The sequence below is a fragment of the Acomys minous genome, assembly GCF_964271855.1.
Source record: "Acomys minous genome assembly, chromosome: 20".
Classification (NCBI taxonomy): Eukaryota; Metazoa; Chordata; class Mammalia; order Rodentia; family Muridae; genus Acomys; species Acomys minous.
In genome coordinates this window covers 15,984,448-16,037,045 of record NC_140502.1, presented here as the reverse complement: position 1 = coordinate 16,037,045, position 52,598 = coordinate 15,984,448, and the positions used below count along the sequence as shown (strand labels likewise).

Genomic DNA, 52,598 nt, shown 5'->3' with positions numbered 1-52,598 from the left:
ACCTGTTGCCAGTCTGAGGATAAATCTACAAGTCCCATAGACAGGAGGAGAAACCCAATTTTGCAACTTGCCCTCTGTCCTCCAGATATGTGCTGTGGCATACCCATGTCCAAAGAAATGGACACAAACACAGAGGGAATGCACACAAGCACACCAATCTATCAATAAATATAAAATTAAAAATTAAAATATATCAGGAATAATCTGTTTCACTGATAGTTCACCCTATTGTTATTTAACGTTCACTCTCAATAGTGTGAGCTCTTTTTGGAAATCGAGATACAATGAAAGTTCAAACTCTGTAACTGATTGATAATTCTCTTTTCATACTGTCTTATTGAGCCATAATTCACATAGTGTACAATTTTTCAATTTTCATTATGAAAATTTCCATGTGTGGGAGTACACCTAGATCCCAGCATTCAGGAGGCTGAAGCAGGAGGGGGTGCTGTAAGTCTGAAGTCAGCCTGGCTGATGAGAACACAGTTAGTCCAAAACAAAAAAAAGGGGGGAGGACAATTTACAGTACATCTGTTTTCTCTTACAATGACTAATAAATATTTTTCTTCAAATTTATCATGGGTGGTGATATGAGCACATGTGTACATGTAAACACAGGCTCTAGGGACTGGGCACTCATCCTCCATGGGACAGTTGGATGGTACAAAGCCGGACCCATCTGTGCTCTATACTTTGTGGAACCCTCCCACCTAGGGCTCTTCAGGTCTTCTGGTCTGTATCTCCCAGATGAGTTCCTAGTCTCTGTCCTCCAGATCAGATACCATGCGTGTTTGGTGCTGCCATCTTGGATCCTTTCTACATTCAGAATTTTAGATTCACGGAGATAGGAAAGATGGTTTCTTCAAGGTTGCCAAATACAAACAGCCAAAACACTATGAATGCAACATGAATATAATTCCTGATTGTTCTGTGATTATTCTTGCTGTATCTAGTGTGTTTTATTTTTTAATTTTTTAATTTTATTTTATTAATTTATTCTTATTACATCTCAATGGTTATCCTCCCATTCCTCCCTCCCTCCTACTTTCCCCTTAATCCCCTCCCCTATGACTGTGACTGAAGGGGACTTCTTCCCCTATTATATGCTTATAGGGTATCAAGTCTCTTCTTGGTAGCCTGATATCCTTCCTCTGAGTGCCACCGGGTCTCTCCATCCAGGGGAGGTCATCAGATATTAGGCACCAGAGTACATGTGAAATTCATAACCCACTCTGCACTCAACTGTGGAGAATGTCTTGTCCATTGGCTGGATCTGGGTAGGGGTTTGAAGTTTATGGCCTCTATTGTCCGTGGCTAGAGCCATAGTTTGAGCGGAAACCCTGGGCCCAAATCTGCCTATCATTATGTTCTGTTTGTAGGTTTCTAGGACCTGCTGGATCCATCTACTTTGCTATTCTCCCATGCTTCTCTCATCTAGAGTCCCAATAGGATGTCCTCCCCTCTGTCCCAGTTTCCTGGTAAGTGAAGACTTTCATGGGACATGCCCCTTGGGCTAGTATGCAGATGTACGTGAGTAGATACAATTTGACTCTTTCTGCTTCTGGGTTAACTCACTCATTATGATCATTTCTAGTTCAATACATTTGTCCACAAATTTCTGGAATTCCTTGTTTGTTTTTTTTTTATTAATTTATTCTTGTTACATCTCAATGGTTATCCCATCCCTTGTATCCTCCCATTTTTCCCTCCCTCCCATTTCCCCTTATTCCCCTCCCCTATGACTGTTCCTGAGGGGGATTTCCACCCCCTGTATATGCTCATAGGGTATCAAGTCTCTTCTTGGTAACCTGCTATGTTGGTTCCAGTTGAGCGTTTGTGTAGTTGTGTTTTTGTCATGGTATAGTTATCTATTTCTTGTGTAGTTTGTAGGTTGTAGCTTGTCTCTTTGGGATGGAGTTTTCCTTCTAGTACCTCCTGTAAAGCTGCATTTGTGGATAGGTACTGTTTGAATTTGGTTTGGTCATGGAATATTTTGTTTTCTCCATCAATGGTTATTGATTGTTATGCTGGGTAAAGTAGTCTGGCCTGGCATCTGTGGTCACTTAGGGTTTGCAGGATTTCTGTCTAGGCCCTTCCGGTTTTATGGTCTCTGCTGAGAAGTCGGGTGTAATTCTGATAGGTTCATCGTTAAATGTTATTTGACCCTTTTCCATTGCAGCTTTTAATATTTTTTCTTTGTTCTGTATATTTTGTGTTTTGATTATTATGTGACAGGCACTTTTTCTTTTCTGGTCTATTCAATTTGGTGTTCTGTAGGCCTCTTGTATGTTTATAGGCATCTCTTTCTTTAAATTGGGAAAGGTTTCTTCTATGAATTTGTTGAGAATAATTTCTGGGCCTTGACGTCTGATATCTTCTCTTTCTTCAATGCCTATTATCCTCAGATTTCTTCTTTTCATGGTGTCCTTGATTTCTTGCATGTTTTCTGTCAGGATTTTTCCAGATTTAGCATTTTCTTTAATGGTTGCTTCAAGATCTATGATTGTATCTTCTAGACCTGAGATTCGTTCCACCATCTCTTGGATTCTGTTAGAAAAGCTCACCTCTGTGTTGCTCATCTTCTTCTCTGAGGTGTCACGCTCCTGTTTTTCTTCTGCCGGTGTGTTTATCATTGAATCCATTCTCATCTTCAGATCTTGAACTGATTTTTTGATTTCTTTCATCTAATTGTTTGTATATTCCTGAGTTTCTTCCATTGCCTCTTTATAGGCCTTCAGTGCTTGAACTGATTTATTGAATTCCTTCATCTGGTTGTTTGTATTTTCCTGATATATTTCCAGTGCCTTTCTACTGGCTTCTTTTATGTCTTCCACCTGTTTGGGTGCATCTTCCCGCATTTGATTATGAATTGTATTTGTTTCCTCCATTATCATCCCCATTACTAAGGACTTAAGGTCATTTTCTTCTATTTCCACTATCTTTGAGTTCTCTGGGTTGTTTTTTTGGGGGGTGATAGATGGAATCTGGAGATGCCATATTGTTTTTTATTTTTTGCATATGCTTTTACGCTGTCCTTTAGACATCTTGCTCTCTCTATTTTTGTTGGGTAGCTTCCCAAGTTGGGTGGAGGGAGTCTGATGATAGATTCATCTGTTTTCTCATGATTTCCCTAGGACAGAAGCTCTGATGCTTCACTGGTCTGGATAGCAGGAGGCTAGCCCTGTCGTTTTGGACTCTCACAGCAAGGGATCCTCACCTCCCCTATACTGTGGGTCCTGTAATCATTCTGGGTCTCTGAATGTGTGTTGTGTCTGGCCAAAGTTTCCACAGCCTTCTGGATCCCCTTGTAGCCCCGGAGCTTTCCAGGGACTGAAGCAGGCCAGGTGGAGGTGGTCTGATGGCCACTTTACTCCCTGTCTCCCTGAGAATTCCTTAGTCCTGGAGCTTTGTTGCTCTGCCGATCTGTGGTTCCTGGTAGTGTTTCAAGACTCAGACTGCTTGCAGAGTCCAGGTTAGTGTCACAGGGCCCAAACAATCCACACACTGAGTCCAGGTCATGTCTCTGTGCCCAAATGGGTCTCAGGGCCTATTCCATGCAATTAGTCCAGTTAGCACTGAGTCCAACCTGGGTCTTTGGCCCAAAGCACACACTGAGCTTGCCGAGTCAGTTAGAATCTGAGGACCTAAACTTCCCACCGAGTCCAGTCAGAGTCTCAGGGCTGGGACTGCCCGCCAAGACTAGCCAAGGACTCTGGGCTCCTCCCATGCTCTCAGCTCAGCTAGGTTCTCTAGGGCCAAACTGCCTGCCAAGCTCAGCTAGAGTTTCTGGGCCCCAACCTGCCCACCAAGCGCAGTTACGGCCCCCGGCCCCAAACTGCACACGGAGCTCAACCAGAGAATGTAATTGCACAACGAGCTCAGCCAGGGACTCTGGACCCAAACTGCGTGCTGAATTCAGCCCAGGACTCTGAGCCTAAACTGCTCTGAGAGTCCAGCCAGAGTCTCAGGGCCACAATGCAAGCAAAATTCAGCTAGAGTATCTGGACCCACCTTCCTGCCAAGTCCAGGTAAGGAAGGACTCTGGGCTCAATCTACACACTGAACTCAGCCTGCGTCATAGCACCAGAACTGCACTCTGAGCTCAGCTAGTGTCCCCATGGCAGAAATGTACACTGAGCTGAGCCTGCATCTCTGCGGCAGAACTGTGTGCTGAGCTCAGCCTGTGTCTCAGCAGTGGAACTTTGCACTGAGCTGAGCTAGTGTCTCCGCAGCAGAACTGGGCACTAAGCTTAGCTTGGGTCTCTTGGGCGGAACTGCATGCTGAATCCAGTTTGGGTCACAGGGCACGAGCCCTGAGCCAAGTTGAGCTTGGGTCAAGGAGCCCAAACCACCCGATACAGCCCAAATCCTGCCCAGAGTCCCCTCTCCTGCAGCAACTCACACTGGCCACCACACCAATCACAATGCCAGAGGGCTCAGAGCTGCAAATCGCCTCCCCGACCGCCACTGTTGCCGCTGCTGCTCCAGTCTAAGAAAATTGCGCTCCTCCTCTGTGCAGGGGCATGCAGGTCCTCTGCACCCTGGTCCCTTAGAACCGTGGGGCACTCCTGCTGCAGTGGTGTGGGGACCTCAGAGTTCCTGGTTCAGAATTCTGTGCAATTCCCTGAATTGTTTACTGGAGCGTCTAAACACGGTCCACACTGCTCGCCACCATCTTGGATCTCCCCATAGTATATTTTATATATGTGTAATGATATAAATGTAAATGTAAAAAAATAATAATTTTAAGAATGTTGAATAAGTTTAACATGGGGTACAATGAAAAATTATCAATTAACTAATTAAAAACTGAGAAAAACAACATTCACCATTTGTTGGACATATATATTCACATATATGTGTACATATATTACGCTTCTATAAAGAAGAATTATTTACAGTCTTTACAAACATGATTTGTTTTTCTTGAGAATATATCTAAGACCGAGATTGCTAAATCACACGGGGATCTCAAGCTTTTTATCTACTTAAGACCATATCAACTTGTATTCTGAATTTTTGTAGTTTTTATTTAAACTTTTGTAGAGGCAATAAATTCTTGCCAAATAAAATATAAATCACATGGTAAGTCTGTGAAGGACATGCCAGTGAAAAGTTCAATTCCTAGTACTGTTCCTGTCAAAAACCAAAAAGACAGATCAATAATATACCTCTCAAACCCTGACATTATCGTTATTACCTCATGACCCTTCTCAAACCTTGGCATTTATATTTTGTGAGTCTCCATGTGGAGGTCGCCCTGTGGTTAGCAAGAGGTCAGAGACAATTGGTGATGTCACTTCTCCCCTTCCAACATGTGGGTCTTAGGTATCAAATTCAAGTAGTCAAGCATGTTTCCACATCGAGCCATCTTCCTAACTCCTCCAGTCAACCTGTCAAAATTCTGTTGATGTTAATTCAGTAACTCTCTGGGTGTTCACTCTAAAACAAACAGTCATTAATGTTTTCTTCTCAGTATCTCACAACAATCTTCATCTGTCTTTTACCTTTGTATCTGCACAGAACCAGCGAGAAAAAAAAACCATGCAGTTAGTTATGGTGATTCCCATGGAAATGAGACCATGAAGTTTGTGGTGAGGAACTGGAGAGACACCTTCTCTGGAGTGTCTAACCGTCCTTATGCTGCTGTGCCTGGAGGCCTTGCTGTGGCCAGGCAGGGGTGTTCTTCTCGGGCTTCAGCAAGATGATGTAGCACTTGGGGATGAAGATGCCACCCAGAAGCCCAGCAGTGGAGGCCAGGATAGAGAAGATCTCTACTGCCACAGTGGACTTGCCCCGGGCACTGTGGTACAGGGGCAGGAAGGCTGTCCAGACACTGCAGAACAGCAGCATGCTGAAGGTGAGGAACTTTGTCTCGTTGAAGACATCTGGCAGGGCCCTGGCCAGAAAAGCCACAGAGAAGGTACCCCCTGCCAGGAAACCCAAGTAGCCAAGCACACAGAAGAAGGTGGTGCCAGAACCCTCCTGGCATTGGATGACAATGTGCTGGGGTTCCGACACCATGTCCCTGTGTGGGAATGGTGGGGAGGTGGCCAACCAGACCCCACAAAGAACAACCTGAATTAAGGAAGCAATGAGGACCACTGAGGAGGAAGCACCAGGGCTCAGGCACATCCGGATCCTGCCCCCTGGCCTGGTGACCCTGAAGGCCAGGACCACTGTGACAGTCTTGGCCAGAACAGAGGAGACAGCCACCGTGAACACCACGGCAAAGGTGGTCTGTCGGAGGAGGCATGTGGTGACAGTGGGTCGGCCTAGGAACAGCAAGGCACACAGGGCACAGAGGGAAAGAGAGATCAGGAGTAAGTAGCTGAGAGCTCTGTTGTTGGCCCTCACCACAGGTGTGTCCCGATGCTTCAGGAACACTCCAAGGACCAGGACAGCCATTCCGCACAGGAAGATTGACACCAGAGCCAGTATGAACCCCAGTGGTTCCTCAAAGGCCAGGAAGATCTCTGTCCTGGGCAGGCATCGGTCTCTGCTGTGGTGTGAGTACTGCTCCTTGGGGCACAGAAGACATCTCTTCATGTCTATGAAAGAACACAGACACAAATGGGGGAGATGGAGCTGGGTGTGGCTGCACATCACTTAACCTCAGCAATTGAGAGAAAGAGGCAGGTAGAATTCTACCAGTTCCAGGTCTGCATGGTCAAAATACTAAGCCCCAAGCCAGCCTGAGCTGCATTGTAGACCATGTCTCAAAATCAAACAACAAACCTAAAGAAAGATACACACACACACACACACACACACACACACACACACACACACACACACGGTTTGTAATGATAGCACACAGAGGAGGGCTCTGTCACTGCAATCGTAAGTCCTTACACAACACCAACCCTCAGGCCAACTTGACTATATTTCCAGCTTTCAGCAGACTAAAGCAGAAAGCTCTGTAGCTCAACCAGCCTGGAATGTGATGGTCTGTTCCCATTTAACCTCTGCGGTGAACACTTTTCGTACAGAGGAAGAAAGAAGTCACAAAAAAAGACACCCACCATGCAGCTCCAGTTACAGGAGGTTTAAATAGCAACTGAAATTTGCCAGTGTCAATGAAAGTCTGGGTGTTTTTATGGGACCTGGAGAAGCTTCTGGGAATATATATCATTTCTCTCTATTCTTTCTGCCTTTCTTTCTTTCTTTTTTTTTTTCATTTTCAAGAGAAGGTTCAAAAGTGTAACCTCATTCTGTAGACCAGGTTGGTTTCAAATTCATAGACATCGCCTGCCTCTGCCTCCAAATGCTAGGACTAAATGCCTGAACCACCACTCTTCGATGACAATGTCTTTCTTCATCAGGGGACAAGGGATGTGCAGTGGGTGGGAAGAGACAATTCATTAGGATGTGCAAATATGGTTTATTCACTTCTCTGTCTCCATAAAGCACTTACCTAAGAATAATTGTAAGACTAGCTTTCTCAATGGGGTTCCACCTGAAGTCCACAGGGAAGCTGAGACTGCAACATCTCAGCCCAGGGGGGGGGTGGTTTAGAATGAGAATTGTCCCCATAGATTCACATATTTGAATGTTTGTTTCCTAGGTGGTGGACTGTCGGGATGGATTGGGAGGTGTAGTTTTGCAGGAGGAGGTGGGTCACTGTGGGTAGCCATTGAGAGTTCAAAATCCCACACCAAGCCCACTCTCCACTGTCTTGCCTGCTGCCTGTGGAGCACAATGTAAGCTCTCAGTTACTCCTGGGACACCATGCATGCCAGTCTGCCTGCCACCGTCCATCCTACCATGAGGTTCATGGACTCATGCCCTGAAACTCTAAGTAAGGCCACAGTTCAATGCTTTTCCTCAAAAGCAGACTTGCCCTTGGTGCCCCTTCACAGCAGGAGAACAATAACTAACATACAAGGAGGGTCACAGCGCCCTGTGGACCCCTCAGATTCCAGTTCCACATGCCCTTACCTCTTTGGTCTGCAAAGTGTCCCTCGGGGCAGGGACTGCAATCAAAACAGCAGTGGGGGGCTCCCAGACGGGAAACTTGGCTGAAGCCTGGAAGGCAGCTTTCACTGCAGTTTGAGCTGGGCACCTGGTAACAGTGAACACAGTGTCACCAGTGCATCTCCAGGGATACAGATGCTTGACATAACTCTGACAGGAGAATGGGTTCCCCTCAGCCCACTACATTGGTCATCTTTTAGAATATAAGTCTCTCCAAGGGGAGTCACATGGAACAGGTACCATTATATGTAATATAAGAAGGGCTACACCAAGCGTACTTAGCTAAGGGCTTCAAAAATTTAGCTAAGCAGTGTGATGTGTTATCTCTCCGGTCCCTCTGGGTTCCTACATCAACAGTTGAAAGTATTACAACCGGAGCGATAGTCAAGCTGGCAGGAGTACAGGCTGCTGCTCTTCCAGAGAAGCAGGGTTCAATCCCCACAGCCCACATAGCCCCTCACACTGTAACTCCATTCTAGAGGAGCCAATTCCCTCTTCTCACCACCTCAGGCACACATGACACATAATACATAAATATATATGACAATAAAACGTCCAAATGTGCATAGAAAAAATTGAGAAAGACTGACACATATTGTAAGACATTACAGAAGTACAGGCCCTTCTGTCGTGGCAGCCTGATTGCCTCAGTGACTCAGACAAGAAGCATTTTTCCTTTATCTTCTTGTTATCTCTTTTTCTTTCTTTTGCATGATCTCCACATCCTGAGCATGCTTCCCCTGTTACTCTCACCTTTCTCTCTTTCTCTGAAGTCTTCTACAGACCTGTGGCTGCATGCAGGACTGCATGTCTAACTCTCACTATGCGGTCACTCTTCTTTTTCCCAGTTGCCCTCCTTAGTGCAGCTGTTGAGAATTTCAGTTTGGCTATCCCGTTGTTTTTGCTTAAACTATAAAAGTAATAGATACGATGGCTAAATTGTACATATTGACTCCCTCAGCTAACTCTCTCCCCCTCTCTCTCTCTCTCTCTCTCTCTCTCTCTCTCTCTCTCTCTCTCTCTCTCTCTCTCTCTCTCCTTAGCCTCCCCAGAACTTGCTCTGTAATACAGGTTGGCCTAGTACTCATAGAAATCTTCCTTCCTCTACCTTCACAATGCTAGGGTTATAGGATTCGACCATCATCCAGCTGACTCAGTCCCTCTTAGAACAGCTCCACCAACAGGCAAGGGTTATGAAGACGGAAGTGTGTGGTGCTGAGATCTCTGCCACAACAGAAGAGATGAGAAACCCCTCCCTGTTCAAGCCAATAAAAGGCCTTTCACAAGAACCCTCAGACCACGTAGCATGTGTCCTTTATTCTTTGAGTAACACAGGAAAGGGAAACTCCACTTGTTGAAAGGCTTAAGCCCAACATTGACTGGAGATGCCACCAGAACAAAGCTAGACAAAGTGGTATCAGAAGGGACTCTTCTCAACTGGCATATGACAGGAAACTGAGACATTTCTATGCACCAGACAGCAAATAGGCATGCCTTTCTCAAAACAGCCAATCATTTTGTTAATAATCATCAGGGTTTGAGCATAAAGGTTTCCAAAGTCTTGTGTGTTGGACTGCTGGTCACCAGATGGCGGGTTTTTGAAGAATGATGGGATCTTCAGGCATCTGACCTAGCCAATACATTAATTGCTCACTGGATTCATGACCTGAAGAACTACTGTCGATGTTGGAAATAAAAGTGAGCCCTAATTGGATAAAGTGGGTTTGGTCACGGTGCACTGATAAGGTGTAACTTGTTCCCCTACCATGTCTGTCTGGAACCACACATCTCCAGTTCACGGTCACCAGGAGTTGGGAAACCTCTTCCAACACACGTGGCTGCTGACATGACACACGGCCTCAAGCTCATACAACCAAAGCAATGGATCATCCTGACCTCAAAACTATAAAACCACAAGTCAATAAAAACCTTTCCTCTCTTCACACTGTTCCTTGGGAATTTGCCATGGTGGGGGGAAATCTAAAACATTACATAAGCAGATTCTTCTGATTAAATCTCGCAGATGGTACATGGGGAGACGTTTAGTTGAGTGTGTCACTATCTTCCTCGTCAAAGAGAAGAAAATGAAAACACTCTCAAAATATCTCCAGGTTCCATGTCTGATTCTATTTTCAGAGTCTGGTATGTTCTCTTCCCCATTTTTCACAAGTTTGTGTGGGGTAAGTATGTATATGTGCCTTAAAACATCTATGTGGGATGATGAGAATGTGTGTACAAGTGCATGGGAGACCAGTGTCAAAGTTGGGAATCATCCTTCTTTACTTTTCCACTATGCACATTGAAGTAGATGCTCAAAGTAAAAACCCAGACTTCACTGATATGGTTAGTATTACTATCTTCTTTGCTGTCTCCTTGTATCCACCATGCAAGAATGAAAATACAGGTACCACACTGCCCACTCAGCAGGTACACATGTTCAGGAGGACCACAGCCTAGATTTTGTGCTTGTGTAGCAAACACTTTAACCACTGAGCCATCTCTCCAACAGCAGCTCTGATGTATTTATTTTTCTGCGCAGTCAGTAGCATCCAGAGAGAGGACTCTTATTAAATAAAGAACATCATCTGTTATCACTGACTGGACAAATCCACAGCCACATCCACTTCATGCACTAGGAGGAATGAGGAACCCTGAACTTGGAATTTCCCAGAGAATTTAACACTCTAGGACAAGAGTCAGCTCTGCATTCAGGCAACTCACGTGGAGATCCTCCTTCAAATGAACCATCATTTTGTTCCCTGAAGAATCTTGAGGGTCTATCATGCCTACGTTGACCAAATGGAATACACCCTCAGGGATCTTCTTCCCATGAAAAATGTCAAATGTTGTCACCAAATCTCCATTGTCATCAAACATAATCTCACTTCCATCAGGAGTCTTGAAGTGCACCCTTCTGAGGGCATGAAGCAGCTGAGGAAGAAAAGGAGACACTGTAGACTGGACTGGGACTGTCCTACGTCTTCTCTATATGGCCTCTGCAGTGATACTGAGCAACTTCCATCAAAATCTGGCTTCAGTAGTTATAATGAAGTTTAAGGTACTGTGATATTTTCAGAAATAAAAAAAATTCTACGTTTAATTCAATAACACTTCATAATATTTTATCTTGAAATTTTGAAATATAATATAGTGTGTGTGTGTGTGTGTGTGTGTGTGTGTGTGTGTGTGTGTGTGTACACATCTCACTCACATTGCAAAATTCAGAGAGTAACTCTCAGGAATATTTTCTCCTGCTCCTTCCATGAGGGATTCAGGAATTGCACTTAAGCTTGGGGACAAGTGCCTTTACCCACTGAACAATCTCGCCAACCATAAAATTGAACCCAGAAACATCCCACCCAGTGTGGTGCTGGCTCTAGGGTCTCATTTGACTGTGTACTATTCTGCACAGCCTTCCATCCCACCTCACTGTTTAGATGCCAAACACTTGTATCTTCCACAGACTGGACCCAGCCCACTGAGGCCTCCCAATCACTCAGACCACTCTGTCACACATCTTCACTCACACCCATGTGGCTCTTCTTATTTGTCTCCATTCTATGGTGCTCATAAATGCTGTCCTGGACATCAACAGTGCTGCCTTCCTGTGGAGAGGTTTCTTGACCTCTTCTCTGCAACACTGGTATTTCAACCTCTCCACCTCTCATTTCCCTTCACACACTCCTCACTCTTTCATCTACTTTATATCTTCATCATAGGACACAAACAGACATCACCATCCCCACATATATTTTTGGGCAGGTTCATGCTTTGTACCATAGGTTGGCCTTGAACTCGAGATTCTATGGCCTCAACTTACTGTTTACTAAGATGACAGACATGAGCCACCAAGCCAAGCCTCCTGTAAATCATAATTAAGCAAACTCAGCCAAAATGCCAATAACTATAACTGTTCAACTGGTTCAAAACCACCTGAATCCTCACCAGGCACACAGTACAGACTCAGAGAAGCTGAATGATGGGTATGAAAGTGTACCCCCCTCTTAGCCACCACCCTAACTTTCTCTCAACAATGAGCAAAGTGATTCTGAAAAGGTTCTTGCAGATGTGGGCTTATGCTGCCTGGAGTGCATTAGAGAAGCTTGAAGATAGATGATAGACAATTAGACAGACAGACAGACAGACAGATAGTTAGGCAAACAGACAGAACAAAATAACCTATATTTATTATGTAAATGGGTGAAAGGCTCTATTTTAAAATAGAAAAATAGGTAAGGACTTGACTGTTGCCTCAGATATTTAGGCTTTTGCCATGCAAACATGGTGTTGGGATTTCAAATATCTACAAACCACCTAACTGCCAGGTATCTGAAGAAGCCCTTTGGGAATTACATCCTCAGAGATGGAGACAGGAGATGACCAGAGCGAGCTGGCTAGGAACACTTGATGCACAAATATGTTCTATGGTTGAGTGAAAGGTCATGCCCCAAATAAGGTAGAATAGTAACTGAAAGGTAATATCTCACATCATCCTCAGGCCTTACCACATGGATGTACACATGTGGGAACACTGGACCCATCTGTGTCAGCACGCCTACACACATTTGTCCACACTCATGCACCAAATGTCCCTTTGAATTTTGGATTTGAAGAATGCATATGCTAAAAAAAAATGTCCTCTGTTTATGAAAGCTCAAACCTGGAACACTTCTCTGAAATATCAATTTTACAAACAACCTGAATTTGCTATGTCAATCAACACAACAGGGACTGGACTCATCTGAGATCATACATAAGCATGGACCACATGTCCAAGGCTGCTTCTCAGATCCATCTCAGTAACAATGATGAGGGGCACAGCTGAAGCATACAGTCTGCTACAGCACTATAGCTTAGTAAAAACCTACATCTTGATTCCCAACTTTCACTGAATCATCCAAACATTCGTTCATGTCTTCTCTCACCTGCCAGGGATGGAAGTCCTGGGAGTCTGTACATTTCCCATTCTGGTGCCCACAGGATAACACATCATGCAGGACATGGGCAATGCTGTAGACAGCTGTGTAGGCAGCATCAATTTTACTCAGTTCTTGGAAAGGATGCTGCTTGTATTTCAGACTCTCATTCCCGGAGCAGAACTGAACTCCCTCTGGCACTGTGCTGTTCTGCTGAGGCCATGAACAATCAAAGGTGAACTCCCAGAACTTCTTTATAAACATGTCTTCAGGGGTCTGGCTAGGGCGCAGCTGAGCAAGGAACTCAGGGAAGCCAATTGCCCTGCTGCTGTGATACAGAAGGCCAAATGTGCCTTGCAAGACCTGGGAAACGCCTGGAACAGTCAGAGCGAGAGCCATGTGCAGAGTGTCTGTGCTGACCCACACATGGCCTGAGACATTTGTACCCAGTAAGCCATACAAGATGGACTCAAAATTCGAGTTGCTTAAGAAAATCAGAACGCCCTTGGCGGTGCATTTCTGCATCTTCTGGACAGTCTCTTCAATCTTACCCAAGGACTGGTCAGAGGGGACATAGAGGTGGAACTCAATGCACACACCAGCTGGGCTCAGCACCTCAGTGGCCAGAGAGCTGGCCTGCTGCCCAAAGTCATCATCATTGGCCAGAATGATCACCCAGGACCACTGGAAGTGAATTATCAGCTGAGTAACTGCACGGGAGGATATATGGTCACTAGGCAGGGTCCGAAGGAAGGATGGGAACTGGATCTTGTCACTCAGGCTGGGTAGTGAAGATGAGTAACTGATCTGTCAAGGAAGAGTCAGGGAACATGACAGTAGGTGACAGCCAGGACTAAGTGAAATCTAATGGTCTGATTGGATTATAGGAAGGAGGGAGGGAACTAGAATGGTAGGACAGCCAATCAGAATCCTTCTAGTTCTACTAGGGGACCCATAATTGATTCCCAACACCAACATCGTATGTTGGGAATCAGATAAATGCCTCTAGCTTCAGTCCCAGGAAGGCTTCTTCTGGCTTCCTCCCACACCTGTGGCACAAAGTCACAAAGACATATACACACATGTATAAATGTATATTAAAATCTAAAGGTAACTTTGATAAAGGACTTGATATCACATTTTGGGAAGTCCGCTGGTTCTGCCAAGCATCTGTGCACCCCCTCACTAGTGATCATCCCAGACAGTCCTGTGGGATAGCTTTCCCTGTTCCCTTCTCAGGTCCTGCCCATCGCCCTGCCCTGCATATTTATTCCTGCACTGCAGCTAGGCTTAGTCTGACTCTGTTTTGCACACCGATGTGAGGTTGTGCTTTAGATATTTCATGTGAAAGTGTGTGCACGCATGTGTCTGTCTTTCTGTCCATTCATCTGTCTATCTGTGATGGTGCACATGTAGACATAAGAAGATAAATTGAAAGGGCTGGTTTTCTTAATCATGTGGGTTCCAGAAGCACAAACTGAAGTCATCAAGCTTGGTATGAAGAATCTTTACACGATAAACCACCTGGATGTTCCCAGTAAGAAGTAATAAGCTATGGGCTCTTATCAAACCATCATTGTATGATTTCCCAAGTCTAAGAGAAATAAGTGTCGATTTCTCAATTTCTCCAGGAATAGGTAGCACCATCCACTCAGGAAAAAAAATGAGTTTTTAAAGATATAAAAATTGGTGTTCTATATCTATGGGTGGTTGTTGTTGCTGCTGATATTATTTTGGTATTAGCAACACAGGATGTGGCTACTCTGCCTCAGGGTATTAGTTCAAAACTTCTCCAGCCACCACAAGGTATTACACGTTATTCTGTCTTTACACAAAGGCCCTAGCATCTAGTTGGTTCATGGGGAGGGATATGGCTGACTCCATCTCAAACAGGTGGTCCTGTAGAAGAGGCAATAATATTAAAGATTAAAAATTAAAGTTACATTTGGATTGTAGACAAACAATGATGTTTTAAGTATAAGTTTATCCCATGAAACACACATGATTAACTGAAAACAAATCATATTTTAATAGAAATATTTGGACAAACTTAGACTAAAAATGATTGTTTCTCTTTAACTCTAATTTTTATTATTTTCCATGTATGAGTGTTTTGCCTGCATGTATGACTGTGCACTACATGTATGTCTCCTGCTCATGAAGGACAGAATCAGAAGTCTCATTGATGGAAATGTTGTTTAGGATGATTGTGAGACTCCACATGTGTAGTGGGAATCCAACTTATGTCCTCTGCAAGAAGCAGCCAGTTCGTTTAACCTCTGAGTCATCTCGCCACACCCTGGAATTCAAATTTAACTAAGGCTTCCCTTGCAGCCCTACAAGATGAAAAAGAAAAATTCTTGACATAGTTTATAAACATCAAGTTTTTGTTCTGGGCATGATAGTGCACAGCACACAGGAATCTGAGGATAAAGGATCAAGAGCTCTAGGGCAGCCTGGGTTACATGGAGAAATGCTGCCTCAACACACACACACACACACACACACACACACACACACACACCACACACACACACACCACACAAACACACACACACCTTAAAAACAAAAATGAAGATTGGCATTGGCTGTGTCATCATGTACAGAGTAGAAATGTGGATTTTCTACTGCTTTAAACATACCTAAATCTGAGAGGAAAGAGAGAAGGCTCAATGGATAAAAGCACTTGCGACAAAACCAAAAGTATAGGAGCTCAGATCCACGTACATATGTAACAATTTGGTGACACCCTTTAAACCTGTCACCTCAGCTCCATGAAGACTGCATACAGCAAACTCATATGTGTGTATATGTCTTTGTGACTTTGTGCCACAGGTGTGGGAGGAAGCCAGAAGAGGCTTTCCTGGACCTAAAGCTAGACACATTTGTGTGATTTGCAACTGCATAGCAAAACTCATAGGCCAAGATAGGTGGATATTTGCTACTATTTTAGAGATCCTGAGTTCAATTGGCAGAACACAAATAGCAGATAAAACACATCAGTAACTGCAGCTCCAATATCTTTTTCTGATTTCAATAGATACTCGGTAAACACATATGTGCGTGTTTGTGTGTGTGCGCACGTGTGTGTGTGTACACAAAAGATTCATATATAAGATAAAATAAGTAAATTTTTAGAAATATAGATTTGAATTTTATATTATCCTCAGTTTCCTTGTCAATGCAGGGGGGCTATAGTTCTCTTCTAAACTACACAGACATGGAGAAGAGGACCAGGTTGGAAGTGGAAAACATTTCAGGGAACCTGGCGCCACAGTGAAGCTCCACACTACTGTGACCACCATCAATTTCACATCATCACTAAGGGATGGCACTGCACTAATGAAAGAATAAGGCTATGAGCAACTCACCTGAGGAAACTTGTACAGCCCCAGAAGTCTGGCCATGGACACAGACAGCGATGACCGTGTGTCCCCAATCAGCGCAGCCTGAGGAGAGCCGTGCTGACACATGTAGTTGGGGATGGGCTCCTCCTGCCCCGTGAGGAAGCTCATCGTCTCGTGGAGGGCTCCATGCACTGAGTCCCCAGAGTTTCGAATGGAGAAGCCCAGGGTCACATTGGGCAATAAGTGAGCACTCCTATTAATCTCCTCAATGGCAAACACGAAACTCTGGGCCACCCTGTAGCCCCAGTTGGAGACACTGAGGAAAAGAGAAGACCACATTTATCACTCATTATGGGGTAAATGCAACAAGAATAAACTCTGTGACTCAAGTGATTCAAGTATAAATATACTTTTCCACAGATGCTTGTGCACAGATGTGCATAAAAGCAGGACTCAGAACAGTCCAAGGGAGTCCACAGGGAATGTGCAGAAGGTAACCAAAGGGATCAGTTTCTAGACAGGAGCAATATTTGGAGATCTAGTGCATAAGCTGGCTTTGATGGCACCCATGTTTATTCTCAGCTGTCAAGAGACAGAGGCTCTGTGAGTCACAGACCAGAGCATTGTCTACATAGCTACTCCCAGGCAGCCAGAACTACACAGAACACCCTGTCTCAAGGAAACAAGGAAAATAATCTATTGAATGGTGTGGTTGGATACAGTTACTTGTACCTAACATTGATTTCAGAAGATCCAGAAGATAGAGGGAAGGGATTTGAAATGTGGTCTTCAGTCATGACTAAGACACTGCACACATGATCTCACAGCAGCTCAACTGCCTGCACTGGGAATGCACAAGCCTGAGCCTTCAACAGCCAACATGGGTGGGGCAATTTCACGTGGGACACTGCTCCTCCCTGCTGAACTATTGGCAACTGATGTATTTGGTGGGTAGGAAGGCTGTCATTTTCTCTCTATGCACCCACATATTGACCTGATCAGCCCCAGTGGACAGGTCCAAACTAGAAGCCACACATATGACCCTGACTACTATCAATGGGTACAAAACCAAAAGGCATCAATTTCAGAAATCAATCTGCAGAGAGGAATAAAAAATGAGAGGTATGGAAGGAAAATAACAGAAGATGGGAGAACGAGAATTAACTAAATGCACTATATGAACATATAAAATTCTCAAAGAGTAAATCTAATAAACTGTAATGCATATGCATACAAGCAACACCAAGATTGTGCAACACATCACATTTAGATATTTTTCATATATTTATTGGAACATTTGTTCAACAACAATAATTTAAAAAAAGACATGAATTTGAAAGGGGTGCATATGGGATGCATACAATAAAGATAGATAGATAGATAGATGATAGATAGATAGATAGATAGATAGATAGATAGACAGATAGATAGATAGATAGACAGAGAGATAGATAGATAGATAGACAGATAGATAGAGATAGATAGTGAGAAAAGATCTCTCTCTATATTGCTACCTAGCCTGGAATGCACAGAGATCCACCTGCTTACCCAGGACCTGAAACCTAGGATAAAAGGCAGATGCCCCCATGTCCAAATGAAGTTGTATGCCTCAGTTAAATGTTAAATATGTTAATGCTGAGAGTACATTTGACTTTAGGTGAGGAAAAGATTCCACATCAGCTAATCTAACCTCCACCTCACTAGAAAGCTGAGAATGACCTTGAACGTCTTTTACATGTGTATAGGCACACACACATATGTAAGCCAGATGTTAGCCTCTGGTATCATTGTCAAATATGCTTAGTGTGGGATGAGTATGTGTGTGTCTGTGTACTTGTGTGAGGTATGTCTGTGTCTGTGTGTGTTTGTGTGTGCATGTATGTGTCTGTGTCAGTGTGTTTCTGTGCATGTCTGTGTGTGGGAATGTGTGCCTGTGTGTCTGTGTCTGTGTCAAGCTGTGTGTCTGTGTGTGTGTGGGTGATTCTGTGTATGTCTGTGTCTGTGTGTGTGTCTGTCCGTGTCTGTGTCTCTGTGTCTTTTGTCTATGTTGTGCATGGGTGTATTTCCTTATGGTGGGGAAAGGCCATGCTCACCACAGCAACTATTAAAAAAAAGGAAGGATATTAAGACTTTAAAAATAATAATATAAACCATAAGGCTGAGTTGGGAACTACTGTGTGCAACAGTAGTTAAAAATCTGGAACAAGAATGGGCAAAGGAAGCTTTTAGCTATGGCTCACTTCATGGAATTTGAGCCTCAGAAGCCAACTGTGGAAGTACATGTCTATAGTCACAGGACCGAGAAGGTGGAGGCAGGAAGATCAGAACTTCAAGGTCAGCACTGATTACCTAGAAAACTGAGGCAACATGAACCTCATGACGAATAAGAGCAGAAGAAATACACTAGAGAAGGACCATGGGTCCTGATGACTGACGAACAACGTACTAATTACACATTTAGTCATTCAGCACACACACCTGCCTAGATGCTCGTATGGGTAGCAAGGACACACAAAAACTCAAGAATCCTCCCTCACTGAGGTGCGCACACACTACAGTCAGTGCAGGAGCAGCCTATGGTACAAATAAGAAAGATAGAGGAAGAGAGACAGTGCAAAAGGAGAGCTACAGAGCTATTACTTTCTACACAGAGAATGGGGGTGGCCATCTAGCTGGGATTCAGAGAATCAACCCTTCTCCGAGGCTTCAAACAACTTTTCAAGCTGCTTTCAGACACTGCTGCCCCTCAGCAAGGACATACCTTGAAGCCTGCACCCCAGCCGGTGGGGCACTGAAATCACACATGGTACCATTAGAGAAGCGAAGGATGCAGAAGCTGCCCCCCACCATGACATCTCCAGGACGGTCAAAGCGAGGCCTCTGCCTTGGCAACAGCCAGGATCTCGGGCCAGGAAAGGCAGACCCAGAGACACAGACAAACAGAAGAGAAAGGAGGGCACACAGCCACATGCCTGCTGAGAGCCACACTGCCAAGGACAGGACAGCCCCATATGGGGCAGTGGCAAGCAGTGAAGGAGGCCTTTATCTGGAATATAGCCATTGATCAAGTCCCTGAGGCTAAGCCACACTGGGAAATCTAGGCCCACAGGCTGTGTGGAGATTATTGATCCTGAGAAGGTGGGAGGACTGGGTGGCCACAAAACCCCAGAGCCATTAGAAGTTGTATCCCTTCTCCTGAGGGTTCCTAGCCTCTCTGCATCCAGGGATACAGATCTTGGCATCACCTGCGACTATAAGAAGAGCGGCAATGGGCACAACTGTCTCCTGAGGGGCCTGCAAGGGAAGGAGCAGCTGTGCCCAGGGTGCTCAGGGCACTGGTTTGTAGAAAGGCCCCAGGTGGGTATAGGAAGCAACATGTCCAGTAGCTGAAAGGGAAATATTTTTAGTAGGTAGGTCAATCACTACAGCCCCGCATGCCCCGCCATGTTTCTAGCATAGTGGTCATTCTTAGTGGTCATTGCAGTTCCTTAGAAAAGATTCTGAAATGTTTTATGATGGAGAATTTGGACACACACAAAACCAAACTGCAGAAAACGATGAATGCCCCTGTCATCCTGGAGTCATGCCCTATTCTTCCAGGCTCCTGAGACATTTATCTGTATTGCAAAACTGTACGTTCAATTTTTTTAACTAATATATTTTATGAACAACTTAGTGACCGAATATAGGTAACTTATAACCCGACTAACCAAGACAATAGGAAATGAGGATTAATGGACACAATAACAAAACCATAAGGATATCAGTTCCAAGGACCAATTCTCCGGGCACCATCTGCAGGATTTCTTCTGCTGGAACCTAGAGTAACCAGAACCCTGAACCTCAGCAGGAGCCAGAGCCTTGAGGCCTTCCCTCAAGTGGTTCTCTTTAGCTGTGTCTCCAAGTGAAGCAACGAGCACCCAAAACTATCCCAAGTCTCCAAAAAGCCCCACCTCCAGTTCTGGGCTCATTTATATATCTCCTGCCAGAGTTTGTTCACGGGATCTTTTCAGCTGGCAACAATCAAACTCCTGCATGAGGTGGTTGGTCTTTTAGTGGATTAACCTCACCTGTTTTTTTTTTCACAAGACCGTTCCAATCCCACACTTGGGATCCTAAAAAACAGGTTTATCTCTCCTTCAAAAAACAAATACGAAGCCCAGTAGATGGCTCAGCAGGTAGACTCATTTAATAGACAAACTTGACGACCTCTGATATCATGAACACATATAAGCACAGAAGAAGAGAAACAACTCCACAAAGTTGTCCCCTGACTCCACATACAAGCAATGGCAACTCACACACACAAACACACACACACAGAGTTCATACATACACAGGAGAGTATTTCTATGTAACAAGGCAAATTCTGGGCTTTGTTATTCCAAATGATAAGTATAATTTTATAGCATAATCCCACTATTGAAGTTAAAGGCTCCTGCTACTAAGCCAAAGGACCCCAACTCAATCCACAAATCTACTCACTGGAGAGAACTGACATCTGAAACTTGCCCTCTGAACTCCAAATATGTGCTGTGGCATGTCCATGCCCAAAGAAACAGACACAAACACAGAGGGAACACACACAAACACACCAATCTAGGAATCAATAAACATAAAACTACAAGGATATAGAATATGTCAGTAATAATTCCAGCTCACTCATATATAACACTATACTTATTTAGAATTCACTTCCAATAGTTGGGCCTTTTCCCAGAAATAAGAATATGAGGAACATTATGTAATACATTGATAATTCATTTTCATACTAGTTTTATTGAGCAATAATTCACACAGTGTACAATTCATCCATATCCACTATATAATTTTCCATATGTGGGAGCACACTTAGATCCCAGTACTCAGGAGGCAGAAGCAGGAGGAGTACTCCAAGTAGGAAGCCAGCCAGATTGCCTCAAATAATGAATAAAAGGAGAGGACAATCTACTATATCTGTTTTCTCTTATAACTAGTAATGAATACTTTTTAACTCTTGGATACATGTGGGAAGTGGTGTGCGTGTATGAGTGCCTGTGCACACAGAGGCCAGAGGTGGTGGTTTCCATGGAGTGAGATTTGCAAGTGGCTGCGAGCTGGCTCACACGTGTTCAGGCAACCAAGCAGAGGTTCTCTGGCAGAGCTATAAGTATTCTTCAACACCAAGCCATCTCTTGGGTCCCACCTAGCATTTTAGAACTTCTCACATCAGAAAGAAATACTGCACCAACTAGTCTTCACTCCTCATCTCTAATCTCCATGACAAAACTCAAGAGATTAGCAGTCTGATATATTTCTCTATGGGTTCACTTCTTGAGGGTATTTCATAAAGTGGAGTTTAAGATGTATGATTTTCTTTGACTGGATTCGACAACTCAGTATAAAATTCACAAGGCATAACCATGAATTACACAGCATTCTTATTATTCTTACATTTTTTCATATCCTGAATAATATCTTAGTCATTGCCTAAGCCACAGCAAAGATTCATCAACTACATAACATAAAAAGTATTTCAACTTTTAGTATATAAATAATGCTTCTACAAAGATTCGTTTATAGTCTTTAACATACATGATTTATTTTTCTTGGGAACATGTCTAAGACTGAGATTGCTAAGTCACATGGTAAGTCCCTGAAGGAACTCTCAGTGAAAGGTTCAATCCCCAGTTCTGCACCTCTCAGACAAAAAAGACAACTTGGTAATATGCAAGAGACAGTCCTGGCATCCTTATTAGGTGACCTACATTGATACTGAGCTACCTATTGCCTACACCTGGGCAGGGTACTTAGGTCCTAACCACACCTGGTCCTTGGTTGGTGCATCAGTCACCCTGCCCGGCATGGCCGAGATTTGTTGGCGCTGTTGGTGTCTTATGAAGCTCCTTTCCTATTCAGGTCCTTCTTTCCCCACTTCCAATATCTTTTAGCATTATGTGTCTTCATTGCCCACTTGCAATAATTTTTAGCATATATGGGGCCTTCTATAACCACTTCCAGTAACGCTTAGCATATATGCGGCCTTCTATACCCACTTGCAATAACTTTTAGCAGTACATATGGAGAAAACAGTCATTGACCATCTATATGTCCACTCTAAAAACAGCAGTTATTGGTTTTTTATTCTCAGTATCTCACTTTCATCTTGAGCTGTCCTTTAAATAACTACATCCACAGAGAAGCAGTGAGCCAGAACCATGCAGGAGGTCCTGGTGACAGTGCCGGGCACTAAGTCATGAGGCTTTGTGGTGTGGACCCGGGAAGACACCTTCTCTGGAGCACCGCACCTTTCCTATCCAGCTGTGCCTGATGGCCTTGGACTTGCCAGGCAGGAGTGTTCTTCTCGGGCTTCAGCAAGATGATGTAGCACTTGGGGATGAAAATGCCACCCAGAAGCCCAGCAGTGGAGGCCAGGATGGAGAAGATCTCTACTGCCACAGTGGACTTGCCCCGGGCACTGTGGTACAGGGGCAGGAAGGCTGTCCAGACACTGCAGAACAGCAGCATGCTGAAGGTGAGGAACTTTGTCTCATTGAAGACATCTGGCAAGGCTCTGGCCAGAAAAGCCACAGAGAAGGTACCTGCTGCCAGGAAACCCAAGTAGCCAAGCACACAGAAGAAGATGGTGCCAGAACCCTCCTGGCACTGGATGACAATGTGCTGAGGTTCTGACACCATGTCCCTGTGTGGGAACGGTGGGGAGGTGGCCAACCAGACCCCACAAAGAACAACCTGAATTAAGGAAGCAATGAGGACCACTGAGGAGGAAGCACCAGGGCTCAGGCACACCCGGATCCTGCCCCCTGGCCTGGTGACCCTGAAGGCCAGGACCACTGTGACAGTCTTGGCCAGAACAGAGGAGACAGCCACCGTGAACACCACGGCAAAGGTGGTCTGACGGAGGAGGCACGTGGTGACAGTGGGTCGGCCTAGGAACAGCAAGGCACACAGGGCACAGAGGGAAAGAGAGATCAGGAGTAAGTAGCTGAGAGCTCTGTTGTTGGCCCTCACCACAGGTGTGTCCCGATGCTTCAGGAACACCCCAAGGACCAGGACAGCCATACCGCATAGGAAGATTGACACCAGGGCCAGTATGAATCCCAGTGGTTCCTCAAAGGCCAGGAAGATCTCTGTCCTGGGCAGGCAACGGTCTCTGGTGTGACTCGAGTACTGCTCCTTGGAGCACTGAAGACATCTCTTCATGTCTATGGGAGACACACAGACACCATTTCTGCAACACCATAAGAGCTACACCAACGCTGAAGGAATGTGGCCCAAACACTAACTGCCCTTACAGCTTTTCCATCAATTAATAGATTAGACAGAGAGAGAGAGAGAGAGAGAGAGAGGGAGAGAGAGAGAGAGAGAGAGAGAGAGAGAGAGAGAGAGAGAGAGAGAGAGATTAACTCTTCTTTGTGACCAGTGATGGAATTTGTGGTATCAGAGGTGGCACAAAGCAGGAACTCACATTGTATATCCTAAAAGAAGGCATTTGTTTCTTTTGAAAAAATATTTCCGGTAAGTCAGGATGGCCTTGAACCGGCTGAGCAGCAGAGGATGAACATGAATTCCTAAGCCTCTTCCCTCACCCTCTTAAGAGCTGAGATTATAAACCTGCAACCCTTATGGAAGCAGCTTATGTCATGTTTCCTTTAATTTTTTTCTTTGTATTTGTTTGCTCAAGACAAGATTTCTCTGTGTAGCCTTGGCCCCATAGGATCATATATTTGAATGTTTGTTTCCTACTTGATGGACTGTTGGGATGATTGGGAGGTGTAGCCTTGTTGGAGGAGGTGTGTCAGTGGGGGTAGCCATTGAGAACTCAAAATCCCACACCAGGCCCACTCTCCACATTGCTGCTCGTCTGCTGCTGGTGGACCACACTGAAAGCTCTCAGCTACTGCTGGGGCATCATGCCTTCCTGCTTGCCACCATGCCTCCTGCCATGATTATCACAGCTTTTCCTGTAGAAGCTGCCCTGCTCATGGTGGATATTCACAGCAGTAGAAAGGTAACTGAGATGATGGATGATTCCACGAGAAGACTCACAGTGCCCAGTGGACCCCTCAGATTCCAGTTCCACATGCCATTACCTCTTTGGTCTGCAAAGTGTCCCTCGGGGCAGCGACTGCAATCAAAACAGCAGTGGGGGACTCCGAGACGGGCAACTTGGCTGAACCCTGGAAGGCAGCTTTCACTGCAGATGGAGGTGGGCACCTGGTAACAGTGAACATAGTGTCATTAGTGCATCTCCAGGGATACAGATTCTTGACCTCACCCTCAGGAGCAGACTAACCAGCTCCAGTATATGAGATGCCTTTCATAAAACATCTCTAAGAGATGCCGGATGGGACAGGTACCATTGTATGTAATAGAGAAAGAGCTTGATCTAACTTACTTGGCTAAGGACTTCAAAAACTTAGCTATACCATGTTATGTATTGTCTTTCCAATCTACCTGTGGCATCTACATCAGGTATTGAAGGTATGTGGGCTAGAACGATGGCCCAGCTCTCAGAATTACAGGCCACTTATCCAGAAGAGCAGGGTTCAGTTCCTACCACCCACATAGCACCCCATATTATAATGCCAGTTCCAGAGGATTCAAGTCTCTCTTCTGGCCATGGCAGGCACCAGTTACACACATAAGACACAAATATATAAATATTTGTATGTAAATATACATATACCGTATATAGGAAAAAGAACTGTAAGTATTGACAGACATTACAAAAAAGCTACCACATCATTTTGTCAAGTCAGCCTCCTTGTCTCAGTTACTCAGAAATCCAGTGTTTTTCCTTTCCCTTCTTTTGTCTCCTTTTCTCTTCTTTGGGTAGAGTCATAGCCCGAGGTATGCCTCCCTTGTTACTCTCAACTTTCATTTTCTTTCTCTAACGCTCCATGCAGACTTCTGGCATTGTGCTGGCCAATGTGACTAACTCAGAAGATATGGCCTTCGCACATCCTCCACCCCATTCCCTTACTCTGGGAAGCTGTTGAGATTTACAGTTTGGCTACGCTGTTGTTTTGTTTACACTCAAATAATAAAGTATCCTCTGGCTTCAGCATGAGAAAAATTGTATGTATTGGTTCCCTCAACATGCATGCAAGCACACACACACACACACACATGAATGCACACACACACAAATGTGCACACACACATAAATGTGCACACACACATGAATGTGCACACACACCCCACGCAAACAGGTGCACATACACACACACACACACACACACACACACACACACACACACACACACTTTCACAGCACATGAACTAGTTTTCTCATTCATGTGGGATGACCTCCATTTAAAGGTACATGAACAGAAGCCTCTGGCCACCTGGCGGGTCTCCTTTACTCTTCAGAAGTGCCAGAACGGGAACCTCCTTGTCATGTGAAAAGCCTTGAGGCCACCATTGACTGGAGACGCCACCAGAATAAAGTTAGACAATTTTAAAGGGGAAGAGACTCTTGTCCACTGGCACACAACAGGAAGCTGAGACATTTCTTTTCTCTGCAACAGACAGCAGGCATAAGCATGCCTATCTCAAAACAGCTGATGGTTGTGTTAGTAATCATCAGGGTTTGAGCACCAAATGTTTTCCAAAGTCTTGTGTGTTCTGCTAGTCACCAGATGGTGGGTTTGTGAAGAATGATTACATCTTGGTGCATCTGACCTAGTCAATGGATTAATTCCTCAGTGGATTCATGACTTGAAGAACTATTGTGGATGTTGAAAACAGGAGTGGGGCCTGAAGGAAGGAAGTGTGTTTTGGGGCTATGCACTGGTTAGATGTAACTTGTCCACCTACCATATCTATCTCTAACCCCACCTCTCCAGTTATTGGCCACCATAAGTTGGACAAGCTCTTTCACCACACATGTCTGCTGTCATGACATACTGCCTCAACCTCACACGACCAAAACAATGGGTCATTCTGGCCCTGGACCTCTTAAATGGTGAGCCAATAAAAACCTTTCCTTACTTCATACTGTTTCTCAGGGATTTTTCATAGTGAAGTAAAATCGAACACACAAAGTAAACACACAGTGCTTAGTGTGTCTCTACCTTCCTCTTCACTGAGCAGGTCCTAACATAGATAATGAAATAACCCTCAAAATGTCACAAAATGCACATTCTGATTCAATTCTGAGAGTCTGGTATGTGCATTCACCATTTTCATGAGTTTTTTATGGTGTAAATATGTGTATGTGCCTTTCTACATCTATGTAGGATGATAAGCATCTATGTTACAAGCGCATCTTGAGGCCCAAGGTTAGTGTTGGGAATCATCCTCTATTGCTTTTCCACTATGCACATTGAGGCAGAGGCTCAAAGTAAAATCCCACAGTTCATTGATATGGTTGTCTTACTAACTGACTTGCTTTGGCATCTCCTTGCCTCCAACTTCCAAGAATGAAATTACAGGTACCGCACTGCCCACTCAGCATGGACAAGCGCTCTGCAGGACCACAGTCTGCTCTTTGTGCTTGTGTAGCAAACAACTTTAACTACTGAGCCATCTCTCCAACAGAAACTGGGGCATATTTATTTTTCTGCTCAGTAAGTATCATTCAGAGAAAGATCTCTTATAAGGTAAAGAGCTTCATCAGTTATAACTGACCAGCCCAATCCAGAGCCACGTCCACTTCATGCACAAGGAGGGATGGGGAACCCTGAACTTGGAATTTCCCAGGGACTTTAACACTCTAGGACAAGCTCTGCATTCAGGCAACTCACTTGGAGATCCTCCTTCAACTGGACCACCATTTTGTTCCCTGAAGAAGCTTGAGGGTCTATCGTGCCTATGTTGACCAAATGGAATACACCCTCAGGGGTCTTCTGCCCTTGAAGAATATCAAATTTTGACACCAAATCCCCATTGGCATCAAAGATAATCTCGATTCCATCAGGAGTCTTGAAGTGCACATTTCTGAGGGCATGAAGCAGCTGTGGAAGAAAAGGAAAAAATTGTAGACTGGCCATGGACTGTCCCCAGGGTTTTATGTAGACAGGCTGGGACCAAAACAAACAAAACGCATTATTTAAATTTATGAAATTTTCAAAAAATACTTTAAAATAAAAAAATAGGTAAGGGCACAGAGGTTGCCATACAAGCTTGAAGATAGGATTTCAGACACCCAAACCAACCTAAAGGCCATTGTGGGAGCCCCTCTGTAATTACAGCCTCGTAATGTAAAGATAGGAGAGGCCAAGAGAAAGCTCACTAGCAGGACTAGCCACATCAAAAAGTTCTAGGTTTGAGTGAGAGGCCATGACCCAAACAATAAGGTAGAAGAGTGCTTGAAAGGTAATTTCTCACATCATCCTCAGAACTTACAATGGATGTACACATGTGTATACACCTACCCCAAGGACCCCACCGTCAAGGAAGCAAAAATGAATAAATGGTATTTTATGTCTGTTTGAAATTCTGATTTGCAGCCTGAATATATGAAAATGTAACTACTGTTTACAAAAGCTCAAATTTGGGACATTAAATAATCTGTTTACTGTTCCCTGAAATATTAGTTTTACAGTGAAACCTGGACTTGCTGAGTCGATCAACCCCACTTGGAAAGGACTCATCTGAGATCACATACATAGCATGGGCCACTTGTCCATTGCTGCTTCTAACATGCCTTTCTGTTGCAAGGATAAGCTGACCTGTGTGAGAACATAAAGTCTGCTGCACCTCTAAGGCTTAGTGAAAGCCCATGTCCTGTACTCCAACCATCACTGAATCGTCCACACCATATCTGTCTCTCACCTGCCAAGGCTGGAAATCCTTGGAGTCTGTGCTTTTCCCATCCTGATGCCCACAGGCTATCACATCATGCAGGGCATGAGCAATGCTGTAGACAGCTGCATAGGCAGCATCAGTTTTGCTCACGTCTGGAAAAGGATGTTGCTTGTTTTGAAGACTCTCATTCCCAGAGCAGAACTGAACTCCCTCAGTCACCGTGCTGTTCTGCTGAGGCCATGAACAATCAAAGGTGAACTCCCAGAACTTCTTTATAAACATGTCTTCTGGGGTCTGGCTGGGACGCAGCTGAGCAAGAAACTCAGAGAAGCCAATTGCCCTGCTGCTGTGAGTCAGAAGGCCAAATGTGCCTTGCAAGACCCGAGAAATGCCTGAAATGGACAGAGCGAGAGCCATGTGCAAAGTGTCCTTGCTGACCCACACCTGGCCTGAGACATTTACACCCAGTAAGCCATACAGGATGAGCTGGAAATCCGAGTTGCTTAGAAAAACCAGAACAGCCTTGGCGGTGCATTTCTGCATCTTCTGGACAGTCTCTTCAATCTTCCCCAAGGACTGATCAGAAGGGATATGGACGTGGAACTCAATGCAAACTCCTTTGGCTATCAGCACCTCAGTGGCTAGAGAGCTGGCCTGCTGCCCAAAGTCATCATCATTGGCCAGAATGATCACCCAGGACCAGTGGAAGTGAATTATCAGCTGAGTAACTGCACGGGAGGATATAAGGTCACTTGTTTCAGTCCGAAGGAAGGAAGGGAACTGGATCTTGTCACTCAGGCTGGGTAGGGAGGATCCATGACTGACCTATCAAGGAAGAGCCAGCCAATATGAGAGTGGATGAGATCCACAGCGCAGGTGCACATGGTGGTCTAGATCGAATGTGGGAAGGAGGGTTTGGAGAGGTGGCTCCGCACTTCAGAGCCCTTCTTGTTCTTGTAGGGGAGCCACATTTGATTCCCAACACCCAAAACAAGTGGCCCGCAAATGCCTGTAACTCTAGCTCAAGGAAATCTGACACCTGCTTCTGGCTTCCTCCCACATCTGTAGCATAGGCTCACACAGACATATACACATACATGTGAGTGTATGTTAAGGTCTAAAATATAGAGAAGAAGTTTCATAAAGGACTTATATCATTCTCTGGAAATTGTGCTGCTTCTACCAAGCATCTGTGTCCCCTTCGCTGGCCACCATCCCAGACACGCCCTGTGGGATAGCTTTACTTGTTTTCTCAGCTTCTGTTCCTTGCACTGCCCCCACCTCCTACTTGGTACCAACAACTCTGCTTTGCACAGAGCTGTGAGGTTGTTCTTTAGAAAATGTGTGTGCGTGTGTGCGTGTGTGTGTCTGTGTGTGTGCGTGTGTGTGTGTGTGTGTGTGTGTGTGTGTGTGTGTGTGTGTAAAATGATACGTGTGCAGAGATCAGAAGACATATTCTGGGAGCTGGTTTTCTTCTTCCACCAGGTAAGTTCAAAAGGCTCAAACACAAGTCATCAGGCTTGGTAGCAAGCGTCTTTACCTGACGAGTGATCTTGCTGTCCTCAACAAGAGCCTAACAAATTATGGGCTCTCAGCTGATCTGCATTGTGTGATTTCCCAGGTTTGAGAGAAGTCAGAATGTGGTATGTCAATATGTCAGGAAAAGATGGCACCATGCCCTCAAAAGAGACAATTCTTGGAGATGTGACAGATGGCATTCTGAGTCTGTGGGGTTTTATTTTCCTTTTTTTAGAGGCAAAGTATGTGACTGCTTACACTGCAAGGATGAGTAGAAAACTTCTCTGGCCACTAAAAGGTGTGTAAAGGTTTTCATGTCTTAACACAATTGCCCTAGAGTCTGGTTGGTTACTGTGGAGGGATACAGCTGACTCAAATTCATGTAAGTGGTCTGACCACACTGGGAAATAAAATAGAAAGAGTCCCGTTAATTTTGGATTGCAGACAAAAAAGATCACTTTTTACAAGTTTATCCATGAAACTCACATTAATAATTGAAAACAAGTTACATTGATATACACATTGGGACAAACTTAATTGTTTCTCTGAAACTCAAATTTCTATTATTGCCCTGTATGTGTACTCTGCCCACATGTGTGATTGTGCATCACATGTCTGTCTGCTGCCCATGGAGGACAAAAGATGGAGTCCCATTTCTGAAAATGTAGTTTAAGATAGTTGTGGGTCTTTATACAAGGGATGAGAAACAAACTTATGCCCTTTGCAAGAGCAGCCATTGCTCTTAACCTCTGAGCCCTCTCTCTAGTCTCTGGGATTCAAAATTAACTGAAGCTTATCTTTCAGCCCTAAAAGGTGGAAAACAAGATGCTATTATGTTCGATATAACAATTTTATCTTCTGGGCATGATACATAACATCACTCAGGAGTCTGAAGGAAGAGGACCAAGGTGTCAAGAGCAGGCAGGGTGACAGGGAGATGCTGCCTCAAAGTGGGCATGGTGCACAGCATGCACTAACACAGACAGAGAGAGTGAGAGAGAGAGAGAGAGACAGAGAGACAGAGACAGAGACAGAGAAACAGAGACAGAGACAGGCAGAGACAGAGAGAGAGAGACAGACAGACACAGAGACAGAGAGACAGAAACAGAGACACAGAGACAGAGACAGAAACAGAAAGACAGAGAGATGCAAAGGCAGAAAGGAAGTTTGGTATTGGGTGAGACACCAAGTACAGAGGATAAAATTGAACTTTCTAGTCATTTAAGTATTACTAAATTTGAGGTGATGGAGACATACCACAATGGCTAAAAGTACTTGCTGCAAAATCATGAGGATTGTAGCTCACACACTAGCACTCATGTAACAATCTGGGCATCCCCTTCATAGCAGTAACCTAAGCTCCCAGATGGGTCCATAAAGAAGGCTAGAGGGAGCTTAATAGCTCTTTGTATAGCAAAAAAAAAGTAAGGGGCCCTAGATTCAGGGTGAAAACTTGACTCAAAGGTAGAGGTAAAGTGATGCCTTCCTCTTGCCTCCACCTGTACACAACGGTTGACATACTTACACACTCATTAATACACAGACAAACACACACAGATGTACACTCACGGAGACGAAGGCAAATGCATTAACTATGCGATAATTTCACAGAAAGAAAGAAACCTTCCTTAGATCCAGGCATGGTGAAACACACATGTAATGCAACACTTGGGAAGCTGAGGCAGGAGAAGGCTGCTGCATACTCAAGGCCATCCTGATCTAAATGCTGAGTTCTAAGCCATATTTGTTTTCCGGGTAAGACTCTGTATCTAAAAATAACAAATTTACATGCCTTACAGAAACCTCCAGTTCTGAGCACTTTAGTAAGATACTATGCACACACGGTTATACATCAGCCCTTGGATATAGTCCTGTGAGTTACATGGTCTCAGCTTCACAGGAAAGGGGATGCTCCTCCAGGAAGGAGGAAAATGAACAAATGTGGGACATCCAAAGGATACTGGAATTTAACCAAATGTATAAACCTTAAAATCAAAAGCAAATGTTTTTAAACCTGAATCTTCATACAATGTGTATGTTAATTTAATGCATGGATACGTATTTTTTATTTTAATTTAAAAAAATCTACACTAGACAAGGCTGGCCTCAATCTCACTATATAGCTAAGGAGAGTGCTGCACGTTGGATCCTCCTGTCTCCACCTCCACACTGCTGTAGGGCATGGGGCACTACAGATCACACCCAGGGCCTCTGTGTGCTAGGCTAGTGATCTAGCAACTGAGCCGCTTGCAAACCATGCTGTGATGATGATGGTTAGAATCTGAGATGTGACAAGAAGATTCACATGTTGGGAACTTGGTTCCCAGCAGATGGCCTTCTGGGAAATTATTGCATCCTGAGGGTTATAATCTATACAAAGGGTTAATCCTTTAATAGGTTTCTAGGGATAGCAATTTTCTAGACCCCGTGGAAAATCGGTGGAAGCTGCTTGGAGGCATCAGATCTCTGAAGCTATGTCCTGGTGAGCTGTACTTGGTCTCCCACCCCTATATATCTATGGCTCTTGAGAACTGGGGTGTCTGCCCCACCTCACTTCTGCCACAGACCCAGAAAACATGGCATCAGATGACAAGGGTGTGAAACATCAGCACCCGGGCCAAAATAAATCTTTTCTCTTTTTATTTGTTTCTCTCAGATATGGCTGTCACAGGGAGGAAAAGCTAATTAATATTGTAGTGTTTGTTTAAATAATTCAACAAAGTTACCCCTGGGCCCAGCAGTTGGATCTACATTTCTAAGACAACCAAAGTATATAAGCATGAAGTATCCTATATGTGAATATCCATAGAGACAGCCTGCATGAGCTCACCAAAGAGGAAACAGCGGGAGTAGGGATTGCTCACTGCTGTGGCAAAACACCTGACAAGAAGGAACTTGAGTAAGAAAGGGTCGGTTTAGGCTTCTAGTATCAGAAAGTACAGTCCGTGTAACAGCGGGCACATGGCTGCAGATTGCTCCGCAGTGGCAGATGTGGACCTGGGAATCCTCACCTCTTCATATCTTGGTGGTACAGAAGTCAGAGGACATACAGGAAGTGGAACCATCTATTGAACCTTGAGGCCCACCTGCCTCCAAAAGGATTCATCACCTTCCAAAAACAGGTCCACATCGGGTGGGGGGGTTGTCTCTTAACATGTGAGCAAATTTCATGTTCAAAGTTATATGAATTATTAAATGGATAAGCAATACATAGTCCTTGCCATTTTATGCAAAAATGAAATATATAAAGGATATAAAAAGGACTAAAATGTAAGCCTCTCAAGGAACAGGAGTAGCCAGACCCTCCCCTGAAGGCGTTCAACTGCCCTAACATCTGGACCCAACCCTCACCCCTACACAGAGCCCAAAACCCAAACCCAGGATTTGAAATGCCACCAATTGTGAGTTTGCCACAAGCTCTGATCTTGAAAGCACAGAATTGCCACATTGGAAATCTCCATCCTGGAAGGATACCCCTCCCACACAAAACACTATATGAACCCAGTCTTCTGCTCAGTTCTCTGCTACATCTCAAATAAGCAGAGGCAGCCAGCCTCCTGGGTTCTTCCCTCCCAATAAATCACACATGTGAAGTTGGTTGTCCAGTGTGACTGTGGTATTTCTTGGCTCTCAACTTCCTAGAGACTTTCTCCCTCAGAGCTGTGAAACAAAGTGCTGTGACATGCTACAGCATGGATGAACCTAGAAGGCATCCTCAGTGAAGGCAGCCAGTCCTGATATCTACATACAGTGTGAGTCCACTCATATGAAATGGTCAGAACAGCCAAATGCACAGAGACAGCAATTACATTAGGAGTGGCCATAGGTTAGGAATGATGGGAACTGGTATCCAGTGTGCTTCAGGAGGAAGATTAACATCTCAACAAATTAAATATGGAAATAACACTGAGATGAAAGTCACTGAATTGTTCACCTTAAATGGTTAATCATTTTCAAATCACTAGTACAAACCATGAACTGAAGAGATGACTATAAGATATGACCAGCCCTGTTGAAATGTCACTGATGGTTAGGTCTCAGGAAATATCAAATAATACATGGAAGCAAGTGGAATCAGCCCAATTCCATAGTTGCAAATTCCAGCTCTAGTTCATACAGTCAGACCAGCTTGCTGATGAGTTTGTTTCACTGTAAACTCGAAACATGGATCACAATGGGCAGGTTTCTCCAACTTAGCCTGGAAACCTGAATTTAGTGCCCAGAACCAGCACAGTAAAAGAAAAACATTGACTCTGGAAAGTTGTCTTCTGACTTCCACCTCATATCTCTCTCTCTCTCTCTCTCTCTCTCTCTCTCTCTCTCTCTCTCTCTCAAAGATAAATAATAATAATCATTATAACAATTTAGTAACTAAATACAGAGGAAGCTGACTAGTTAAAAAGATATGCCCTTTTTCAAAAGTTCTGAAATTTTTAAATTTCAACCACAAGCAGGGCAGCTAAAAATTATCTGTAACTCCATGAGCAACGTAAACTCATGTGTTACATATACATATGTATATACATACATATAAAGGCAAAATATTGTTACACATAAACTAAAATAAGTAAATCTTTAACACATATTTTTAAATTTAAAAATAATTCTTACTTTCCCTTTTATTGCAGAGTGGCTATAGTTCTCTCTATACTATCTACTGAAGGAAGAGGCATAACATTTCAGGGGACGTGGCACCACAGTGGAGCGCCTCACTACTGTGACCATCACCATACATTGCGCTATCATCATTAAGGGATTGGACTACACTCCTGAAGAAATAATGCTTAGAGAGACTCACCTGAGGAAACTTGTACAGCCCCAGAAGTCTGGCCATGGACACAGACAGCGATGACCGTGTGTCCCCAATCAGTGCAGCCTGAGGAGAGCCATGCTGACACACGTAGTTGGGGATGGGCTCCTCCTGCCCTGTGAGGAAGCTCATCGTCTCATGGAGGGCTCCATGCACTGAGTCCCCAGAGTTTCGAATGGAGAAGCCCAGGGTCACATTGGGCAACAAGTGAGCACTCCTATTAATCTCCTCAATGGCAAACACGAAACTCTGGGCCACCCTGTAGCCCCAGTTGGAGACACTGAGGGAAAGAGAAGACCACATTTATCACTCATTATGGGGCAAATGCAACAAGAATGAACTCTGTGACTCATGTGATTCAAGTATAAACATACTTCTCCACAGATACTTGTGCACAGATGTGCATTACATAGGAGCAGGGCTCAGATTAGTCAAAGGGAGAACAGAGGGAATGTGCAGAAAATAATCAAGGGGACCATTTCAGGAGGCAGGAGTGACATTTGAAGATCTAATACATGAGCTGAGTTCATTGGCACACATATTTATTTTCATCACTCAGGAGACAGAGTTGGGTGGATCTCTGTGAATCAAAGATCAAGGGATGGTCTATATAACCAGTCCCGGGCAGTCAGAGCTACACAGGGACACTCTGTCTCAAAGAAACAAGGGAAATAATCTATTGAATAGGACGATTGGTAACAATCATTAGTAACTAACATTTATTTCAGTTGTTGCTGAAGATACAGGGAAGGATTTTGAAATGTGGTCTTCAGACATGGCTGGGACACTTCATGTATAAACTCACAGCAGCTCACTTCTCTGCACTGGGCCTGCACAAGTCTGGGTGAGTCAACAGCCAATCCCAGAAGGAGCAATTCCATGTGGGGGCCATGCTCCTCCCTGCTGAACTATTGCGTGTTGATTTTTTTTTTTTTAGAAAAGGCTGTCATTGTTTTCTGTCATGCACCCAAATGGTGATCCCACCAAGCTCCAGTGGACAGATGCAAACCAGTAGCCACACAGATGGTCTTGGTTTAAATTAGTGGGCACAAAACAAAAAGGCATGGATATGGGAAATGGAGCTATAGGTAGTAAGAGGAAATAACAGGTATTGAAGGAAAATAAGAGAGTCTGGGGGAATAAGAATAAACTAAATGCACTATACAAACCCATGAAATCATCAAAGAACAAATCCAATAAAATTTGAAAACAGATACATACAAGCAAACTCAAAGGTATTCAACAGGTCATATTTATTTAATAATTTGCATTCTTATGCATGATAATAATTAAATAATAAAAGACCATGATTTAAAAATGGAAGGTGCATAAGGGAAATATTTAATGGAGGAGGGAAAGATGAATATAGGAGGAACTGGAGACAAGACAGGGTCTCTCTGTGTATTGCTATCTGGCCTGAAACTTACCTGCCCCTGCCTCATGAGTGATGGGATTAAAGGCATGTGCCACCATATCCAACTGATGTTACATTTTACTTAAAGTTTTTTAATGTTAATTTTAAAAATTGATTTGTATTTCCTTTGAAGTCAATTCACCATATTGGCTAATCTGGCCTCACACTTTCTATATACCTGAGAATGATCTTGAATTTCTGTTATATGTGTATGTGCATGCATACATGCATGTATAAGCCAAAGGTAGAATTCTACTATCTTCTTCAATGATGCTTAGTGGTGGGGGATGTGTGTGTGTGTGTCTGTCTGTCTGTCTGTCTGTTGTCTGACTGTATGTGTTTGGTGTGCATGGGTGTTACCCATATGTATAGTAAAGCTTCATGTAATGTCAGACTACCTTTCTTGTTTCTCCACCTTTTAAAAACAGCATTGTGTGCATATGTTTATATGACTTGTCTTCAAATCCAAACATGCTACAACACATGAAGTCAGGTAACTCTGTGGTCCTGTTCTTTCCTTCCACATTTCTGTGGGTTCCAGGGAGAGATCAAATTTAAGTCATACATAAGGCTTCGTGCAAAGCACTTTCTTCCATGAGCCATCTCACTGGCCCCTCTCAACCCTACTTTTTGAGACCGCCTATCTTACTGAACCTGCATTCATTCTTTCAACTAAGCTGGTGTCCAGAAGTCTAGGCATCTTCCTGTCAAAATATCCTTAACCAAGTCTGTAGTTCCTCCACAGGTGAGGCTTTCATGTGAGTGCTGGGAATCCAAATTCAGAGCTCCATGCTTGAACAGCAGATACTTCAGCAACTCAGTCTTTTCCTGGCCCCTAATATGTAAACTCCAGATTCTCCTGTCTCCAGTATCCATGATAAACTTTAAATGTTCACATCACCAACTAATGACTGTGCAATTTCTGGATTTGTTGCTGAGCTTGATTAATCATTCTTTAATGTATCATGTTGACAATATTCCATACTGCACAATAAATACATAATATTAATACTCATTGGTTTAAGAAATAACATAATAGTCAAGTATGCTGGCACACATGTGTGATACTAGCATGGAGGTGGGGTCAGAAAGATAGTGACTTCTAGGCTAGCCTCACCTACACTGCTAAACATTGTCTAAAAGAAAAAAAGCCAAGTTTATTGGGATAAAATATTCCTATAATCCACTATTTGGTGCTAGGCTGAACTACACAAGGAGTTGCAGACTAGTCTGAAAACAAAGTAAGGCACAGATACACAAAAAGAGACATTTAAAGTGCTGTTGGGAACTGACTCTGACACAAACTCTGGTGCTCCATATTTGACCACTTCCCCTTGGTTGCATGGCCTGGTGGCACTCGGAGAAAGGATACACAGGCTACCAAGATGAGATTTGATAGCCTAGGATCATACAGTGATGGAGGAGGTCCCCCTCGATCATGACATGAAGGGGGGCAATAGGGTGAAAGTGGGAGGGAGGGAGAAATGGGTGAATACAAGGGATGGGATAACAATTTAGATGTAATCTGGATAAACTAATTAAATAATAAAAAAAGAAATGCACTACAAAGAAAGCATGGGGGCTTAAAACTGATGAAAACTGTATCAATTACACATTTGCTCATTCAAACCACACACCTACCTACACTCTATTTAGAGAAGCAAGGATATACAAAAACTCAAGAATACACCTGAGCTGAAGAGCACGTACATTACAGATAGTACATGAGCAGCCTCTATTTCCCTCTGGTACAAATAAGAAAGAAAGAGGGAGAGAGATGATGTAAAAGGAGAGCAACAGAGCTATTGCATTTCTACACAGAGAATGGGGATAGCCATCTAGCTGGGATTCTGCGAATCAACCCTTATCCAAGACTTCACACACCATTGTAAAGCTTCTTATGGCTTTCAGAGACTCCTGCCCCACACATAATACTTACCTTGAAGCCTGAAGGCCAGCCGGTGGGGCACTGAAATCAGACAAGGTCCCATTAGAGAAGTGAAAGATGGAGAAGCTGCCCCCCACCATGACATCTCCAGGACGGTCAAAGCGAGGGCTCTGCCTTGGCAACAGCCAGGCTCTTGGTCCAGGAAGGGCAGACCCAGAGACACAGCCAAAGAGAGCAGCAAGCAGAGCACACAGCCACATGCCTGCTGGGGGCCAGACTGACAATGACTGGACAGCCCCATCTGGGGCAGTGACTAGCAGTGAAGGGGGATTTTATCTGGGAGATTACCCTTGATCAAGTCCCTGAGGCTAAGGCCACACTAGGAATTCTAGGCCCACAGGCTGTGTGGAGATTATTGATCCTGAGGTGGTGGAGGTGGGTGGCCACCAAATCCCAGAGCCATTAGAAGTTTTATCCCCTTCTCCTGAGGTTTCCTAGCCTCTCTGCATCCCGGGATACAGATCTTAGCATCACCTGGGACTATAGGAAATGTGTCGACTGGCTCAACTGTCTCCTGAGGGGCCTGCAAGGGAAGGAGCAGCTGTGACCAGGGTGATTAGGGCACTGATTTGTAGGGAGGCCCCAAGGGGCTGCAAGAAGCAATATGTCCAGTAGCTAAAGCATGAATTTCAATCACTATAGCCACTGTATTGTCCCTCCATGTTTGTATACTAGGTTGATCCACTAGGTAAGATCCATGTTCTTAGTGCTCTTTGTAGTTCCTTAGGGAATTTTCTGAAATGTTTTATGATGAAAAAATTGGACATAGGCAAAACCAAACTACAGGAACACAATAAATGCCCTTGTCATCATGAAGTCATGACCAATCTTCCCAGACTACTAAGTGGTGTTTTTCTATATTTGAAACCAACCCCATGACTAGCCAGATTCAGCAGGTAAATTCATGTGATACACAAGTCTCAATACCTGTGTTTTTTCTCTAGGAACTGCAAAAAGGCAGAAGAAAAGGAACAACTCTACAAAGTTGTCCTGTGACTTCATATATAAGCCATGTCACACACACACACACACACACACACACACACACACACACACACACACACACACGCCATACATACACAGTAGATAGTTTTTATGTAAGAAGACAAATTCCAGACTTTCTTATTCCAAATGATAAGTATAATTTTATAACATAACCATAATGCCATTATTGAAGATGAAAAGAGAATCAGAAAGATAGCTCAGCAACTTGTCATGTAAAAGCACCTGTTGCCAGTCTGAGGATAAATCTACAAGTCCCATAGACAGGAGGAGAAACCCAATTTTGCAACTTGCCCTCTGTCCTCCAGATATGTGCTGTGGCATACCCATGTCCAAAGAAATGGACACAAACACAGAGGGAATGCACACAAGCACACCAATCTATCAATAAATATAAAATTAAAAATTAAAATATATCAGGAATAATCTGTTTCACTGATAGTTCACCCTATTGTTATTTAACGTTCACTCTCAATAGTGTGAGCTCTTTTTGGAAATCGAGATACAATGAAAGTTCAAACTCTGTAACTGATTGATAATTCTCTTTTCATACTGTCTTATTGAGCCATAATTCACATAGTGTACAATTTTTCAATTTTCATTATGAAAATTTCCATGTGTGGGAGTACACCTAGATCCCAGCATTCAGGAGGCTGAAGCAGGAGGGGGTGCTGTAAGTCTGAAGTCAGCCTGGCTGATGAGAACACAGTTAGTCCAAAACAAAAAAAAGGGGGGAGGACAATTTACAGTACATCTGTTTTCTCTTACAATGACTAATAAATATTTTTCTTCAAATTTATCATGGGTGGTGATATGAGCACATGTGTACATGTAAACACAGGCTCTAGGGACTGGGCACTCATCCTCCATGGGACAGTTGGATGGTACAAAGCCGGACCCATCTGTGCTCTATACTTTGTGGAACCCTCCCACCTAGGGCTCTTCAGGTCTTCTGGTCTGTATCTCCCAGATGAGTTCCTAGTCTCTGTCCTCCAGATCAGATACCATGCGTGTTTGGTGCTGCCATCTTGGATCCTTTCTACATTCAGAATTTTAGATTCACGGAGATAGGAAAGATGGTTTCTTCAAGGTTGCCAAATACAAACAGCCAAAACACTATGAATGCAACATGAATATAATTCCTGATTGTTCTGTGATTATTCTTGCTGTATCTAGTGTGTTTTATTTTTTAATTTTTTAATTTTATTTTATTAATTTATTCTTATTACATCTCAATGGTTATCCTCCCATTCCTCCCTCCCTCCTACTTTCCCCTTAATCCCCTCCCCTATGACTGTGACTGAAGGGGACTTCTTCCCCTATTATATGCTTATAGGGTATCAAGTCTCTTCTTGGTAGCCTGATATCCTTCCTCTGAGTGCCACCGGGTCTCTCCATCCAGGGGAGGTCATCAGATATTAGGCACCAGAGTACATGTGAAATTCATAACCCACTCTGCACTCAACTGTGGAGAATGTCTTGTCCATTGGCTGGATCTGGGTAGGGGTTTGAAGTTTATGGCCTCTATTGTCCGTGGCTAGAGCCATAGTTTGAGCGGAAACCCTGGGCCCAAATCTGCCTATCATTATGTTCTGTTTGTAGGTTTCTAGGACCTGCTGGATCCATCTACTTTGCTATTCTCCCATGCTTCTCTCATCTAGAGTCCCAATAGGATGTCCTCCCCTCTGTCCCAGTTTCCTGGTAAGTGAAGACTTTCATGGGACATGCCCCTTGGGCTAGTATGCAGATGTACGTGAGTAGATACAATTTGACTCTTTCTGCTTCTGGGTTAACTCACTCATTATGATCATTTCTAGTTCAATACATTTGTCCACAAATTTCTGGAATTCCTTGTTTGTTTTTTTTTTATTAATTTATTCTTGTTACATCTCAATGGTTATCCCATCCCTTGTATCCTCCCATTTTTCCCTCCCTCCCATTTCCCCTTATTCCCCTCCCCTATGACTGTTCCTGAGGGGGATTTCCACCCCCTGTATATGCTCATAGGGTATCAAGTCTCTTCTTGGTAACCTGCTATGTTGGTTCCAGTTGAGCGTTTGTGTAGTTGTGTTTTTGTCATGGTATAGTTATCTATTTCTTGTGTAGTTTGTAGGTTGTAGCTTGTCTCTTTGGGATGGAGTTTTCCTTCTAGTACCTCCTGTAAAGCTGCATTTGTGGATAGGTACTGTTTGAATTTGGTTTGGTCATGGAATATTTTGTTTTCTCCATCAATGGTTATTGATTGTTATGCTGGGTAAAGTAGTCTGGCCTGGCATCTGTGGTCACTTAGGGTTTGCAGGATTTCTGTCTAGGCCCTTCCGGTTTTATGGTCTCTGCTGAGAAGTCGGGTGTAATTCTGATAGGTTCATCGTTAAATGTTATTTGACCCTTTTCCATTGCAGCTTTTAATATTTTTTCTTTGTTCTGTATATTTTGTGTTTTGATTATTATGTGACAGGCACTTTTTCTTTTCTGGTCTATTCAATTTGGTGTTCTGTAGGCCTCTTGTATGTTTATAGGCATCTCTTTCTTTAAATTGGGAAAGGTTTCTTCTATGAATTTGTTGAGAATAATTTCTGGGCCTTGACGTCTGATATCTTCTCTTTCTTCAATGCCTATTATCCTCAGATTTCTTCTTTTCATGGTGTCCTTGATTTCTTGCATGTTTTCTGTCAGGATTTTTCCAGATTTAGCATTTTCTTTAATGGTTGCTTCAAGATCTATGATTGTATCTTCTAGACCTGAGATTCGTTCCACCATCTCTTGGATTCTGTTAGAAAAGCTCACCTCTGTGTTGCTCATCTTCTTCTCTGAGGTGTCACGCTCCTGTTTTTCTTCTGCCGGTGTGTTTATCATTGAATCCATTCTCATCTTCAGATCTTGAACTGATTTTTTGATTTCTTTCATCTAATTGTTTGTATATTCCTGAGTTTCTTCCATTGCCTCTTTATAGGCCTTCAGTGCTTGAACTGATTTATTGAATTCCTTCATCTGGTTGTTTGTATTTTCCTGATATATTTCCAGTGCCTTTCTACTGGCTTCTTTTATGTCTTCCACCTGTTTGGGTGCATCTTCCCGCATTTGATTATGAATTGTATTTGTTTCCTCCATTATCATCCCCATTACTAAGGACTTAAGGTCATTTTCTTCTATTTCCACTATCTTTGAGTTCTCTGGGTTGTTTTTTTGGGGGGTGATAGATGGAATCTGGAGATGCCATATTGTTTTTTATTTTTTGCATATGCTTTTACGCTGTCCTTTAGACATCTTGCTCTCTCTATTTTTGTTGGGTAGCTTCCCAAGTTGGGTGGAGGGAGTCTGATGATAGATTCATCTGTTTTCTCATGATTTCCCTAGGACAGAAGCTCTGATGCTTCACTGGTCTGGATAGCAGGAGGCTAGCCCTGTCGTTTTGGACTCTCACAGCAAGGGATCCTCACCTCCCCTATACTGTGGGTCCTGTAATCATTCTGGGTCTCTGAATGTGTGTTGTGTCTGGCCAAAGTTTCCACAGCCTTCTGGATCCCCTTGTAGCCCCGGAGCTTTCCAGGGACTGAAGCAGGCCAGGTGGAGGTGGTCTGATGGCCACTTTACTCCCTGTCTCCCTGAGAATTCCTTAGTCCTGGAGCTTTGTTGCTCTGCCGATCTGTGGTTCCTGGTAGTGTTTCAAGACTCAGACTGCTTGCAGAGTCCAGGTTAGTGTCACAGGGCCCAAACAATCCACACACTGAGTCCAGGTCATGTCTCTGTGCCCAAATGGGTCTCAGGGCCTATTCCATGCAATTAGTCCAGTTAGCACTGAGTCCAACCTGGGTCTTTGGCCCAAAGCACACACTGAGCTTGCCGAGTCAGTTAGAATCTGAGGACCTAAACTTCCCACCGAGTCCAGTCAGAGTCTCAGGGCTGGGACTGCCCGCCAAGACTAGCCAAGGACTCTGGGCTCCTCCCATGCTCTCAGCTCAGCTAGGTTCTCTAGGGCCAAACTGCCTGCCAAGCTCAGCTAGAGTTTCTGGGCCCCAACCTGCCCACCAAGCGCAGTTACGGCCCCCGGCCCCAAACTGCACACGGAGCTCAACCAGAGAATGTAATTGCACAACGAGCTCAGCCAGGGACTCTGGACCCAAACTGCGTGCTGAATTCAGCCCAGGACTCTGAGCCTAAACTGCTCTGAGAGTCCAGCCAGAGTCTCAGGGCCACAATGCAAGCAAAATTCAGCTAGAGTATCTGGACCCACCTTCCTGCCAAGTCCAGGTAAGGAAGGACTCTGGGCTCAATCTACACACTGAACTCAGCCTGCGTCATAGCACCAGAACTGCACTCTGAGCTCAGCTAGTGTCCCCATGGCAGAAATGTACACTGAGCTGAGCCTGCATCTCTGCGGCAGAACTGTGTGCTGAGCTCAGCCTGTGTCTCAGCAGTGGAACTTTGCACTGAGCTGAGCTAGTGTCTCCGCAGCAGAACTGGGCACTAAGCTTAGCTTGGGTCTCTTGGGCGGAACTGCATGCTGAATCCAGTTTGGGTCACAGGGCACGAGCCCTGAGCCAAGTTGAGCTTGGGTCAAGGAGCCCAAACCACCCGATACAGCCCAAATCCTGCCCAGAGTCCCCTCTCCTGCAGCAACTCACACTGGCCACCACACCAATCACAATGCCAGAGGGCTCAGAGCTGCAAATCGCCTCCCCGACCGCCACTGTTGCCGCTGCTGCTCCAGTCTAAGAAAATTGCGCTCCTCCTCTGTGCAGGGGCATGCAGGTCCTCTGCACCCTGGTCCCTTAGAACCGTGGGGCACTCCTGCTGCAGTGGTGTGGGGACCTCAGAGTTCCTGGTTCAGAATTCTGTGCAATTCCCTGAATTGTTTACTGGAGCGTCTAAACACGGTCCACACTGCTCGCCACCATCTTGGATCTCCCCATAGTATATTTTATATATGTGTAATGATATAAATGTAAATGTAAAAAAATAATAATTTTAAGAATGTTGAATAAGTTTAACATGGGGTACAATGAAAAATTATCAATTAACTAATTAAAAACTGAGAAAAACAACATTCACCATTTGTTGGACATATATATTCACATATATGTGTACATATATTACGCTTCTATAAAGAAGAATTATTTACAGTCTTTACAAACATGATTTGTTTTTCTTGAGAATATATCTAAGACCGAGATTGCTAAATCACACGGGGATCTCAAGCTTTTTATCTACTTAAGACCATATCAACTTGTATTCTGAATTTTTGTAGTTTTTATTTAAACTTTTGTAGAGGCAATAAATTCTTGCCAAATAAAATATAAATCACATGGTAAGTCTGTGAAGGACATGCCAGTGAAAAGTTCAATTCCTAGTACTGTTCCTGTCAAAAACCAAAAAGACAGATCAATAATATACCTCTCAAACCCTGACATTATCGTTATTACCTCATGACCCTTCTCAAACCTTGGCATTTATATTTTGTGAGTCTCCATGTGGAGGTCGCCCTGTGGTTAGCAAGAGGTCAGAGACAATTGGTGATGTCACTTCTCCCCTTCCAACATGTGGGTCTTAGGTATCAAATTCAAGTAGTCAAGCATGTTTCCACATCGAGCCATCTTCCTAACTCCTCCAGTCAACCTGTCAAAATTCTGTTGATGTTAATTCAGTAACTCTCTGGGTGTTCACTCTAAAACAAACAGTCATTAATGTTTTCTTCTCAGTATCTCACAACAATCTTCATCTGTCTTTTACCTTTGTATCTGCACAGAACCAGCGAGAAAAAAAAACCATGCAGTTAGTTATGGTGATTCCCATGGAAATGAGACCATGAAGTTTGTGGTGAGGAACTGGAGAGACACCTTCTCTGGAGTGTCTAACCGTGCTTATGCTGCTGTGCCTGGAGGCCTTGCTGTGGCCAGGCAGGGGTGTTCTTCTCGGGCTTCAGCAAGATGATGTAGCACTTGGGGATGAAGATGCCACCCAGAAGCCCAGCAGTGGAGGCCAGGATAGAGAAGATCTCTACTGCCACAGTGGACTTGCCCCGGGCACTGTGGTACAGGGGCAGGAAGGCTGTCCAGACACTGCAGAACAGCAGCATGCTGAAGGTGAGGAACTTTGTCTCGTTGAAGACATCTGGCAGGGCCCTGGCCAGAAAAGCCACAGAGAAGGTACCCCCTGCCAGGAAACCCAAGTAGCCAAGCACACAGAAGAAGGTGGTGCCAGAACCCTCCTGGCATTGGATGACAATGTGCTGGGGTTCCGACACCATGTCCCTGTGTGGGAATGGTGGGGAGGTGGCCAACCAGACCCCACAAAGAACAACCTGAATTAAGGAAGCAATGAGGACCACTGAGGAGGAAGCACCAGGGCTCAGGCACATCCGGATCCTGCCCCCTGGCCTGGTGACCCTGAAGGCCAGGACCACTGTGACAGTCTTGGCCAGAACAGAGGAGACAGCCACCGTGAACACCACGGCAAAGGTGGTCTGTCGGAGGAGGCATGTGGTGACAGTGGGTCGGCCTAGGAACAGCAAGGCACACAGGGCACAGAGGGAAAGAGAGATCAGGAGTAAGTAGCTGAGAGCTCTGTTGTTGGCCCTCACCACAGGTGTGTCCCGATGCTTCAGGAACACTCCAAGGACCAGGACAGCCATTCCGCACAGGAAGATTGACACCAGAGCCAGTATGAACCCCAGTGGTTCCTCAAAGGCCAGGAAGATCTCTGTCCTGGGCAGGCATCGGTCTCTGCTGTGGTGTGAGTACTGCTCCTTGGGGCACAGAAGACATCTCTTCATGTCTATGAAAGAACACAGACACAAATGGGGGAGATGGAGCTGGGTGTGGCTGCACATCACTTAACCTCAGCAATTGAGAGAAAGAGGCAGGTAGAATTCTACCAGTTCCAGGTCTGCATGGTCAAAATACTAAGCCCCAAGCCAGCCTGAGCTGCATTGTAGACCATGTCTCAAAATCAAACAACAAACCTAAAGAAAGATACACACACACACACACACACACACACACACACACACACACACACACACGGTTTGTAATGATAGCACACAGAGGAGGGCTCTGTCACTGCAATCGTAAGTCCTTACACAACACCAACCCTCAGGCCAACTTGACTATATTTCCAGCTTTCAGCAGACTAAAGCAGAAAGCTCTGTAGCTCAACCAGCCTGGAATGTGATGGTCTGTTCCCATTTAACCTCTGCGGTGAACACTTTTCGTACAGAGGAAGAAAGAAGTCACAAAAAAAGACACCCACCATGCAGCTCCAGTTACAGGAGGTTTAAATAGCAACTGAAATTTGCCAGTGTCAATGAAAGTCTGGGTGTTTTTATGGGACCTGGAGAAGCTTCTGGGAATATATATCATTTCTCTCTATTCTTTCTGCCTTTCTTTCTTTCTTTTTTTTTTTCATTTTCAAGAGAAGGTTCAAAAGTGTAACCTCATTCTGTAGACCAGGTTGGTTTCAAATTCATAGACATCGCCTGCCTCTGCCTCCAAATGCTAGGACTAAATGCCTGAACCACCACTCTTCGATGACAATGTCTTTCTTCATCAGGGGACAAGGGATGTGCAGTGGGTGGGAAGAGACAATTCATTAGGATGTGCAAATATGGTTTATTCACTTCTCTGTCTCCATAAAGCACTTACCTAAGAATAATTGTAAGACTAGCTTTCTCAATGGGGTTCCACCTGAAGTCCACAGGGAAGCTGAGACTGCAACATCTCAGCCCAGGGGGGGGGTGGTTTAGAATGAGAATTGTCCCCATAGATTCACATATTTGAATGTTTGTTTCCTAGGTGGTGGACTGTCGGGATGGATTGGGAGGTGTAGTTTTGCAGGAGGAGGTGGGTCACTGTGGGTAGCCATTGAGAGTTCAAAATCCCACACCAAGCCCACTCTCCACTGTCTTGCCTGCTGCCTGTGGAGCACAATGTAAGCTCTCAGTTACTCCTGGGACACCATGCATGCCAGTCTGCCTGCCACCGTCCATCCTACCATGAGGTTCATGGACTCATGCCCTGAAACTCTAAGTAAGGCCACAGTTCAATGCTTTTCCTCAAAAGCAGACTTGCCCTTGGTGCCCCTTCACAGCAGGAGAACAATAACTAACATACAAGGAGGGTCACAGCGCCCTGTGGACCCCTCAGATTCCAGTTCCACATGCCCTTACCTCTTTGGTCTGCAAAGTGTCCCTCGGGGCAGGGACTGCAATCAAAACAGCAGTGGGGGGCTCCCAGACGGGAAACTTGGCTGAAGCCTGGAAGGCAGCTTTCACTGCAGTTTGAGCTGGGCACCTGGTAACAGTGAACACAGTGTCACCAGTGCATCTCCAGGGATACAGATGCTTGACATAACTCTGACAGGAGAATGGGTTCCCCTCAGCCCACTACATTGGTCATCTTTTAGAATATAAGTCTCTCCAAGGGGAGTCACATGGAACAGGTACCATTATATGTAATATAAGAAGGGCTACACCAAGCGTACTTAGCTAAGGGCTTCAAAAATTTAGCTAAGCAGTGTGATGTGTTATCTCTCCGGTCCCTCTGGGTTCCTACATCAACAGTTGAAAGTATTACAACCGGAGCGATAGTCAAGCTGGCAGGAGTACAGGCTGCTGCTCTTCCAGAGAAGCAGGGTTCAATCCCCACAGCCCACATAGCCCCTCACACTGTAACTCCATTCTAGAGGAGCCAATTCCCTCTTCTCACCACCTCAGGCACACATGACACATAATACATAAATATATATGACAATAAAACGTCCAAATGTGCATAGAAAAAATTGAGAAAGACTGACACATATTGTAAGACATTACAGAAGTACAGGCCCTTCTGTCGTGGCAGCCTGATTGCCTCAGTGACTCAGACAAGAAGCATTTTTCCTTTATCTTCTTGTTATCTCTTTTTCTTTCTTTTGCATGATCTCCACATCCTGAGCATGCTTCCCCTGTTACTCTCACCTTTCTCTCTTTCTCTGAAGTCTTCTACAGACCTGTGGCTGCATGCAGGACTGCATGTCTAACTCTCACTATGCGGTCACTCTTCTTTTTCCCAGTTGCCCTCCTTAGTGCAGCTGTTGAGAATTTCAGTTTGGCTATCCCGTTGTTTTTGCTTAAACTATAAAAGTAATAGATACGATGGCTAAATTGTACATATTGACTCCCTCAGCTAACTCTCTCCCCCTCTCTCTCTCTCTCTCTCTCTCTCTCTCTCTCTCTCTCTCTCTCTCTCTCTCTCTCTCTCTCCTTAGCCTCCCCAGAACTTGCTCTGTAATACAGGTTGGCCTAGTACTCATAGAAATCTTCCTTCCTCTACCTTCACAATGCTAGGGTTATAGGATTCGACCATCATCCAGCTGACTCAGTCCCTCTTAGAACAGCTCCACCAACAGGCAAGGGTTATGAAGACGGAAGTGTGTGGTGCTGAGATCTCTGCCACAACAGAAGAGATGAGAAACCCCTCCCTGTTCAAGCCAATAAAAGGCCTTTCACAAGAACCCTCAGACCACGTAGCATGTGTCCTTTATTCTTTGAGTAACACAGGAAAGGGAAACTCCACTTGTTGAAAGGCTTAAGCCCAACATTGACTGGAGATGCCACCAGAACAAAGCTAGACAAAGTGGTATCAGAAGGGACTCTTCTCAACTGGCATATGACAGGAAACTGAGACATTTCTATGCACCAGACAGCAAATAGGCATGCCTTTCTCAAAACAGCCAATCATTTTGTTAATAATCATCAGGGTTTGAGCATAAAGGTTTCCAAAGTCTTGTGTGTTGGACTGCTGGTCACCAGATGGCGGGTTTTTGAAGAATGATGGGATCTTCAGGCATCTGACCTAGCCAATACATTAATTGCTCACTGGATTCATGACCTGAAGAACTACTGTCGATGTTGGAAATAAAAGTGAGCCCTAATTGGATAAAGTGGGTTTGGTCACGGTGCACTGATAAGGTGTAACTTGTTCCCCTACCATGTCTGTCTGGAACCACACATCTCCAGTTCACGGTCACCAGGAGTTGGGAAACCTCTTCCAACACACGTGGCTGCTGACATGACACACGGCCTCAAGCTCATACAACCAAAGCAATGGATCATCCTGACCTCAAAACTATAAAACCACAAGTCAATAAAAACCTTTCCTCTCTTCACACTGTTCCTTGGGAATTTGCCATGGTGGGGGGAAATCTAAAACATTACATAAGCAGATTCTTCTGATTAAATCTCGCAGATGGTACATGGGGAGACGTTTAGTTGAGTGTGTCACTATCTTCCTCGTCAAAGAGAAGAAAATGAAAACACTCTCAAAATATCTCCAGGTTCCATGTCTGATTCTATTTTCAGAGTCTGGTATGTTCTCTTCCCCATTTTTCACAAGTTTGTGTGGGGTAAGTATGTATATGTGCCTTAAAACATCTATGTGGGATGATGAGAATGTGTGTACAAGTGCATGGGAGACCAGTGTCAAAGTTGGGAATCATCCTTCTTTACTTTTCCACTATGCACATTGAAGTAGATGCTCAAAGTAAAAACCCAGACTTCACTGATATGGTTAGTATTACTATCTTCTTTGCTGTCTCCTTGTATCCACCATGCAAGAATGAAAATACAGGTACCACACTGCCCACTCAGCAGGTACACATGTTCAGGAGGACCACAGCCTAGATTTTGTGCTTGTGTAGCAAACACTTTAACCACTGAGCCATCTCTCCAACAGCAGCTCTGATGTATTTATTTTTCTGCGCAGTCAGTAGCATCCAGAGAGAGGACTCTTATTAAATAAAGAACATCATCTGTTATCACTGACTGGACAAATCCACAGCCACATCCACTTCATGCACTAGGAGGAATGAGGAACCCTGAACTTGGAATTTCCCAGAGAATTTAACACTCTAGGACAAGAGTCAGCTCTGCATTCAGGCAACTCACGTGGAGATCCTCCTTCAAATGAACCATCATTTTGTTCCCTGAAGAATCTTGAGGGTCTATCATGCCTACGTTGACCAAATGGAATACACCCTCAGGGATCTTCTTCCCATGAAAAATGTCAAATGTTGTCACCAAATCTCCATTGTCATCAAACATAATCTCACTTCCATCAGGAGTCTTGAAGTGCACCCTTCTGAGGGCATGAAGCAGCTGAGGAAGAAAAGGAGACACTGTAGACTGGACTGGGACTGTCCTACGTCTTCTCTATATGGCCTCTGCAGTGATACTGAGCAACTTCCATCAAAATCTGGCTTCAGTAGTTATAATGAAGTTTAAGGTACTGTGATATTTTCAGAAATAAAAAAAATTCTACGTTTAATTCAATAACACTTCATAATATTTTATCTTGAAATTTTGAAATATAATATAGTGTGTGTGTGTGTGTGTGTGTGTGTGTGTGTGTGTGTGTGTGTGTACACATCTCACTCACATTGCAAAATTCAGAGAGTAACTCTCAGGAATATTTTCTCCTGCTCCTTCCATGAGGGATTCAGGAATTGCACTTAAGCTTGGGGACAAGTGCCTTTACCCACTGAACAATCTCGCCAACCATAAAATTGAACCCAGAAACATCCCACCCAGTGTGGTGCTGGCTCTAGGGTCTCATTTGACTGTGTACTATTCTGCACAGCCTTCCATCCCACCTCACTGTTTAGATGCCAAACACTTGTATCTTCCACAGACTGGACCCAGCCCACTGAGGCCTCCCAATCACTCAGACCACTCTGTCACACATCTTCACTCACACCCATGTGGCTCTTCTTATTTGTCTCCATTCTATGGTGCTCATAAATGCTGTCCTGGACATCAACAGTGCTGCCTTCCTGTGGAGAGGTTTCTTGACCTCTTCTCTGCAACACTGGTATTTCAACCTCTCCACCTCTCATTTCCCTTCACACACTCCTCACTCTTTCATCTACTTTATATCTTCATCATAGGACACAAACAGACATCACCATCCCCACATATATTTTTGGGCAGGTTCATGCTTTGTACCATAGGTTGGCCTTGAACTCGAGATTCTATGGCCTCAACTTACTGTTTACTAAGATGACAGACATGAGCCACCAAGCCAAGCCTCCTGTAAATCATAATTAAGCAAACTCAGCCAAAATGCCAATAACTATAACTGTTCAACTGGTTCAAAACCACCTGAATCCTCACCAGGCACACAGTACAGACTCAGAGAAGCTGAATGATGGGTATGAAAGTGTACCCCCCTCTTAGCCACCACCCTAACTTTCTCTCAACAATGAGCAAAGTGATTCTGAAAAGGTTCTTGCAGATGTGGGCTTATGCTGCCTGGAGTGCATTAGAGAAGCTTGAAGATAGATGATAGACAATTAGACAGACAGACAGACAGACAGATAGTTAGGCAAACAGACAGAACAAAATAACCTATATTTATTATGTAAATGGGTGAAAGGCTCTATTTTAAAATAGAAAAATAGGTAAGGACTTGACTGTTGCCTCAGATATTTAGGCTTTTGCCATGCAAACATGGTGTTGGGATTTCAAATATCTACAAACCACCTAACTGCCAGGTATCTGAAGAAGCCCTTTGGGAATTACATCCTCAGAGATGGAGACAGGAGATGACCAGAGCGAGCTGGCTAGGAACACTTGATGCACAAATATGTTCTATGGTTGAGTGAAAGGTCATGCCCCAAATAAGGTAGAATAGTAACTGAAAGGTAATATCTCACATCATCCTCAGGCCTTACCACATGGATGTACACATGTGGGAACACTGGACCCATCTGTGTCAGCACGCCTACACACATTTGTCCACACTCATGCACCAAATGTCCCTTTGAATTTTGGATTTGAAGAATGCATATGCTAAAAAAAAATGTCCTCTGTTTATGAAAGCTCAAACCTGGAACACTTCTCTGAAATATCAATTTTACAAACAACCTGAATTTGCTATGTCAATCAACACAACAGGGACTGGACTCATCTGAGATCATACATAAGCATGGACCACATGTCCAAGGCTGCTTCTCAGATCCATCTCAGTAACAATGATGAGGGGCACAGCTGAAGCATACAGTCTGCTACAGCACTATAGCTTAGTAAAAACCTACATCTTGATTCCCAACTTTCACTGAATCATCCAAACATTCGTTCATGTCTTCTCTCACCTGCCAGGGATGGAAGTCCTGGGAGTCTGTACATTTCCCATTCTGGTGCCCACAGGATAACACATCATGCAGGACATGGGCAATGCTGTAGACAGCTGTGTAGGCAGCATCAATTTTACTCAGTTCTTGGAAAGGATGCTGCTTGTATTTCAGACTCTCATTCCCGGAGCAGAACTGAACTCCCTCTGGCACTGTGCTGTTCTGCTGAGGCCATGAACAATCAAAGGTGAACTCCCAGAACTTCTTTATAAACATGTCTTCAGGGGTCTGGCTAGGGCGCAGCTGAGCAAGGAACTCAGGGAAGCCAATTGCCCTGCTGCTGTGATACAGAAGGCCAAATGTGCCTTGCAAGACCTGGGAAACGCCTGGAACAGTCAGAGCGAGAGCCATGTGCAGAGTGTCTGTGCTGACCCACACATGGCCTGAGACATTTGTACCCAGTAAGCCATACAAGATGGACTCAAAATTCGAGTTGCTTAAGAAAATCAGAACGCCCTTGGCGGTGCATTTCTGCATCTTCTGGACAGTCTCTTCAATCTTACCCAAGGACTGGTCAGAGGGGACATAGAGGTGGAACTCAATGCACACACCAGCTGGGCTCAGCACCTCAGTGGCCAGAGAGCTGGCCTGCTGCCCAAAGTCATCAACCTTGGCCAGAATGATCACCCAGGACCACTGGAAGTGAATTATCAGCTGAGTAACTGCACGGGAGGATATATGGTCACTAGGCAGGGTCCGAAGGAAGGATGGGAACTGGATCTTGTCACTCAGGCTGGGTAGTGAAGAT

At 44.3% G+C, this 52,598-nt stretch overlaps 3 protein-coding genes across 3 annotated transcripts in view; all 3 read right to left on the bottom strand.

Annotated features, from left to right (window-relative positions):
- Positions 1 to 5,628: 5,628 nt before the first annotated feature.
- On the bottom strand, positions 5,629 to 37,884 carry LOC311591104 (vomeronasal type-2 receptor 26-like; the record flags this gene model as incomplete). The annotated part of the gene is made up of 6 exons (XM_084770472.1): positions 5,629 to 6,551; positions 7,942 to 8,065; positions 10,699 to 10,908; positions 12,903 to 13,700; positions 16,265 to 16,556; positions 37,676 to 37,884. 6 exons carry the CDS (start codon positions 37,882 to 37,884, stop codon positions 5,629 to 5,631), a joined length of 2,556 nt encoding a protein of 851 aa, XP_084626598.1.
- Positions 22,469 to 35,214, bottom strand: LOC311590798 (vomeronasal type-2 receptor 26-like; the record flags this gene model as incomplete). Its single annotated transcript, XM_084770057.1, has 6 exons — positions 22,469 to 23,445; positions 24,334 to 24,457; positions 26,992 to 27,201; positions 28,022 to 28,819; positions 34,311 to 34,602; positions 35,138 to 35,214. The coding sequence occupies 6 exons, from the start codon at positions 35,212 to 35,214 to the stop codon at positions 22,469 to 22,471; spliced, it is 2,478 nt and encodes an 825-aa protein (XP_084626183.1).
- A 6,653-nt stretch (positions 37,885 to 44,537) lies between the features above and the next one.
- Positions 44,538 to 52,598, bottom strand: part of LOC311591103 (vomeronasal type-2 receptor 26-like) — a gene marked incomplete at both ends in the record, with an annotated part of 13,555 nt that continues 5,494 nt past the window's right edge. Inside the window, 4 exons of the mRNA XM_084770471.1 lie at positions 44,538 to 45,460; positions 46,851 to 46,974; positions 49,608 to 49,817; positions 51,812 to 52,598. The exon at positions 51,812 to 52,598 is cut by the window's right edge and continues 11 nt beyond it. Of these exons, the coding sequence (XP_084626597.1) occupies positions 44,538 to 45,460; positions 46,851 to 46,974; positions 49,608 to 49,817; positions 51,812 to 52,598 (2,044 nt within the window). The remainder of the gene's footprint in view (positions 45,461 to 46,850; positions 46,975 to 49,607; positions 49,818 to 51,811) is intronic.